Here is a 72,089-nt window from a genome sequence, read left to right as displayed (position 1 = left end):
AAAACCACATGATCATATCAATAGATGGGGGAAAAGCTTTTGATAAGGTACAACACCCATTTATGATAAAGGTACTCAGAAAACCGGGAATAGAGGGAACATTCCTCAATATAATAAAGGCCATATATGAAAGACCTACAGCCAACATCATACTCAATGGGGAAAAACTAAAAGCTTTTCCACTAAGGTCAGGAACAAGACAAGGTTGTCCACTTTCACCACTTCTATTCAATATAGTATTGGAAGTTCTAGTCACAGCAATCAGACAAGAAAAGGGAATAAAAGGCATCCAAATCAGGAAGGAGGAAACAAAACTGGCATTGTTTGCAGATGACATGATAGTGTACATGGAAAATCCTATAGCCTCTACCAAAAAGCTGCTCGAACTAATAAATGAATTTGGCAAAACAGCGGATTACAAAGTCAATATCCAGAAATCAAAGGCATTTTTGTATACTAACAATGAAACAGCAGAAGCAGAAATCAAGAAAAAAATCCCATGCGATATAGGAAAAACAAAAATAAAATACCTAAGAACAAACCTAACCAAGGAGGTAAAAGACCTGTATGCAGAAAACTACACAACACTGAAGAAAGAAATCAAGGAAGACACAAACAAATGGAAACATATTCTGTGTTCATGGATTGGAAGAATTAACATCATCAAAATGTTCATACTACCCAAAGCAATTTACAGATTTAATGCAATACCTATTAAAGTGCCAATGGCATATTTCACAGACATAGAACAAACACTTCAAAAATGTATTTGGAACCATAAAAGACCCCGAATAGCAGCTGCAATTTTGAGAAAGAAGAACAAAGTAGGAGGGATCACAATACCTGATATCAAACTGTATTACAGGGCCACTGTAATCAAAACAGCCTGGTATTGGCATAAAAACAGGCACATAGGGCAATGGAACACAACAGAGAGCCCAGAAATAAACCCAACTCTCTACAGTCAATTAATATTCGACAAAGGGGGCAGTAACATAAAATGGAGTAAAGATAGCCTCTTCAACAAATGGTGTTGGGAGAACTGGACAGCTACATGCCAAAAAAATGAAACTCAAACACCAACTTACACCATACATCAAAATTAATTCAAGGTGGATAAAAGACTTAAATATAAGCCGTGAAACCATTAAAGCCCTAGAGGAGAACATTGGCAGGAAAATCTCAGATATTCCACACAGCAGTATTTTTACTGACACATCCCCCAGAACAAGGGACATAAAGAAAAGAATAAAGAAATGGGATCTCATCAAAATTAAAAGCCTCTGCATGGCTAAGGAAAACAGTATCAAGATAAAAAAGAGAAGCAACAGCTTGGGAAAACATATTTGCCAATGATACCTCAGACAAAGGTTTAATGTCCAAAATATACAAAGAACTCACTCGACTTCACTCAAAGAAGACGGGCAACTCAATTAAAAAATGGGCAAAGGACTTGAACAGACACTTCACCAAGGAGGACATACAGAGGATCCAGAGACACATGAAAAGATGCTCAGTATCGCTAGCTATCAGAGAGATGCAAATTAAAACCGCAATGAGATACCACTTAACACCAGTCAGAATGGCTATGATAAACAAAGAAACAAACAACAAGTGTTGGAGAGGTTGTGGGGAAAAGGGGACCCTAGTACACTGTTGGTGGGATGGCAGACTGGTACCACCACTGTGGAAAACAGTATGGAATTTTCTAAGAAAACTAAAAACGAACATGCCTTTTGACCCAGCAATTCCACTATTGGGAGCATATTCTAAGAACCCTGAAACACCAATCGAAAAGAACCTATGCACCCCCATGTTCATAGCAGCACAGTTTATGATAGCGAAGAGTTGTAAGCAACCTAGATTCCCATTGGTAAATGAATGGATCAAGAAGCTATGGTACATTTACACAGCGGAATTCTATGCAGCAGAAAGAAGGAAGGACCTCCTACCCTTTGCATCATCATGGATGGAACTGGAAAGCCTTATGCTGAGCAAAGTAAGCCAGGTAGTGAAAGACAAATACCATATGATATCACCATTAACAGGAATCTAAACAACAAAAGAAACAAACAAGCAAAATATGACCAATGACACTCAAATATGGAACAGGGTGACAGGGTTCAGAGAGTAGAGGGGAGAGAATCATAGGGGAAAAGTGGATGGACTCACATGAACAAGTGAGGACACATGGACAATAACTAAGGTGGGGCGTGGAAACGGCAGGGAGGTGGGGAGCACTGAGGGGCACGCAGGGCTGAGAATATAAGACCGAAAACTGTACTTGAACAAGAATTAAATTTAAAAAAGGCTTAAAGAGAAAATTTTATGTATGTATACTTAGTATATACCCTTAAGTGTATATACAAAATCACAGTAACTCTTATACCAATATCATGAAGAAAATTTTATTCCAAGATAAGATAAAAATAGCACTAAGACCAATCTTACTTACAATTATGATGGACTAAATCTTCAATAAAATCTTATTAAAATAGGTTAGCAAAATATCAAATGGATGGTATACCGGTATGGGTTTTTGCTAGTTTTTTTTGATGACTATAAAGATTCTCTTATGGGTTGAATTTGTCCCCTCAAAAGATGTTTAAATGCCATTGCCTGTGATTGCGACATTTGAAAATAAGGGCTTTGCAGATCTAGGTTAAGTTAAAAGTCATTAGAGGGGGTCTTAATATAACATGATTGGTGACCATATCAAAGCGGGAAATATGGTCACAGACACATAACACATAGGGAGAATGCCACGTGGAGATAAAGGCAGAGATGAGGGCATTGCATCTGCAAACAAGAAATGCCAAAGATTACTAGCAAATCGCAGAAGCTAGAATAGAGACACGGGCAGATTATCCTTCATTGTTCTTATATGGTTAAAAAGAAAAACTACAGAATAATTCCAGTGGATGCCAAAAGTCATTTGAAAAACTTGACATTAATTGTTGACAAAATACTAAAAATGAATCCTTAAGAAAATTATGTAATAAAATATATAGCATAAATCAAAAGCTGCACCTTGCTTGCTAGGAAGATATTCTAATAATGTTCATTCAAGTCAGGAACAAAATAGTATATTTAACACTTTTTTGTAATTACTAACCAATGCAACTAGACAAGAGAATAAAATCATAGGATGCAAATTATCACTATTTCCAGATATGATTGTGTATCTTGTATGAGCAAAAGTGTCAACTAATAAAATTATATAACAAACTTCAGCTGGTTCTGGCCAAGACGGAGGTGTAGGTAGAAACACTTCACTTTCTTGCACAACCAAAAGGATAAAAAACAATTTTAAAATAATAAACAACCAGAAATGCCCGAAAAATTAAACTGCATGGAACTTCAACAACCAAGGAGTTAAAAAAACATTCACCCAGACTGGTCAGTAGGAGGGGCAGAGACCAGAGAGGGGCAGCCAAGTGGAGAGGATACACTGCAAGGCAGGGGACTGCCCAGGTGAGGTAGGTCTGACTGAATGGGAAACTAAAGACTTAAAGCTAGCTTTAAAATATTGAGGGGGTTGACATGGTGGGAGAAACTCCCAGTCACACAGGCGAGTTTGTTGAAAAGTGTGGCTAGATGGAGCAAGCTAATGGCATTGTTCCCTCTCTGACCCCTCCCACACAAACAGCACCACACACAACACAGAGGGTTGCCCCACCCAATGTATAACTAAGGCCTCGCCCCTTTACAACATATCAGGTGTGCCTAGACAAAGAAATATGGCTCAAATGAAAGAACAGATCAAAAGTCCAGGAAAAGAGCTAAGCGACAAGGAGATAGACAACCTATCTGATGCAGAGTTCAAAACACTGGTAATCAGGATGCTCACAAAACTGATTGACCTTGTTTGCAAAATGAAGGAAGAAATGAAGGCTGCCCAGAGTGAAATAAAGCAAAATATACAGGGAACCAAGAGTGAAGGGAAGGAAACCGGGACTCAAATCAATGATTTGGAATATAAGAAAGAAAGAAATATCCAACTGGAACAGAATGAAGAAACAATAATTTAAAAAATAAGGAGAGGCTTAGGAACTTATGGGACAACTTTAAGTGCTCTAACATCTGAATCAGGTGTTCCAGAAGAAAAAGAACAAGAGCAAGAAGTTGAAAACTTATTTGAACAAATAATGAAAGAAAACTTCCCCAATCTGGCAAAGGAAATAGACTCCCAGAAAGCCTAGGAAGCTCAGAGAGTCCCAAAAACTTTGGACCCAAGGAAGAACACATCGAGGCACATCATCATTAAGTTATGCATGATTATAGAGATAGAAACTTAAAAGCAGCAAGGGAAAAGGAAAGAGTTGCCTACAAAGGAGTGCACATAAGACTATCAGCTGATTTCTCAAAAGAAACTTTGTAGTCAAGAAAGGGCTGGAAAGAAATATTTGAAGTCATGAAAAACAAGGACCTACATCCAAGATTACTCTATCCAGAAAAGCTATAATTTAGAATGGAAGGGCAGGTAAAATGTTTTCCAGATAAGGTCAAGTTAAAGGAGTACTTCATCATCAAGTTATTATTATATGAAACATTAAACTTATCTAAGAAAAAGGAGATAAAGAAGATATGTACAGTCTATAATGCTTGGTAATGATAAAATATGAACAGTAAAATGACAATAAACAACTGAGCCTAAAGAACAAAAACTAAAACTAAGCAAAACAACTAGAAAAGGAACAGAAGAAATAGAGATCACATGGAGGGCTTTCAGTGGGGAGGGGAAGGGGAAGAATGTGGGGGAAAGGTACAGGGAATAAGAAGCATAATTGGCAGGCATAGAAATAGATGAGGAGAGGTTAAGAATGGTATAGGAAATATAGAAGCTAAAGAACTTATATGTACAATCCATAGACATAAACTAAGAGTGGGGGAAAGGCTGGAGGGTGGGGGGTACAGGGCAGAAGGAGGATAAAGGGGAAAAATTGGAAAAATGTGTTATAGCATAATCAATAAAATATACTTAAAAAGAAATTTCAATATGCTATTTGGTTAATTTCCAAGGGGTACAGGACTCTTTAAATAAATGGGATAAACTGTTTGAGAGGACTGAGGGCAGGTAAAATGAATGACAGTGTGCCAGAGTTGATACTTGGCAAATGTTGGCAGTAGGTCCCTGCCACAGTCTTCTTCTCAACTTCCCAATGTGTAGCAACCTGCCCACCTACAAGACTTGCTCACTGCATAGTCCTAGACTGCCTTCAAATTCAATGGCACAGACCCAGAGGAAAACCAACCAATAAACACCAGAAATAAACAGCTCGTTAGAAAAATGAACCCAGTCCTTCATTTACTAAACTTAGGATAAAAGCAGCAGCACTAAAAAGAAGGACTGAGATGAACAAATAGAACAACTGATGACAGACATTAAAGAACTTAGAAAAAGGTTTAAGAAGAAAAAAAAGGTTCAAGTAGTAACTTTACAGTGATTGAGGAAGATATTATAAACACAGAACAAGAAAACTTGTCATGGAAATATAGTATTTTTAAAAAATGAAAGCTTTTAGAAAGTAAACATATCAAGGCTAAAATTAAAAATTTAATCAAGGGCTGGAAGGGACCTTTAAAAATATCTCCTAGATCACAGAGCAGGAAATCAAAGACATAAAAAAATCTGAGTAAATGGGTAAATAGAGGATAAAGAGGATCTGAGAGGTGCACCTTTCAAGCTGAGGCCCAGAAAGGGAGTACAGTGTGGAGAAAGTGGAACGAGCACTAACACAACAATAAATGGAAGTCAAAACATTTCTAAGGCTGAAAAGAGGTGTGTCTGAGGATTCTAAAAGTCCTTAGTGCAGATCAACATAAAGAAAAATTCACCCTGACACACATCGTGTGAAATTCCAGAAAACCAAGGGTAAAGAGATAATCCTCAAGACTTCCAAGGAAATAAAAAGGCCAAAATTATCCAGTCAACAGACTACTTATTAGCAACACAATGTTAGATGGCTAAGTTCTGGGGGAAACAGAACTTTGAATTCTATGAATTCAACAGAATTCTATGACCAATTATACTATCAAACAAATGGAGATGGAGAGAAAAAAGACTCTGATTTGCAAGAACTTAACATTTACCTCCCGTAATCCCTTTCTAAGGAGGCTGAATGTTTATTACAGAAAAACATGACTAGAAGCCAAGAAAGAAGACGACGTGAGTAAGAGAAACGAAGAAAACTGAAGAGAGGAAATTTCAGGATGACAGCTGTGCAGCAGGCCAAAATCAAACAGAAACACTAACAAACTTCCAGAAGAATGTCTGCATAAAAGGAAATGGAAATTAATCAAGCAATGGAATGATTAAGTGGCTGCATGATTATAGCAACATGGTAAATACAGTGTGTTTCCTCAGTAAAAGACCTCAGAATAAAACAAACATATAAAAATCATAATCCAGATATGAAGTAAAATAAAATGAGGCACAATTTTAAGCTACTCATGAAGTACAAGAAAAGATATCCACTTGATCTGGGTACTTGAAATAAGTTTATACTGATTTCATTATAAATCTTACACTGCAAGATTTATAGCATTGAACCTATGCATTGGTCAGGGGTCAACCAGAGAAACAAATCCAGTGAAAGGGTCGTATTGAGAGATTTATTGCAAGAGTTGTGCAAATGTGGGGGGCTCTTCAGGCAAATCCAAAATTCAAAAGACTGGCCATCAGGAAGGGCAGCTGGAACTCTTGGGTGTGAATCAAAGTGTCTGTCCAGATGTGGAAGTTCATTGTCAGGGAAACTTAGCTCTGCTCTTAAAGTCCTTTGAACTATCAATTCAGGCTCACCCAGGTTATCTATGATAATCTCTATCTAAAGTCACCTGATCATGGACTTTAATCATATCTACAAACACCCTCACAGCAACACCTGGATTTGTGTTTGGGTGAGTAATTGGGGGCTGTAGCCTAACCAGGTCAGCACATCGAACTCTTACAGTATGTAAAGAAGTAATTAGAACCCTAGGCCACTGTCTGACTCTGCAATAAACATGCCTGGTGCAGTCACTAGACTACAAGTACATTTGGTTGTTTTTCAACTTTCATAATAAGCTTTTAAACAAATAATTATCAATATTTTTGTGGAACTTAAGAGAAAATGTCATCAACATTGTCGTGTCAAGATATGAATAAAGAGACAAAAGAACATCAAGATGCTTGGAGGAGGATAGTTGTAGAAATAGCTGGCAGGAGAAAACTGCAAAACACTGATCATTTAATGTGAGTCAGTTAAAATATGATGCATTCTCTTTTCTGATATGAGAATTCTGAATTATACTATTAAGTGAAAAATCAAAGTACAGGTCACTGTATTTAGTGTGCAGAAATATATGTGTATATATGCATACATAATTCTTTCTAGATCATACATATGCAGAATACACACACATATTCACACAGAAATGTACACAGTCATGTGCTGCATAATGACATTTCAATCTTCAGGAATCTCATGTAAGGTGATGGCCCCATGGATTACAATGAAATGCCCAGTGATGTTGTAACTGTTGTAACACCTTACCTCAATGCATTACTCATGGGTCTGCAGTATAAAAAACCTACTGTGCTGCCAGTTGTATAAAGCCATAAACAGTATGTGCAATTATGTACAGTGTATAATTCTTGGTAGTGATAATCAATGACTGTGTTACTCATTTATGTATTTACTGTATTTACTATACCATACTTTTAATCATTACTTTAGAGGGTACACTGCCTACTTAGAAGAGCTGTGAAACAGTATGCTGGGTTATGCCAGCAGTAGCCTCATACATCTCATGTTTACCACATCTCTTGATTGCATAATTTTTTCTTGTGCTTGATTCAATGTCATGTTGTTTTATACAGTGACATGCTTGCTGTACAAGCTTGCAGCCTATGAGCACTGGGCTACAGAACATAGCCCAGGTGTGCAGCAGGGTATACCATGTAGGTTTGTATAAGTGCACTCAGTGATGTTTGCACAGTGGCAAAATCACCTAACAGTATATTTCTCAGAACATGCCCCCATCATTAGGCGGGATGTAATTATACATATACATTTGTGTGACTACATTTAGACCTGTGTGAACATAGTTCAAATGTTCAATTTTATATAAATGTATGTAAATGTTCAATTTATATAAAATTGATACATCAATTTTTTACAAAGATACCCATGAAAGAATTTTTTTTTTTGTCTCACATTTTTATTGAAAGGGGCTATGGGAAGGTGGAGGAAGAGAAACTTTTATTTTTCATTTTTGGTACCATATAAATTTTTTTACAATGTACCTGGAATACATTTATCATTACTTTAAGGTTGCCAGTGTTATCTGGGTAGTGAAATTAAACACTATTGAAATTTTCCTTTTATTTTCCAGGTTAAGAAAAACCCCACATAGCCTAACAAGTATTACAAAAAGTGTTTACTGAACACTTACTTTGTTAGATGATAAGCCAAACTGGGTCATGCAAAGGTATGTAAGTTTCTGTCCTGAATGAGTGCCTATGGAGGTGGGTGGTATTCAGACAGAACATTATGAAATATTGTGTAATGATAGAAATAAGTTTGGGGTATAATGGGAGCATCAAGGCTCTATCTAGCCAAGTGATTTTCAACCGTGCACTGCAAGAACTTTTAAAACATGCAAAAACTGACTATTTGGTCACAGGCACTGACCTCCTGTCCCTTAGATTGTCAAATTAAAAAAATGACAACAGATAATAACAATCCAGTGCAAATGAATCAAAACTATACCTACTTTTTGTCAGATCAACAAAAAATGCAATGTATTTTTTGGTGTGCCATAGAATTTTAGTAATTAGTTTCTGTGTGCCATGAGATGAGAGAGGTTAAAAATCACTGCAGTGGCCTGTGAAAAGTCCCAATTATGCACCTGGAGAGCATCAGGCATTCCTGTTTTGGCCAGAGGAGAGACTGAGGATGTGCAATCTGGAGAGGGAGGGACATGTCATCATGTGACTGGACTCTGAAGTTTGCTTTCTTATATACAAAGTAGTGACTAAACACTTGCCTTGAAGGCTGCATACAGACAAAATGAAATAACACCTATAAAAAGCCTGGGGCATAGTGGCATTCAAATCTGAGGGCTTTCTCTTTCCTCATAGTCAAACAGAAGCTGAGAAATTGTACCAGGTAAAAGTTTTCTTTTTTATAGGTTAGAACCAAGGAAAAACCCAGAGGTAAATGACATGCCCAGCATGACTGACTGGTGAGAGGCATAGGTGGGGCAGCCACACCGATCTAACACCATGATGGGTGGATGCTCCTTGTCGGGTACATACATTCACAGTACCATTTCACCCTCTCAGTCTCCCATGTGTTGTGATGGGTCAGCAGAGGTGGTAGGGAGAGCAAATGGGTCACAGAGACCCAAAGCACAGGCTATAGTATGCTTCTTGAAAAAAGGCCAGGCCCCAGGTCTCCAATGAGCAGTCTACCTCTGGGACTCCAGAACCTTGGGCTTTACCTGTCTCTTCTGCCCCACCCCCTCTTCTGGGCATCCAGGGGGAGCAGAGGCTTCTGATCTTAAGTTCTAGAGAAGCTACTGATGTATATTATCATTATCACATGTGCATAAATCCAAGTATGTTTAAACTGCATATGTGTTTTAATGAGTTAAATTTTTACTGAGAGTCCTTAGATGCCCAGTGTGTAATAGAGATGAAGGTAAAAAGCCCATTTCTCCATTTCATAGCACTTATTCACACAGAAGAAAAGAGACAGGTATTCAACAGCCAGGTCTTAAATTCTTTCAAAAAAATTTAAGGGTAGGAGCTAACAAAATAATTAGTGATGTACTTCTGAAGGGCAGCCCCAGACAAAATGCACCTAGGAGCCACCTGGGCATCTGCACAAGCTAAGTTGACAAAAAGGCCTCTTCAAACACTTCTCAATGAGCTAAATTACAGATTACCCTGCAGAGAGGAGTTCAAAATGGTGCTAGTTAAATTTTATACTTTAGGATTACTCTGTGCAAAAAGCTAAGGTTAAATTTTAGATGTGCCCATTATTAAACCAGAAGACTGTTCTTTTCATTAAAAAGTAAGTGAAGATTATGTAGTATTTCTGCTCTCTACAGTTTTTTAAACCTAAAGAAAATTCAACTCCTAGACGAGCTGCCATAGGCCTTTATCAGACAGAATACTCAGGGAGTGAGTCAATTCCCACAGGGCTTCTACAGGTACTGACTATAGATGTACATTCACAAGTGAAAAAACAGTTGAGCATTGTGCTTATGTTACATCTTCCCAGAGTTCCTCGGGTCAGGATTTCTTCAATCCTTGGAGTCCAGATTATTCCTGAATCAGCAAATGGCATGTCTTTTGTGATGAATGTTCTTTCTGTTGTAGACAGAAATTGCCTTAAATAGAAGGTAAGCTTCTCAATGTACTTCAGGAGGCCAGTGCTCTGGCGAATAAATTCGGGGAGTCTCTGGCTGCTGGCTGGGCCCCTGGAAGAGAGCCAGTCACCAGCTTCACCCCTACTCAGTCGGCGCAGACAGGGAAACACAGGGAGTCGGGCTGTTGCTGTTGGGTTTGGGAGAATTGTGAGTTGCCCTGTGTATTCAGCCACAACACAGGGAAAGGTCCACACCCAAGCCTACGAGAACAAGAAAGCCAGGCTGGGAGCGTGCACCCTCATGTCAGACCAGGGCTGGGAAGCCTGGGAGAAAATCTGCTCTCAGTAGGGTGCGGGTGAGAGGCGCCAGTCTGGATCTTGGGGGGTACTGGCAAGACCAGTTGAGTGTACCAAGGCGCGAGAAGAGCCACAATAACAGCCCCTCAGGCTGCTGCAGTTAGTGAGACCAAACGGGTTGACTCGCTGGACACCAACCGGAGGAGTAGAGAGAGCAGAGAAGACCAAGATACCTACAGGAGACTGCACCACTGAATTCCACAGGTATCCTACCACAGGAGTTCACGCCATAAACTCAGGGTACCAGAACAGATCAATCTAAGAAGCTGAGGCCAACGAGAAGAGCAGCACAAACAATGGGGAGACAAAGAAACAATCGCCAAATGAAAGAAAAGGAAGAAGCCACAGAAAGAATGTTAGATGAAATAGAGGCCAGTCAACTATCAGATGTGGAATTCAAAGCACTGGTTATCAGGAAATTCAAAGAGCTTACGACGAACTACCAGAAACTACAGGGGAGCTACAATGAACTCTCCACAAACTATACCAGCATGAAAAAGGAAATAGAAGCCATCAGCAAAGGCCAAGAGGAAATGAAAAATACAATTTCTGAATTGAAGAACACAGTAGAAGGTATGAAGAGTAGGATTGATGAGGCGGAGGACCGCATAAGCGAGCTCGAAGACAAGGTGGAAAGAATCTCCCAGACAGACGAGGTAATGGAAAAGAGAATCAGAAAAAATGAGGAGAGTCTAAGAGAAATACAAGACAATATGAAACGTAATAATATCCGAATAATAGGAATACCAGAAGGGGAAGAAGAAGAACAAGGGATAGAATACCTACTTGAAAGAGTAATAACAGAAAATTTTCCTAAGATGAGGGGAGAGAAAGTCACACGAATCCAGGAATCAAAGAGAGTCCCAGGCAGGTGGAACCCAAAAAGGCCTACTGCAAGACACATCATCATTAAAATGGCAAAACTCCAGGACAAAGAGAGAATCCGAAAGGCAGCAAGGGAGAAAAAGGAAGTAACATACAAGGGGGTCCCAATAAGGTTGGCTAATGACTTCTCAATGGAAACATTCCAAGCAAGAAAAGAATGGCAGGAAATATTCCAAGTAATGAGAAACAGAGGCCTACAACCGAGACTGCTTTATCCAGCAAGGCTCTCAATCAAGATAGAAGGCCAAATAAAGAGCTTCCAAGACAAAAGAAGTCTAAAAGAATACGCCTCCACAAAACCTGCTCTACAAGAATTACTAAAAGGGCTGCTTTAAGGAAAGGAAGGAAAAGAGAGAGACAGAGAGGAACACAGGTACATAAATGGCAATGAATAAGTACCTTTCGATAATAACTTTAAACGTAAATGGATTAAATGCACCAATTAAGAGACATAGAATAGCTGAATGGATAAGAAAGCATGACCCACACATATGCTGCCTACAAGAGACTCACCTGAGGACAAAAGACCACCACAGACTGAAAGTGAAAGGATGGAAACAAATTTTCCAAGCAAATGGACATGAAAAAAAAGCCGGGGTAGCAATCCTCATATCAGACAAAATAGACTTCAAAAAAAAGGCTATAAAGAGAGACCCAGAAGGTCACTTCATAATACTCAAGGGAAGAATCCACCAAGAAGACATTAACATCATAAATATATATGCACCCAACACAGGAGCACCCAAATATATAAAGAAAATCCTAGAGGACCTCAAGAAAGATATTGACAGCAACACAATTATAGTAGGGGATTTTAACACCCCACTGTCAAAAATGGACAGATCTTCCAAACAAAATATCAACAAAGATATAGCAGCATTAAACGACACTCTAGAAGAAATGGACCTAATTGATATATATAGAGCCATCCATCCCAAAGAAACTAAATACACTTTCTTTTCAAACGCACATGGAACATTTTCAAAGATAGATCACATGATAGGACACAAAACCAGTCTCAACAACTTCAGGAAAATAGAAATCATACCAAGCATCTTCTCTGATCACAAGGGACTGAAATTGGAAACCAACCCCACAGGAAAAAACCCAAAACACCCAAAATCATGGAGACTGAATGGTAGGCTATTGAACAATGAATGGGTCAAGATTGAAATTAGGGAGGAAATCAAAAAACTCCTTGAAACAAATGAAAATGAACTCACCACAACCCAAAATTTATGGGACACAGTGAAGGCAGTCCTGAGAGGGAAGTTCATAGCGATACAGGCTCACCTAAAGAGGATAGAAACATTTCAAACAAACAACCTAACCCAACGCCTGCAAGAACTCGAGGAACAACAACAAAGACAGCCCAGAGCAAGTAGAAGGAAGGAAATAACCAAGATCAAAGCAGAATTAAATGACATAGAGACTAAAAGCACAATTCTAAAGATCAATGAATCCAGGAGTTGGTTTTTTGAAAAGATAAACAAAATAGACAAACCTTTAAGTAGGCTCATTAAGAAAAGAAGAGAGAGGACACAAATAAACACAATCAGAAATGAAAGAGGAGAGATTACAACTGATACCACAGAAATAGAAAGGATTGTAAGAAATTACTATGCGGAACTGTATGCCAAGAAATTTGAAAACCTGGGTGAAATGGACAAATTTCTAGAAAAATATAATCTTCCAAAACTCAATGAAAAAGAAGCAGAAAACCTGAACAGGCCAATAACAGCAAATGAAATTGAAGAAGTAATCAAAAAACTCCCATCACACAAAAGCCCTGGGCCAGATGGTTTCACAGGAGAATTCTACAAAGCTTTTAAGGAAGAGCTAACCCCTATTCTTCACAGACTATTCCAAAAAATCCAAAAGGAGGGAAAACTCCCCAACTCTTTCTATGAAGCCAGCATCACCCTAATCCCAAAGCCAGATAGAGACACAACAAAGAAAGAAAATTACAGACCAATATCACTGATGAACATAGATGCTAAAATCCTCAACAAAATATTGGCAAATCGCATCCAACAATACATCAAAAAGATCATACACCATGACCAAGTGGGATTCATCCCGGGGATGCAAGGATGGTTCAATATACGCAAATCAATAAATGTAATACACGAAATAAACAAAAGCAAAGACAAAAACCACATGGTCATATCAATAGATGCGGAAAAAGCTTTTGATAAGGTACAACACCCATTTATGATAAAGGTACTCAGCAAGGTGGGAATAGAGGGAACATTCCTCAATATAATAAAGGCCATATATGAAAGACCTACAGCCAACATCATACTCAATGGGCAAAAACTAAAAGCTTTTCCACTAAGATCAGGTACAAGACAAGGTTGCCCACTTTCACCACTTCTATTCAATATAGTATTAGAAGTTCTAGCTGCAGCGATCAGACAAGAAAAGGAAATAAAAGGCATCCAAATCGGAAAGGAGGAAACAAAACTGGCATTGTTTGCAGATGACATGATAGTGTACATGGAAAACCCTATAGCCTCTACCAAAAAACTGCTGGAACTAATAAATGAATTTGGCATAACAGCGGGATACAAAGTTAATATCCAGAAATCAAAGGCATTTTTGTATACCAACAATGAAGCAGCAGAAGCAGAAATCAGGAAAAAAATCCCATTCGATATAGCAAAAAGAAAAATAAAATATCTGGGAATAAACCTAACCAAGGAGGTAAAAGACCTGTATGCAGAAAACTACACAACACTGAAGAAAGAAATCAAGGAAGACACAAATAAATGGAAACATATACCGTGTTCATGGATTGGAAGAATTAACATCATCAAAATGTCCATACTACCCAAAGCAATTTACAGATTCAATGCAATACCTATTAAAGTACCAATGGCGTATTTCACAGACATAGAACAAACACTTCAAAAATTTATATGGAACCAGAAAAGACCCCGAATAGCTGCTGCAATTTTGAGAAAGAAGAACAAAGTAGGAGGGATCACAATACCTGATATCAAACTGTATTACAAGGCCACTGTAATCAAAACAGCCTGGTACTGGCACAAAAACAGGCACATAGACCAATGGAATAGAACAGAGAGCCCAGAAATAAACCCAACTCTCTACAGTCAATTAATATTCGACAAAGGGGGCAATAACATAAAATGGAGTAAAGACAGCCTTTTCAACAAATGGTGTTGGGAGAACTGGACAGCTACATGCAAAAAAATGAAACTTGAGCACCAACTTACACCATACACCAAAATAAATTCAAGGTGGATAAAAGACTTAAATATAAGCCGTGAAACCATTAAAACCCTAGAGGAGAGCCTTGGCAAGAAAATCTCAGATATTCCACGCAGCAATATTTTTACTGATACGTCCCCTAGAGCAAGGAACATAAAGGAAAGAATAAACAAATGGGATCTCATCAAAATTAAAAGCTTCTGCATGGCTAAGGAAAACAGTATCAAGATACAAAGAGAAGCAACAGCTTGGGAAAACATATTTGCCAATGATACCTCAGATAAGGGTTTAATCTCCAAAATATACAAAGAACTCATTCGGCTCCACTCAAAGAAGACAAGCAACCCAATCAAAAAATGGGCAGAGGACTTGAACAGACATTTCTCCAAGGAGGACATACAGAGAATCCAGAGACACATGAAAAGATGCTCGATATCACTAGCTATCAGAGAGATGCAAATTAAAACCGCAATGAGATACCACTTAACACCAGTCAGATTGGCTATCATAAACAAAGAAACAAACAACAAGTGCTGGAGAGGTTGTGGGGAAAAGGGGACTCTAGTTCACTGTTGGTGGGATTGCAGACTGGTACAACCACTATGGAAAACAGTATGGAATTTTCTAAGAAAACTAAAAATGAACGTACCTTTTGACCCAGCAATTCCACTCTTGGGAGTATATCCTAAGAACCCTGAAACACCAATCCAAAAGAACCTATGCACCCCGATGTTCATAGCAGCACAATTTACGATAGCCAAGAGTTGGAAGCAGCCTAGATGCCCATCGGTAAATGACTGGATCAAAAAACTATGGTACATTTACACAATGGAATTCTATGCTGCAGAAAGGAAGAAGGAACTACTACCCTTTGCAACATCATGGATGGAACTGGAAAGCATTATGCTGAGCGAAATAAGCCAGGCGGTGAAAGACAAATATCATATGATCTCACCATTAACAGGAATCTAAACAAACCAAACAAGCAAGCAAAATACAACCAATGACACTCAAATATGGAACAGGCTGTCAGGGCCCAGAGGGGAGAGGGGAGAGAATCATAGGGGAAAAGGGAATGGACTCACATGAACAAGTATAAAAGACACATGGACAATAACTAAGGGTGGGGGGTGGAAAGGGGAGGGAGGCAGGGAGCATGGCGTGGGGGGCGGGCAGGGTTGGGATTATAAGACAGAAACCTGTACTTGAACAAGAATTAAATAAAAATTATATTAAAAAAAAAAAGAAGAGGCCAGTGCTATATGCACAATAGATCAGCAAATATTATCATAGATAACATCACTTCTACTTTCTGAGCACTCCTATGTGCAAGGTACTTTTGTGATTGCTATGCATGTATCAGCTCATTGCATCCTCTTAACACTTTGGAGTTAAGTGCTATTATTATTCTCATAATAATTCTCATTTGCAAATAAGAAAATAAAGACTTATAAACAACTCCCCATACTACTAACATAAGTATTAGTATATTAGCTATCTCTTGTTCCATAACATCTCACAGTTTAGAGGCTTAAAATAATAATAGACATTTATCATCTCACACTATTCCTAGGTCAGGAATTCAAAAGTAGTTTAATAGTACTTCTGGCCCAGGATGTCTCACAAGGTCACAGTCAAGATGTCAGTTGAGGCTGCAGCCACTGAAAGGCTTTACTGGGGCTAAAGGGTCTGCTTCCAAGATGACTTGTTCAAATGGCTGGCAAGCTGATGCTGGCTTTGGAAGGAGGCCTCAATTTGTCACCAATAGGGGCCTCTGCAGGGGATACTCTAATGCTTTGGCAACACTGCAGCTGTCTTTCTCCAGAGTGACTAATCCAAGAGGCAGACAAAGGTAGAAAACCCAATGTCATTATATTCCAGTTCCAGAAGTCACACACTGGTACTTCTACCATGTTGGATGCACATGCTTACTGTGATTCAGTAGAGGAAACTCCTAAATATGGAAAATCTCTACAAGGGAAATCTCTGGAGGACATCTCAGAGACTGATAGAATTTGAATATAAGCCTGGGTCTATTCTCTACAAAATTGTACTCCTGACCACCCTGTGATGTTGCCTCCTTGTAAAAATTCTTCCTGAAGTGTTCAAGATATTTGTATAGCCCTGAAAGGATAAACAATGATAAATAAGAAATACTACAACATACTGAGTATCTACTATGACTCAAGCATTATGTTATTTGCATCATTTCCCCATCAGACTCAGAAGTTCTACGATTTGCCCAAAGTCTCAAAAGAGAAGTCAAAATTGTCTTTATGAATGTGAGTTCTGTATGAGATGAATGAACAAGTATGAATGGAGGCTACTTATATGAAGGAGAGGAAGATGAAGAGATGTGTAAGTAAAACCTCCAGTGTCTCAGAGAGTAAGTGACACAATGAAAACTAACTAAAGAGAGAGAGAGTGACCCTGTGGGACAGAGCTGTGGGTGGCAATATAATTTGTTCTAATGAAATGATGCCTAATGTACAGCCCAAGTGACAGGTAGGGCCACTGCTTTAAACAGGAGGAAGGCATAATGGGGATTGTCTCGAAGATGTAGTGCAGGGGGTGGTTATGAGATCAGAAGTACCACGAGTGAGCTGGAGGGGTAGGGTCTTGCAGGATACCCAGAGATTTGAGGAGCCATCTCTTCATCCAGCTCATCCCAGGGTACAGGGTCCTATAAGAATGTCTATCCCTTTAATAATAAGGAAAAAATAGACATTTATACAGAACACGGATATGCAAGTAGGAAAAGTGAAGAGAAACTAAGAGTACTAAATCTTCTACCTTAAATGTTTACCTTTCACTTTTGCCCATTCACATAAAAGAAGGGGAGAAAGAAGCTAATGGGATTGGGAGAAGACTGGCAGCAGAAACCAGAGATGGAGTTGAAAATTAGCTTCATTTGGACAACAGAATATCACCACTCAGCTGGAATTTCATTGAGTGAAACTTGAGAGTAAAACCTAAGAAACAGGTAAGATGAAAGCATTCTCAGGGCACCAGCTATACACTGCAGTTAGTCAAATATCTATTGACCTAACAATCCAGTTCTGTTCAGCTGAGTAGACTTATCTTATTCAGAGACTTACATTTTAAAGACCAGAAGATAAAAGAGAGAGAAAGAGATAGAGAAAATTTGGCTTCTGAATATCTCTTTAGACTACACATATTCATTTAAGTAAAAAATTCCTTAAAGCTAAGTATAATTTTCACTTTAAATGAGATTATTTTTTTCATCATTATCCATAGTTTAACTAGTGGATAATGGAAGTTCTTTACACTAGTTTATAGATCCTATCCATGAACCAATCAGAGTGTCAATGGGCATTTGCTCAGCACTGTTATAGAGATTTTTAGAAGTGTAGTCTATGCTTAGAGAAGCTTAGATTTATTTGGAGAGGAAGACTCAGGCAGGGAACCCTCTGCATGCAACTCTACATAGTGACTATTTGAAAGGTCAGTTGTTTATAGAGGGAGAGCAGAGGGATGTTAACTGTGAAGGCAAAGGTAGTAGGGGGAAGAAAGGGTGGAAGAGGAGAGATCTGAGACCTGTTTTGATGATGGTCCAGTTTGTATTGTTCTCTTCATGTATCTGTTGGGTTTCTGCAAAGGTAAAGCCAGAGACAAACACTTGGGTAGTTTATTTGGGAGATAATCACCCCCCAAAACAAGAGTAATGAAGAATACATATAGCAATAGTGAGACAGGGAATGAGGAGTCAATAAAGAGTGAACTACCACTGTGGGGTTGCTCAGCCCTTGGAGGATCTTGGAGAAGTATACAGAATGGCTCCTAGAATCTTCTCTCTGAAGAACAGGAGGCTGGGGCATCAATTCATGGCTGCCATTTCTCATGGTTTGAGGGTTAATCCCAGGAGTATTAACCTCTCTGCCTTTCCTGACTGTGACAGGATGTGAGCTGAGTTGAATTTTGTGACTTTGCAGGAATCCTAAGCCAAAACAAAACAAGAATAAGAAAACACTGTCCCATGCCCTTGAGATAGCAGTGAGACTGGATTCACCCACCATGGCTGTGATGAAATCTGAAGTGGGTAGAGGAAGTGTGATAGAGGCACAAAAATTGTTGGCTATCATCAGAAAAATGAAACTACCTCCCTTATACCCTCCACTTAATTGTAATCAGCCAATAATGTGTCACATGGCACCTCTAGCTGGAAGGAGACCTGGGGAATGAGCAGTTTTAGTGAGATAGTCTCTGAGTGAGAGAGCAGCCTGTAAGGAAGAAGTGGATGGATATTGGGCAGGCCACTCACATGGTCTGCTTAGTGTCCTGACAAAGTAGCCACTGTCTCCTCCTCCCTTGGGTAGAGCTGAGCCAGTTCCCCCCAAATATTGAGAGAGGCAGTATGGAGACAGCTACATTAGGAGCCATCAGCCATGCTTCCCACCAGCAGAGTGTCACCATTTCACCTTAGTGATTTTTATGTCCATGTGCCCCATAGAGTATATGGAAGAGGTGGCAGCCATACATATAATTCACCATTCAAACAATGCATCCACCCTCTTCCATAAATTTAGCTCCAAACTGCAATCCTGTAGAGGAGCATAAGGTAAAGGATGGGCCATGATGGTGGCAAGCAAAGGAGAGAGTTGTGGCCAGCAGCCATGCTCACCTTTGCTGCTTGACTGTCTGATGGGGGACAATGCCCCTGGGGGAAACAGCCCCAGAGGGTAAGACTGTGAGACTCTTGGGACAGTGAAAACCAGAAGGTGGGCATGGCCTCTGCCCTCTTTCTCTCATTCTGTGGTGGCTTTCCTCCAAGAAGGAAATATCAAGACTCTTGCAATTTGATTTACTCCTTTCAGAAACCTCAAACACAGGAAGTGTGTGCAAAATAAGAAATTTGGACTTTTACCCATTTCCTCCCATTCCCCTCTGCAGGGAAATAATTGTGCGGAGGCTGTTGCTGCTGGTGGCTATGGTAACAGAATAATTGACATACAGTCTGAAAGTCATAAACTTAATGAAACTATAGTTTTTATTGCACTTCCCCTTCATCTCTGATTAAATTGGATCTGCATAGTAAAAACATACTAAATTTCCATGTTTGTCAGTTTCTCTCCCCTGCCAATGGGAAGAAAGCTCTGTTGAGAGGGAACCCTGCCAGTGGGCTGGGAACATAGGGCTCTGGATTTTATTGGAGAAATGGTTTTTAACAATTGGTGCTGGCTGGCCCACAAAGCAAAGCAAACTTTTGAGAAATGGTTAGATTCTGGCTTCTTGAATATACAGCTGTTTCCCTCTGGCAGGTAGAGACTTTGTGGAGGTTTGGAAGGGTAATAGAGGAGGAAAGAAATGTCAACAAGGGACAGTGCAGCAAGGAGACATTGAGATTCAAGAGCTAGTTCCAGAGCTCTAGTCTGGTCCATACGTGTGTGAGATCTAGAGACAAGGAGAAGAATGGGTTAGAACGTCTGGTCCCTTCTTTCAACAAAAACAGACAAGAATGGAGACTGGGGATGAATCTGGACTTGCCAGACAGTAACCTGCTGTGTGACTGTGTTTCAAGCACTGTGCTAGATTTTTCAGGAATTTAAAGATCAATGCTACCAATACATAAGTGATAAGAGCTTTCACACCATTGGGGGTTCTGTGCAAACAACTACCAAATGAGAGGTAACATAATGAGATGACAAAGTGCGAAGAACATGTTGAGGAAGGAGCAGTTACTTCAAGCAAGAGTGCTCAAGAAGGTTTCATGGAGGTGTTGCCCTTGACCTCATACCTGCCAGAGGTCCAGCAAATGCTTTATTTCAAGGAGACTTCATTCTCTTGAATTTCATTTAGCTTTATTTCAGAGGAAAATAGAGCAAAACAGAGAGGAGGGCATAATAATGCAGTGTTTCCCGACTGGGGATGATTTTGCTTCCTACCCTCTTCCCAGAGACCTTGGGATATTTTTAAATAATCACAACTGGGGGAGGTACTACCAACCTCTAGTGAGTAGGGGCCAGGGATGCTGTTCAACATCCTACAGTGCACAGAACAGCCCCCTGCAACAAAGAACTGTCCAACCCAGAATTTCAATAGCAATGAAGTTGGGAAACCCTGGTATAATGAAAGAAGCATTGCTATTAACAAGCTACTGATGCCCTTGAAGAGCAGAAGGCAGGGAGTTCAGGATATTCTTCAGCTAAGTCCCTATCACTGCAGGACAGATGAGGGATGGTCAGGGTCAGGGTCATGCCAGATGAGAGAGACCAAACTTCTGCAGCCAAGGGTGAAACAAGGAGAAACCTGGATGCTCCCAGCTGAGGTGGGGAGCTGGAAAGGACTCACAGTTAGTACTGCTGACTTTACAGGCCTGTGCTCATGTGCCAGAGACACTGGAATTCCCTTTCCTCCCACCCCTTGCATTCACCTTTTCCTTAATCTTGTCTTCCTTTCTTGGATTACTTTCCCCCCCTATTCTCTGTTTTTCCAAAGATTAAGCAGAAGGTAGATAAGGATGATGTGTTTTAAGCCAGGAGTAGAGAGGTGAGATGGGGAAAGGGTTCAGTTCCAGGGCCTCTTGGCCCCATTTTAAGACCTTGCAGCAAAGGAGAGCTGCCATTCAGTTTCTCAAGTGAAAAAGAAAATGGGGAAGAAATGAAAAGACTAAACATGAAAGTGCTTATAATCCTTGAGCTGAGATCCCTGATTTTAATTTTTAACAAGTATTCAAGGTAGTTACCATCCATTGATGGATGAAGAAGTGAGGCCTCAAAGATATTAAAGAAATCGCCCTGGCTGGTGTAGCTCAGTGGATTGAGCACGGGCCTGCAAATCAGAGGATTGTGGTTTGATTCCCAGTCAGGGCACATGCCTGGGTTGCAGGCCAGTTCCTGGTTCCTGGCAGGGGACACCACAAGAGGCAACCATACATTGATATTTCTCTCCCTCTCTCCTTCCCTTCCCCTCTAAAGATAAATAAATAAAATCTTTTAAAAAAAGATATTAAAGAAATCTCCAAGAGCAACACAGCCAGCAAATGATTGTCTTGGCACCCTGTGATATAAATGAGCCAAAGGTGGCCCTATACCTTGGCTTCTAAGTTGTTTATTTCCTCACTGTAGTGAGACCTATTATCTCAAAAGCCCCGCTGGTGACAAACTCAAATGTTTACACATCTAATTGCTTTAAAAATAGCCCAAACAAGCAGATTTATAGCCATTTAAAGCTTACTCCTTTGCGTACCCCAGGAAATCCCACCCCACATCTCCTGTAAAAGTAAGCTCCCCACCCCAAGCCATGAAGACCTCAAGGAACCGTAGCCCTGAACCCAGGCCTTTCAGAGCTCTCTGACGCATGGATCCCCACTTTGCTGCTGAGTGACAACCCTAGACATAAGCACCTTTTGTGATCTTAACAGGGAGTTCCCAACCTCCTCCTCTTCTGATTCCTAAGCATCTGACCATCCATGCTGCAAAGAGGTTCCCTTCTTAAGTGACCCTGTCCAATATAGCTTGTCATGTGTTACTGTTCCTTGTGGCTGTACTTTTCCCTTGATGTGCCCCAAGCCCCCTACATGCTCCAAGTCAGATTATCAGATTCTGAACCTAGTAATGTTTCTCTCTATCCCACAGCTTTTACCCTAGTTTCCACCTTCTCAACAAATGTAGGTATACAGAAGACAGAGCATCCAAGCAATATTCCTAGAGAAGGACCAGGGCTTTGTCTGAACTCCAATACATTTGGCTCAGTTCCCCCAAACCTGGGAGAAGCCAGTGTCACTTAGAAAAATTAGAAAGTCCTTTTATAAAAACTTGTTACCATTAATATTATTGATGTTGTTATGGTCATTGCTGTGATATCCACATTCATCTGCTGAAAGGGAGAGAACAAGAGTAGTACCCAAGAGAGTTGATGATAATCATCATACTGTTAATAACTCCCATTCATTGAGCATTTCCTCTGTGCCAGGCACTTACTGTGCTGTCTCACCACAGCTCTATGAGGTCAGGGTCTGCAGAACCATACGGTGGCAATGTCACACCTCTAATTAGGCCATAGTGTCATCATGTACCTGGTTAAGATTCCCTCTCCTCCCTAGTTTCCCCATGTGTCCTATCAATTGACCACCTTACCTAAATCTCCTGATATAGTATAAGGGATTAACCCAAAAAATAGTTGATCCTGGCTTGGTTTCAGTCCTGGTTCACTAGCTGCCTGGTCACTGAGCTACTTCTGTCCTTCCCAGGACCAACCCAGCCACTCCTCTGACTGAAAGGGACTCTACTCGGGAAAGGAACCAAGGCCTGTTAGGGGACTGAAACCAAGGCTCAAAAACCCCTGAAGATTTGGAAGTTAGTGGGTATTCAAGGGAGTGCTGGACAGCTGTTATTTTCTAAATTTCAGCTCTAAAACATCTGCTATGTCTTCCCAACAAATTTCTTGCTTCAGGAAACTCAACACACAAAACAGTGGTTATGAATATTGTAGGCTGCATGGACTACTGAGGACCACAAGTCTTGGCATGGTCCCATCACTTTGAAATGACAGAAAGTACCTCCCAAGGGCAGCACTTGTTTGAAAGAAACTTCTCGCTCAAAGATGAGCTATGTTGAAGCCAATTCTAGGCAGGGCCAGGCAGTTAGTTCTGGGAGCTAAGGAGAAATTGGTGTCTAGGGTGTGGCTGAGGGTTGGTGGAAAGGGACTTACTGTGGGTCTCTTACTGTGGGTCTCAGCATCACCTCGATGCTGCCCAGGAAGTTGGAGGATAATAAAGCTCAGCCACAATGTCCTGTATCAAATTTCTAGACAAATGCCAGAAACAAAAATTGAGTCCTGTGATGATTATTGTGGCCCATTGCGGCTTGGGGTTTAGACAACTAGCCCTTCAGCCTTGGGTTTCGACTTTTGCCAAGGTACCATGAACACAGTTCCTGCCAAAAGATAAATAGTCTACATTATAATAATCCTGTTTTTACACTTTGTTGAATGTCAGGCTTTTTTCTGAGTGCCTTGCATGTATTTTTCACCTTTTAGGTCCTCACAACAACTCTATAAAGTAAAGCTTATTATCTTCATTTGACACTTCAGATGTGAGGAAATCAAAGCCCAAAGATGAAACAATCTGCTTACATGTCTTACTGGAGATGCATGGGAACCAGAGCTCATGTTCTTTACCTCACATATCATGCAACTTCAGGTCAGAGCCACATGAAATACTGCCTGACTTTTCATAGATATGGACAACTGACAAATAATAGAGAGGAAATATGGAGGATGTGAGCTGATCTATTTTCTATTTTCTCAAAACAAAATTCTGACATATAATAAAAGTAATATGTAAAGTATTAACCAACCATAACTTCTTTTAACATACCAGGGAAAATAGAACCCAGGAAAAACTTAAACAGAAAAATGTAGCCATGATGTAAGACCTTTTTAATAATTTTTTTAAAGATTTTATGTATTTTTTAGAGAGAGGAGAAGAGAGGGAAACATTGATGTGAGAGAAACATCAATTGGTTGCCCCTCACACCAGGCATGTGCTCCAACTAGGAATCAAACCAGTAGCCTTTCATTTTGCAGAAGCACATCAATCAAGATATTCCTTGCTAAATGTTGGTGAAATGTTTTTTGTTCCTCATCTAATCTTTTCTCTTACTGTGGTTCTGTAGCTAGCTGGCTTCAATCCTGTCTAGAAGACAGGACACTTTGGGACATTTGAAGCTTTCCAGTTTAAGTGAATAATTTCATGGATTTGGAAAAGTTTTGGGGTCAGATGTTATAGCTAATATTTACTCAACTTACCTTGTCTTACTAGTAAGAATTATTTAGGGTGCTAGTTCAACTACTAATTTCAGGCTTTGCTCTAGGCCTATTGAATCAGGATCTTCAAGAAGAGAAAAGCCTCACTCCATGGTCCTTAGTCATAATGAGATCCTTATACAGTTGTCCTGAAATGGGACTAAAGCTCCAGTGTGTCTTTAAGCCATTAGGTGATAACTATAAGCAGCTAGGGTTGGCCATGGGCTTAACCTCTCCACACTGATCTGTGGCTATTGAGATCCTCCTCAGTAATTATCCCCTGAGTAGTGGCTTTGCTCCCAGCATATGTCTGCCATGCTTTTTATTTCCAGAAAGGAGAATCTACAGGCCAGGAAATAAAACAGATGCATTTAGTCCTTGCATCGGTAATTGGAAATTCATGAGATCAGTACAAGTGTTCCCTCCCTGGGGAAGCAGTTGAAGGATGAGTGACAAAACAAGGAAGGGAGTGCAAAGGAAACTGCAGTGATGTGAAGGAAGATGCTGGTGAACCCTGGGAGATCAATTCCAAAGTGGGAAGAGTGGGAACTGTGGACAGGTCACAGGTACCATGAAGCAGAAGTCTGAGCTCAGCCACAGATCCCTAGATCTCTGTGTGCAGGGACATAGGGTGTGTGGCAGGGGAGGTCCAGGATGCTGCGGGGCAGTCTGGCCAGGGCAAAGAGCCAGTGATGGGTGATGGGGGCTCATATGCAGGAAATTTAGACCATTACATGGGATAAGAATCAGCAACTTCATTACAGGAAAAGAGGCTCGGTCTGGAGAATGAAACAGAAGTCAAGTGGATGGAATTTAAAGAAATGAAATATTGATCAAAGAATTCTTTAATGTTCTTTCTCTAAGGACAAGGTGCATTCTAAAATCTATGGAGTGGAAGAAAGTACTTTCATAGAAGGTCATGAGATAGAGAAGATTCTGGTTGGAGGTTTAGAGATCCCCAAACCACAGACCAAAAAGAATTTTCTATTGTCTACCTGTTACTCTCAAGATACGACTCAAAGCCTCCCTGCCAAAGGCTGCTCACTGAACCTTCCTTCCTGTTTAACCTGGAAGGTGTAAAACACAAACAAACAACAAGACCTGCTCACGCAGCACTTCTGGTCACCAAGTGTCTATGGCTTTTTCTCACAACAGGCAATTCTCCAATTTTCTGACAGCAATTTAACTCAGTTCAGAAGCTGTCTTTCTACAGTGAGCATAGACCCCACAGGTTAGGGGCTCAGTCTCAAGAGACTGACCCTACTTTGGACACCAATCACAAGTCAGGGTAGTCACCTGTACTTCCCACTAGCTATAAACCAGAGGTTTTTACCACCCCCTCCTAAGGTACAATAATTTGCTAGAGTGGCTCACAGAACTCAAGAAAACAGTTTACTTACTAGATTACTGGTTAATTTCACAGACTGTAAGTTGGGAACGGCCAAGTGGAGGAGATGCTTAGATCAGGCTCTGGGAGAAATGCAAAGCTTCCTGCCTTCTCTGTGTGTGCCCTTTTTTCAATGTCCATGCTCTCACCAACTTGGAAGCTCTCTGAAGCCCTTCACTGAGGATTTTTATAGAAGCTTTATTATATCAGCATGATTGTTTAAATTATTAGCTATTTGTGATTAAACTCAATCTCTAGCCCCTCTCCTTACTCAGAAGGTCGAGGTGAGGGAGGAACAAGGAGCTGAAAGTCCAACCTACTAATCATGTGTTTGGTTCCCCTGGCAACCAGACCCCAAGCTAAGGGGCTTTCCAAAAGTTACCTCATTAACCTAAACTTAGTGTGCCTGAAAGGAGCTTGTTATATATAACTAAAGATACCTTTATGACCCTTATCACTTACACATTTCCAAGGGTTTTAGGAGCTGTGTGTCAGGAATTCTGGGTAAAGACCAACATGTATTAATATATTTCTTAATATAAACCACAAAATCACAGGAGGCCACAGTGGGCAGGGTGTTCCCAGCATGCATGCATCCAGTGTGCACTCATCCATGTGTTCAAACACCTCACATCCCTCACCTTCTATTCTGTCCTCCTGCACCCTGCTTGGTCTGGACTATAGGTCTGCCTGGGCCAGGTCTATTTGCAGCTGTCCGTGAGCAGGCACCATCTTAGGACAGCATCCTCAAAGCCAGTATCTTCATTTCTCCAGGTGCCATTCATGTGGCTCCATTCTGCAACATGAGCACTAGCATCAGGGAATTTACATCCCATGTAAAAGATACCACATAACCTAGGCTTATTACTCATCACAGTGACATAGGAGACACTTCTCTTATAAAATAAAGCAAAGCCATTTGGGGAGAAATGATCTTCCCGAAGAATATTCATGAAAACCAGTGAGACAGACAATTCTCTGAGCCCCAGACACATCCAGTGCCCATCTCTTTGCCTTTTCTTCTGTTTGTTGCATGTGATAATCTGAGTACCTCTGGCCTCCTCCAAGGGCTGGAAGGGCCTGTCTCCAGGAAGCCCCAGCACATTCTTTCAGAACCATAAGAGGATTCCAGCATGTGTTCAGGCACTAATGAAGTCTCCTTGTGCAGAACTGAGCACATGTACAGATTGCCTGTGGGAGTAGATGTTCTCTCAGTGTCTGCTCTAAAGGTTGTTTCTGAGTTAATCATTCCAAGAGAGGAAAATGAATGGGGATTGCCTGAACCACATTGGAACTGAAACAGATTAGTTAACCAGGAATCACAGGACTCTGCAGGAAGGTGTTTTCTTTTGCTCTTTTTATCCCTAAGATCTGTGGGTAGCTTAGTGGACCAGTCAACTACTCTGCTGACAAACCTTTTCCCACCCTTGCACCTCCTCTGATTCTCCTGGATGGTCTCACTATGGCCACAGCTCCTAAGCTCTGGAAACATTACATGTGGCCCCCGTCCCCAAGGTATCAGTGACTTCCCATTGTTACTAGTCTTGGTTTCTCAGCTTTCCTATCCCCTGTGTAACCAATTCCTTGAATTATCTCTGCCTGTTATAAAGACCTCTAGTTCTTCCTTTTTCTTAGTTGATAAAGTTCTTAAATAATAGCTAACACTTTGGGAGCATTATTAAATGCTTTTGATTATTAATTCAGTTAATTCACATAACTTTTTTCATTGAGTACTACCATTATCCCCATCTCATAGATGTGGAGACTAAGTAATAGAGAGGTCACAGTATATTAGTGATGGAGCTGGCATTTAAGATGGGTTCCGAAGTGCATGCTTTGAACCAAAATTAAAAATGCAACAAACAAAACACACACACGTACAAATAAACAAATATATTTTGATGTACTGAATTTGTGAAGCAGGAGCTTATCAGGGTAAACAGTTCTCAAAAAGCAGTTCCAAGACCAACAACATTAGTATCACTAAAAACCTTGTTAAAAATGTAAACCCGAGGCTCTACCCTGACCTACAGGATCAGAAGTGGGAGAGAGAAGTGGGAGACATTGTCTTTTAACACAGCCTCCAGGGGATTCAGATGTGTTGTGAAGTTTAGGGGTCAATGCTTTATGGCATGATTCTATTCTTAGACATTGAGGTCCTAGAATAGTTTCTTGAGCCACTGTGATTCTCTCTCCAGAAACCAAGTAGTAGCTTATTTGCCTCCTTCTTACCTGTCCATGACCTCCTCTTCCATTTGGTAGGGCTTCTTCAAGTGTCTGAGCATATCCTTTCATCTTGGAGAAAATGCTGTGGTGGGCAGAAGAACAATCCCTCCAAGATGTCCCATCCTGATCTTGGAGATCTGTGAATGCGTTATGTTACCTTCACAGGGGCAATTAAGGTTGCTAATTGGATGATCTTAAAATGCCATCTGTGACAACATGGATAGACCTTGACAATATCATGCTAAGCAAAATAAGTCAGTAAGAAAAAACTAAGAACCATATGATTTCACTTATATGTGGGATATAAAACTAAAACTCATAGACACAGACAACAGCATGGTGGTTAGCAGAGGGAAGGGGGTGAAGGGTAGTAAGGGGCCAAAGGGGGTCAAATATATGATGATGAAAGATAATTTGACTTTGAGGGGTGGACACACAGTACAATATACAGGTCATGTATCATAGAAATATCCACTTGAAAACCTTATAACCTTATTAACCAGTCTCACGCCAATAAATTTAATAAAGAATAAAGGTGCTAAAAAGAAAGGAGTATCCTGGCTTTCCCTGATGTGTCCAAATGTAATTATGAGAGAGATTCGTATAAGGGGAAGAGCAAGGAAGATAAATCGGAAGTAGAGATATGGCTGGATTTGAAGATGAAGGAGAGGGCCACAAGCCAAGAAATTCAAGCATCCTCTAGAAGTTGGAGAAGGCAAGAAAATAGGTTCTCCCCTAGAGACTCTAGAAGGAACACAGTCCTGGCAAACCCTTGATTTTAGCCCAGGAAGTCCATTTTAAACGACTGACCTCCAGAACTATAAAATAACAAGTTTCTATTGTTTGAAGTCACTGAGCTCATGGTAACTTGTTATAGTGGCCACTGTAAACTAATGCATACTCCATAAAAGACATTCCAGGGAATATTTGACACTCACAGCTGTAGTCCTAACCTGCCTTTTCAACTCATTTTTCACATCTCTTCCTCTCTCAGTCTTATCCTAGTTTATAATACTTCCAAATCAGAGTCAACTTTCCACCTCTCCTCTTAGCCTAAATGCTGTCATCGTGTCATCTAGAACTTCTACACTATGACTAGTTATCTCCACTCGAACTTCAGTCTCCTCTTGAAACATTCCTTACCTGATGCTGGGCACTATCTGAAAGCCCTGGTGTCTCTGAAAGCCAATCAAGCAGAGCTTGTGTTTTCTTTCACAACCTAAAGCTTCAAGGTAAGGAAGCAGTGTCCATATTCTCCTAATTCACCATTGCCACCTCCAGACTATCTACTCCCCTCCCTCCTGCAGAATCTTTTTCTTATTTAAAGTTCATGTTACTTAGCTCTATCCCTCTCTCATCCTTCTCCTTCCTACCATCTATTAGCCTGCCCATCATTTATTGAAGATGTTAAGTCTTACACTTTTTATATCTACCATCTTCCCTGTCAACATTCTTATTGATAGAAGCATTTATGCCAATGACTCAGACAGTACCTTGCCCTCTCAGCTCCTTGATTCATCACCTCCAAACTCCATATCACCAACTTCGTTCCATGCTAACACCTATTCCTTGTCACCCTCAATAACCAAACCCCTCTTAAAATTAACTTTAAGAGTTTGACTCTATGGCCACTACTTCTAGGTCTTTTACTCTAGTATTCTCCCAATGCTACAACCCTTTGACTTCACTGTGACTTCCAAACTTCATTTTCACTTTTCTAATTGCTCAGCTACATTCCATGGCTCATTAATTTAATCACTTCTTTGCAAATATTCTCAGTCTCTTGATGCCCTGCCCCCTGCCCCCAACTCAATGCCTTGCCTACCTGGTAAACTCCAGTCCTGGCTGAACCCATCTATCTGCCTTTTACACACTGTCCCATGAGCACCTGAACTTTGGGTAAAAAAGTCACAGACTTAAAGATCATGGCTGTTATCTGCCTGATGCCTCTGTTTCCCTTCATTACTAAATCCCCTCCTTCCTACCCTGAGGTGGCTATCTCATGGTTTCCTTTTGTACTAACTTCCCCCACTCATCTTTCCCACACACTCAGCTGGTGATGTCCCCTCATGGTTACTGAATTATAAATTTAGGCCAGCAGATGGAAATGCTCTCAACTTTCCATCAGGAAACCTATGAGCCTTTATTTTCTCCATCTTCTCCTTTTCTCTCCTTGTGTAATGAAAGAGCAGTTCGCCACTAGCCCAAACAAATCCTTCCACTGATGTCCCCAGTGCCATTCCCTTCTGCTTACTCAAAGAACTTGTTGCTTTGGTTTTCCTTCCTCTGTCCTACATCACAGAACTTTCTGGAGGGACATCCATAGCTTTAAATGCTTCTATTAGGAATGAAGAAAGGTCTAAAATCAATTATCTAAGTGTTCACTTTCAGAAATTAGATAAAAACTAGAAAAATTGACTGAAAATAAATCAAAATCAATAGTTGAGATAAGAGCAAGATTCAGTAAAATTGGGAACAATCAACAAAGCCAAAAGTTAGTTCTTTTGACCAAAAGATTAGCAAAACTGATAAATCCCAAGCAAAACTGATAAAGAAATAAAGGGAAAGAACACAAATGATCAATATCAGAAATGAAAAAGTTATCATTACAGATTGTGTTTATCAAACGATTAGAAAGGAAAACCAAGAAAAATTTTATGTCAACAAAATTTACAATGTAAATGAAATGGGCCAGTTCCCTGAAAAACATACAAAAATAACCTTATATCAATTAAAAAAACTTTAAACTGATTATCAAAAACCTCACCACAAAGAAAACTTCAGGCCCAAGTGGTTTCAGTGGAGAATTTTATCAAATGTTCAAGGAAGATTTGGTGTTATTCAGCATCAGGTTTACACAACCTATTTCAGAAAGTAAAGGAGGGATGAACTACAATAGAGGATACAAAGGAGCAAATAGAGTCAGACACTAGAAAAATATGGGTTTATGATTCTGTTTAAGTTCTAAAATAAATAAAACTAATTTATTGAGAGATTAACTGGAACATGATGTTAGAAACTAGTGTACATTCTAGAATATAGGAATAGGTTACATGAAGGTCAAAATTATACAATATGCATTTCAAAAAGAATAAATTTAATAAATAAATAAGAGGGGATAGAGAGTAGATGGAGGTAGAGATGGACCAGACAGGCAGAAATGGGTTGTTGGAGTTGGGTGATGGGTGAATTGGGGTTTATTGCTGTATTCTGTATGCATTGTATGTGCATTAAATTCTCTATAATAAAAAGTTTAAAATGGAGTAGTCACAAAGTTTGACTTATAAAGTGAAATATTATATTTGTATATCACACTATTTCAAACCTGCATGCTTCAGGTTTTCACAAAATGATGTACATTTACATTTCCTTCCAATCTTATTTTTTAAATTGTTTTAACCTGTACTGAAAATGCAATTTTGCACCCAGCTTTCCTAGTCACATGATGCCATAAGCATCTATGCACAGTTTTACAGTCTTGTAATGGCTACTCCTCTAGCTTCTTAATACTGAAACTCAGATTTTATTTCATTATTTTACCTACATTGAATGTTAGTATTACTCAGAATAATATAGCTCGAGTGCATCCCTCAGGAACACACATTTAACTAGTTATGTTCTTTATGCCCATCTTATACTAAGGATTTAAGTTAGCCTAAAAAGACACACAAAATACAACAAGATAAAATAAATTCAAAACAGAATACAAAAAAAGGTCGATGATAAAGTTAAATTAAGGATATTTAAGGAAGAAGAATCAAACACTAATATTTACTAAAGTGAATTTCAACAAACCAAACTCAGAACATCTAACTTTGAGCAATGATGCTTCCTGTGTTTATTGGTTGGGGCTGAGGTGGAGAAAGCTCAAAGATTAACTAGCTGGTGTACAAAAGGGGGACCAGAAAAAAGACCTTCCTATAAGAAATTGCTATCTTTGAGTCAGTAAAAAGTTAGGGAACATCCACACATCTGATAACTTTAGAAGAGTTAATGATTTCAGGAATATTTTAGAATAGTTTTTAATCTTAGAATAGCTGAGAGGCAGGGGAAAAGAATGGGTGTAAGTCTCCACTCTGCTGCTTTGCAGCCAGTTATCTTGAGAAAATGACTATATCTCTCTCATTCTTCTTGTTGCCTTAATAAAACTGAGGGCAATAAACATCTACCTTATAGTACTGTTGTGAAGATTTAATGCAGATTCAACAAATACTGATGAGACACACTGGTGGCAGGCACCATTCCAGCCCTATAGGAAGGGATGGCAGTTAAGTTTCCATTCTTATAAAGTTGACCTTTAGTGAGGGTGAAAACATAGGGCAGAGAAATGAATAAGTAATGCAATTTCAGGTACTAATTCTTTTATTTAAGCAAATAATGCTCATAATAGGACTAGTATAAAATGCATAAAATATGCATTTTATCAGATATCAATCAAGAAATTCATCTGGGAGAAGATTCTTTGACATTTATTTATTTATAAATATTTTATTTATTTATTTTTTGAGAGAAGGAAAGGGAGAGAGAGAAGAGAAACATCAATGTGTGGTCACCTCTTGAGCACCCCCTACTGGGAACCTGGCCAGCAACACAGGCCTGTGCCCTGACTGGGAATCAAACCAGACCCTTTGATTCACAGGCTGGCACTCAATCCACTGAGCCACACCAACCAAAGCAAGATTTTTTTTTAAAGGACCTGAAAGACAAAAAGAAAGGTAATAGGGAAGAATCATTTATGCAAATGGAACATCAACACTGAGTTTTGTGTTTTAAGAGAAAGCAAAAATCCAGCATGGCTGGAAATGAGGGAGTGTGGGTGCCAGTGGAAACAGAAAAGATTGGAAAAGTGAAAGAGGCCAAAGCTCATAGCAACACAAGAAGCAGCCTGGATTTTATCCCATAGTAAAGGCACGGCATTGGAGGATTTGACCAGTGGAATCTGGTGATCTGATTGATGTTTCCAAGCCACTGTGTGGAAGATGGATTGTAGAGGGGCAAAAGTAGAGGCAGGGAGACCTGCTGGGAGGCTATTACTTATGGGTGCTCAGTATTGTTCCTGACATAAAACAAGGCAATGCATCATGAGTCAAGTCAGCTTGGAAGGTTTTGTAAACTATTCCTTTGTGGACAAAAGAAGAGGGCCCTTGGAGGAAAGGGTCTGTTTTTGTTTGTTTCTTCCACCCTTCCTCTGATTTCTCCCAGCCCCTACCTTCTGCTTTTGAAAGCAGTTTTTACGGTCATTGATCATGGTTGCATAAACCACCTTACTATAAGCCACTATGTTGGTGTTGGCTGAGCAGAAACAGAAAGACCCTAGGCCTTATCAAGTTGGCCAAGCAGCCTAACTCATCCTAGGTTCTCACCTGCAAACCCTGTACTCTGTGGGATAACCAAATATCTCTATGTATCATCCTCTATGGACTAGGTGTTCTGTTACTTGCAGCCAAAGGCACTCCTAACTGACAGAGCCCCTTTATCCTTTCTTACTAGATCCATGCAGAATTTGGCCTCATCAGCTTTAAGGGCTGGACTAAGTTCTTCCTCCAGGCTGTTTTTTTTTTGTTCATTTTCCTTTTTCAATAATAAAGTTAAGATTTTCCTATATAAATTGCACTATATTTGTCATACAGAGAAGCAATCACTCCACTCTTTAGAAACATCAAGAAAGGTATCATTGAACTTGCTACTTAAGGTAACAATCAGTTCTGAACAAATAATGAGTTCTTCCATGGATGCCATAAGGTTTAAGTAATCATGAAACAAAACCAATGTCCTGACATCCCAAATTTGCAGTGGCAGGAAAACATGAATATACAAATAAGTTACATCCAGTTTTTAAGGAATTAAATTAAAACAGACCGAAAAGAAAACATATATTACATATGAACCAAGAAACCCCCCCAAATTACAAAGATAAGGCTTGCCAATTTGTAGTAACTCTTTGCAAAAGTTCCAAGGTTTGTTTACTGACAGCTGGCACAATGAAGATTTAAAACTCTGAATAGAAGGGAGGAGGTGGTTTCCATCTGTGTCATCACCTGATCCTGCCGATTTCAACTGCCAAGACTTACTCCAAGGAGCAGGTATGTTTGACTTTTCATTTAAAAAAATAGCTTATTATAGGGTCTTTCAAACCCTGAGAGCAGAAAGTAATATAACATACATCCATACTCTCTGCTGATATTTGACAAATGCTCACATTTTGTTATTTGCTTTGGATTTAAAAAATTAAAATTTACAGAAACTATAGAATATTTGTACCCCACACAATCCTGCCTCCTTATTTACTTAATTTGTATTTCATGGTGCATGTCCTTGAAAACTTAGACCACCTACACCCCTCAAACTTCATCTATATTAAGAAAGCTGCTACATAGATGTCTGTCTTCAAAACATACTTTGGTTAGTAGACTCAGCAGTGCCTTGGCTGCCTAGACAATACCCTGGGTTCCTCCTAATGCTTGATAATCCACATTTTGCATTATGGCCCAAACCATTAACACTACACCTTTCTTCCTTTGTCTCAGCGACCTTTCAATTAACTGTAGATCTTACAAGTTTCAAGTGACATATAAGATTCCTGGAAACAGTGCCTGAGGCAACTCTCAAGGCTATTTAAGATTCTGATCAACAGTTCCATTGTTCTAATCCCTGGAGGAGAGGGGGCTCCAGGGGAGGAGGGAGGGAGGCGGGGCATTCCACTACAGCAACCAACTCTCCTCAGAAACGTTTTACTTCTTTTAAAGTATGAAGTAAAGCACGCTCATTATACCCCATTTAAGCATACCGCTCATTTATTATAAAAGGATATGACTCAAACAACCAGATGGAAGAGATCATAGACAAAGGTGTGAGGAAACTGCTCAGGGCTTCCATGCCCTCTCTGAGCTTGTCACTCTTTCAAATGTCCATGTGCTCACCAACTTGGAAACTCTCCAAACCCCTTACATTTTTATGGAGGCTTCATCACCTAGGCATGATTGATTAAATAACTGACTTGGTAATTAAACTTAATCCCTCTCCTCTCACTACAGGTCAGTGGTGAAAAGCCTGGTGTTCCAACCTTCTGATCAACTGGTGAGCCTCATCCTTAAATTACCTAGTAGCTTTTCAGAAGTCACCACAATGATATAACAAAAAGCACCTTTATCGTTGTCATCACTTAAAATCTTCCCAGGGTTTTAGGAGCTTAGCTCTCTCTTCTGTTCCCAATCCTAGCTCTCAAAGTGCCTGTCCTGGCCACAGCCATATATAAAACTTTCCCAGAAGCAGAATTTGGACGTTTACAAGCTTAGCAAGTTATAAAGATTTTAGCTTTCCCGTGATATAAACGTCCAATGAGTGTTCTTCCACTGTCTATAAGAGATATGATTCTTCCAAGTCCTGATTTGGGAGAACTGACTTCCTCTTAAAAACCTGAAATCAATACTTTCCAATTTCTGAATCTACTAGTCCAACAGGTTTTTATTAGTTTGGCATTTCCTTGGATCAGCCTGACTCCCTCACCCTTTTTTGGGGGTAGTGTAGTCGTTCTTTTTGGTATTGCTTATAGGTGTCTTTCACTCTTAGCTCAACTGAATACTTAACAAAGAAAAGGGTCTCTTACTTCAGGACACCTTGTACTTAAAGCAAATTCATCCTATAGGACCTGAGGTATCAAAAAGTAGCCTCTACCAGCAAGTGATGCTTCTACCACCCAGCACTCTAGGAGCTGAGCCTTGCTCAATTCAAAGAGGAGATGAGAAGCAAAATTCTGAGGACAGAATTTTGAAGAGTGAGTGAAGAGTGAGGAGCAAAGATTCCTCAGGTTACAATGACAGGCTCATCTGAATTCACACAGGACTTCCCTAGTTTTAGTACTGACAGTCCAGCACCCTGGTAAACCTACTTGTCCTGAGTAAACCAGAAAGGTTGATCATCCTACCATATGTAAAAAAGATTCTTTTTATTATTATTTTATAGATTTTTATTTATTTATTTTTAGAGAGGGAAAGGGAGGGAGAAAGAGAGAGAGAGAAACATCAATGTGTGGTTGCCTCTCATGTGGCCCCCACTGGGAAACTGGCCCACAACCCAGGCATGTGCCCTGACTGGGAATCGAACCAGTGACCCTTTGGTTCACAGCCTGCGCTCAATCCACTGAGCCACACCAGCCAGGGCAAGATTCTTAATCTTATTGCAGGTATCTGATAAAAAGGGAATCTTCAAATTTGAGGTTTTGCAAAAGCTAAGGTTACCAGCTATTGCATAATGGGTCACAGAGAATTGGGGTTCAATCTGAGAACTAAAGGATGATTTGAAGTCATAAAGGCAAACAACAGGAGTGGCAGTGTGAGAACACCTTACATTGTCACCCCAAATTCATCTTTTGGTAAGTGTTCAACAGAGGGGGTAAAAAGGAGAGCCCTGGAACTTGTCACTACATATTATGACATAGCTCCATTAACTAACAGTGTGTTTGGTTAAGTTTATCTGCATCAAAATAACACAATCAAAGCTATGTTGCATCTTTTGCCGGGATAATGCATTTTATCTTTTAGTTCCTTCATTTTCTAGACCGGAACTCATTCAATAAAAGCATGAGGTTTGTTTTGCAAGGTGATCCAATTCTGATTCTCAGTAATCTTTAATTTCTTGATCAAAAGCTCACAACTAATTTTAACATCATGAATAAATTACATTTAAATATTCCATTACATTTAATATTTCAAGGAGAAAATCTATTTTGAAGAATTTAGTATCTCCCATTTAAAAAAAAATCAGGTCAGCATTTGCCCATTCTCAGCATTCTGTCACCCTACCTATGCTTCATATTTTTTCACAGAAAGCATTGATTCTTCAGTAATGTCTGCACATCCCTTTGGTTTCATGGCTACAGTGTGTAAGCTCCAGGCCCTCAGATTCCTTGAGACTGGCAGGGAGTCCTCTAACTAGCTTCCTTCCTAGCTGGGACTTTGATAGTTTCATACTCACGGTTAGTCTAGCCTTCTTGATTTGAAGATAATATCTCTAATGGAGAAGAAAGGAACAAAACACAACAAAATAGAAGTTAAATAGCCTTTTCCCTGTCATCTCTTAAGATAATAGCATTTGTCCTCAAGCAGTCTGACTAAATGTAATTAAGACAAACTTTGAATTCATTTGAATGACTTATATTTTTGGTGATATATTTTCATTTTTCAGCTCTTTTGAAACACAGGCTTAGATTTGCCCCAGAAATTGGACTGAGAAAAATAAAAATGTGTTAGTAAGGGAATGGCAGAAATTACTCATAAATTTGAAGAAAATTAATTCTTTGTGGGCTGATTATACATTTTTGGGGGGGGTGAAAAAGTAGGTTTACAGTTACGAGTACACAAAACAGTTTATTCGTTTATTATATTAATTATTGCATTAGTTTCCATATGAACAACTATAAACCTACTTTTGCTCCACCTCTGTATATGTATATCAAGCCAAAATAAATAATTTCAAGATGAGGAATTCAATTAATCAAAAAAATGTGTCCACCCCACTACAATCTGCACCTTGGCAGGTTGAGTGACTTTGATTTGCACATAGGGCAAATTGTGGATTTACCAGTGGACAGTAAATTTAGTTCAATTAGCCAATTCTCCTGAGGAACCCCAGAGATGCAGTTAATTCATCTCTTGGCTTTTTATCTTCCTGAGTAGATATTTAAGAATGAGCACCTGGGCCATGCATTCCCTAAGCCTGTGCATATTTACTCTTTTCCCTTGGGAATGGTGGTTTTCCTGAAAAGGGTGTTGCTGAGCGACATTGAAGTTTTCTAAACATTTCTTCATTATTTTCTGGCATTTAGCATTGAAGAAAAACCTGAGGTTGGCCCCATTTTTCTTTGCAAGTGATCTATTCATTCTATCTGGATGATGGTAAAATTTTTTATTCTTGAAATAATATCCTCATTGAAATATGACTGGTTTCTTTTTGTTAATTTTGCCTAAGAGTTAGGGAATTCTTTTAATGAAGACATTCAGATCTTGCCTAAATTCTAGAAATTTTTATATGTCTTTGTAATGTTTGTGTTCCTTTTGTTTTGTTCTCTTCTTCAGAAATGCTGAATGTATATATTGTTGAATCTCCAGTGTCTACCCTTCATCCATCATATCATTTCCGATCACGCCCATCTCTCTGTTCTCTTTCTCTGAATTGTGGGTGATTTTATAAAAAATATCTACATTATATAAGTCAATTTTTGCAGCTTTGATAATTTTATTGTCTTATAACTTCTATTATAAACTATAAAGTGAAATTATTTTAACTCTACCTTTTTGTTTAAGTTCCTCATATCACTTTTCTTCTTAACATATTATCTTGTCATCTCATTTTCACTGATTCCACTTTAAAAAATTCTGGGTAGCTTTAGTCTAAACTTTTTTCAGATTCTCCCGGTAAGTACATCAATGATTCCTCAGGTATTGTTTTCATGAATTTTATTTCCTTCTTTAGTGTTTTAAATATTAAAATAAGTTACGTGTTATTCTTTAGTGTTTCTTCAATTTATTCAGATCTACCCAGACAGATGGTTTCACTATTGGATGGGTGGAGGGCCTATGAACCACTTTTTATTTCCCTGGGTCCTGCTAGTCTGTGTCAGCAGTTCAGTTTTACAGTGCTCTGAGAGGAGCAGGAAAGGGAGCTGAGGCCACAGCAGTCTCATCAGGAGAGTTGACTTGCATGTCTTATTTTCTTTGTGCTCATCAAAACTATAGCACTGTGGACAAGCTTTCTCCATAATATTTTAAAAATGTTTTATTTATTTATCTTTAGAGGGGAAGGAAAGGAGAGAGGAAGAGAAACATCAATGTATGGTTGCCTCTCGTGAGTCCCCTGCTGGGAACTGGCCTGCAACCCAGGCATGTGCCCTGACTGGGAATTGAACCTCGATCCTTTGGTTTGCAGGCCCCACTCAATCCACTGAGCTATGCCATCCAGGGCCATAATATTTTTGTTTTCATGAGCTTCATTATGTGTACACCTCATGCTTTATCTCCTTTTTGCCCCTTGAAGGGTGGGGTATGTGGCATTGTCCCTATGATTCTGCAAACACCATCTCAGTTTTAAGTGATCCAATTGGTTTAGCTAAAAGCTGTTTCTATAATTTTCTCACCAGCTCAAGTTGAAGAAATGGCTGTCAAGAGAGTAATCCCCAAAGATCTCCTCGTTTGCTTTTCTTCAGACTTCACCTATCACAATAGTGGATGTTTCCCTGTTCCCTTCCCTCCCACCCATTGCCACATCCATCAGAGAAAGCCTAAGACATGTCAGAGAATACACTATACAACGAGCTTTTTTTCCAACACACTAGCATGGTCTGGGGATGTGCTTAACACAATGGGGCAGCCCCCAGCTCTCCCACGATTTCTCCAGGTGTTCTAATTCATGGAATTCAGTTGGATTTGTCTGAGTTTCTGTGTCTATTTTTCACAAGACTTCACAGCCTTCTCAGGCAGAAAAGTTACCTGCTCATTCCCAGTGACCTTTTTGAGTTCAGTAGAAAGTGCTCTGTATCCATAAGTAACTATATATAATTGGTTGTCACCAAAAGTGGTTGATACCATGCCCTTGTTTCTGCCCAGAGAAAGATTTTAAAGTTTTTCTTTTGTTAGTACTTCCTTTTGGTCAGTTTCTAGGACAGAAGTTTAGTTACTCATTTTCGATTCACTCATTCATTTTATAAATATTTCCTAAGGGCTTAATATGAAGAATTACAGTCAACCAGAGACTATGTTGTCTCGAACAATCATCTTTCAGTTCCAAACCCTACCCTTTGTGATTCTAGGTCTTGAACTCTACAAACCAATCCCCTTTCTGCAGTGGGTACCCTAGCAGACTCTGCAGCAGGGGTGCTAGAGAAAGCCTGGAAGGATGGAGAGGGTACCAGCTTCCTCCTGCTTGCTGCTCTCTCTCTCTCTCTCTGTCAGCCTTGCCACACAGGGCCTTTACCTTGACAATGACAGCTAGTTCCAGTTTCCAGTTCTTGCTCCACACTCCCAAAAGCAGCCTTATTACCTCTTTACCATCACACCACCCACCAACCTGTGCACCCATGCCTCTGGGTCCTGGCTCTGCAGGGCCCCTCCTCCCAGTTGCTGCACATTGGCATTGGCTAGCCAATGTCCTTTTCTTAGAGACCTGGCTCCCACTTCTGCAGGCCCCTCCTCAAGGCCTTCAGGTTTTAGGCCCTCAACCTTTTTCTTTCATTCCCCATGCCCTATGGATGGTAGCTGCTTCCAGTGTTCCTGTTCCTGTGTCACCTTAGTGTGCCCCCTTAGTATGCCCCCTTTCCATTTTCAGGTCTTTAATACCTATTTTTCTGACTCCCTGTATTAAAATTATTAAAATTACTGGTGTTGAGTCTGTTTGTCTCACTAGATCATGGCTGAACTAAAAATACAGCAAGGCTTCACAGAACTTGTCTGTATCAGTCTAGTAAAAGATACAGATATGTAAACCAATAAATACAGGACAAGATGTGCTTTGGTAAAATAAATTTGGAGTGCACCAGAGGCACCAAAAAGGGGACACTAACACATACTTTAGGAGTGCCATGAACTATTTCACAGATGAAGTAGCATCTAACTGAAATCTGAGGGTAGATAGGAGTTATTTAGGGAATGAATAGAGGCAGAAAGAGTGTTCTGAGAAAAGTCCCAAGTCACAGAAAACATGGAATGTTTGAGTCCCATGGGCAAGGAAAACATGGCATAGTTGAGACTGAGAGGTAAGAGAGCACTTGGGGTGATTTGAAAGTTTTCCTGTGTTGCCAAAACACACTGCATGAGGTTGAGAGCATGGCAGGAGATAAATCTGGTATGTTAAATAAATTTCAGACCAGGAATAACCCTATTGCAAGCCACTGTAAAAAATTTAGAGGCAATTTGGAGCCATTGAAGGGTTTCAGGCAAAGAAATGACTTGATTAAATTTGTATTTTAGGAGGATGGATGAGAAGGAGACATGAGTGGAGTCAGGGAGACTAGAGAGGAGATTGCTCCATTTATCCAAAGAAAAAATGTCAGTGGAGTAAGATAGGATAGAAGAGGTGGGGATACAGGAAAGAAAATAGGTTGAAGTGACACAATGAACTTAGGACTCAGGTCTTGTTTGGACAAGGTAGGTCAGGCAGAGAGAAGAGTCAAGGATTCATTTTTTCAATGAATCTCCCTTCAGAAAAAACTGTAGGGATGCATCAATGAACAGATGACATGCAGACCTTTTGGCTTGGAGAACTTAGTGGAGGATAGGGTTCTGTTCACTGAGTGAAAAGTATCTCTGATGTCAGATGAGATCCTCCTGTGAAATTTGTTCCTCCTTCTAATAGCTCCATAGCCCATAAGACTCTGGAGAATCTCCCAAAGTGTGTTATAATTCTTAGGGACATGCCCTCTGCTATTCCCAAGTTTTTCCACCTTGAATGTTGTCTCAGCTCTTCCCTATGTTGAATAAGATAAGAATTTTTATACTTCTTTGAATAGCTACAAAGTAATATATTCTCCCAAAATCTTTATTGAGCAAGGAAGATATTACCGAAGGTTGTGTAGATGAGGGTTTGTGTTACTCATCCTACAATAGATAGTTTTTAAAGCCCTGTTAAGTATTTTAGTTTAACTTAGCATCATCATTAAACAAGTCTTTATCACTCATCCTTGTTTTTCCCACTACACTTCCCACAATGTTCATCTTCCTGGATTCCATACCCAAACCCCCCAGGCAAGAACAACTTTACTCTTCCTTCTATCAAAATAAATTGAGTTTTATTTCAAGCTTTTATCTCAACACTTGCATAACAGACTCAACTCCATGATGGTGATTACTCCTTCAACCCTTCCTAGAAAGCACCTGTAGTGATAAATAACCATTTCCCTCATCATTATTGAAGAAATCCAAGAGGAGCAGTAGTTATGCAAGGACAGTGGGTCAGCCTGAAGGGCATGTGGGAAGCCCAAGCAAAGACATCAGTGTATAATTGGGTTTGAGATCCGAAGCTCAGGAGAGTGATCTGGGCTGGCAAGATAGACTTAGAATTCATGGCAACTGAAGCCTTCATACACCATTTTTTCATAATACCTTCCACCCTTATCCTTCTTCCTTTTAAATAGTATTTGGTAGAGATGAGGTTTTTTTCCATTTGTTTGTTTGTTTTACCATTTGTCCTCTCTTCCTTCAATCCACTGCAATATACCTGCTCTGCAGTCAGCTGTGACCACAGGACTGAGCCTGCTATTGTGTGCAAGCTAGACATTGCTTCCAAGCCTGGTCCCTAAAAATCTATTATGCCAGTTCTCAATGTTCTTTGCACTTCTGTCAGCTTGAGGCAGACAAACATATAACCTTGAAACCCACATGCTGAAATTAGTAGAATCACAACTTGGAAGGAATTTGGGTGCCATTGCATCCATATGATGCACCTGCCAATTAGGGGCACCCACATCAAACTTTATCTGAGTGCAAAATAAACTTGTATTAAGCCACAGATAGCCAACTGCTTGTCTGATAGAAAACCTAAAGTTACCTCAACTTACTGACCATATGAGATGGGTTACATGTAATTATAGCTGTTTCTAAAAGAGAGAAAAAGACCTAGGTCAGACCAATTCAAGGGGCATGCAAGGGGTTAGATGGAGGGAGAGAAACACTACATTAACAAAACTTAATAGGAGAATAGCAGGGACACAGAAGAATACTGGGTCTTAATAATTTATCCATTTGACATTTCATGAATATTATGAGCAAACAAATATGCTATACTTTATGGTAAACAAAAATATCACAGACTAAAAATCTAGTTAGAAAGACATAAATCTCAATATAAAAATAAATTATTAATTTATATATATATGTATGTTATTACATACATTTATCAAAGTATCATTTCAATGTAATAGTCAACTAAGCCCTGAATGTTAATAGAACTTCATTATCTGAGCTAACATTACTTTCTCTATAGTCTGCCTCTTCAAATAATTGAAAGTCCCATATTTGATTTTTTCTAAAAATGTATTTCACCCTCCAGAATTGTTACCCATTAAAAATAAATCAAGTGGATATTAAATATACATTCATGTTATGTATTATCTTATAATTAAGATATAAGTATCTTTTAGAGGTATAGGCAATATAATATCACAGATCCATAATTTATACACAAAGTTTGAGCAGCTAAATTTATTTCCAGGCAAAAAGACATAGGCATATGATTAAAGTCTGAGGCTTCATCCAAGTCAAGAAGTGTGAAGGTGGCATTACAAAAGGGCCTCAAGGCAAAGGTAATTAATATCACTGCAAAGTAGACCTAGACAGTGGAGACTCCTTGCCCAATTGAGTCTTGAATAAATCCTTTAAGGTATTTTGGGGAAGATCTTCCAGATGGGGGGCTGGACACTCCCTGAAGAAAGAATCAGGAGGAAGGTGTGGTGGGTGTTACTGATTTAATTGGAAACTCACCGGATATGCAAATTATCTCCCTGTACAAATGGTATCTCCTGTTCTCATTCCAGGCTCAATTGCCCTTGTCTGTGAGCTTCTCAGGCAAGATGTTGCTGGCCTCCAAATGATAGAGTACGTCATCCTCTCCTGGAATGAGTGCTCTATGATAGGTAGGATATTTGTGTCTGGTTCTATCTTTACAGCTTCCCTGTCAAATGACTGGGGATATGAGATGTGAGGATCTGGATGCTTAGTATGTAAAGTGTGTTTGCTAACCTCTTAAAACCTAAGAGCCTGCATCTGATGATTCATTATGAAACCTGCCGGCTTTAAGACCTCTATTTCAGTGATCCAGAATTTGGAGAGTGTGCCGCCAGCTACCTGAGACAGTATTCTGCTATTAAATATCCATGAAGGGATCCACTCTGTTAAAGATGGTCAAAGGCCAAGGTCTGAAGCTTGGCTGCCCTTGCACTCAGATAATGAATACTTTTATTGACAGCATGGATATTCCAAAAAATAAAATGAAGAGAAACTGTGATTATCTTACCAATTGCTATAAAAATTTGATCTAGTGAAATTCGGCTCCTTCCTGGGAAAATGATTGGTAACATCCTTGTTGGGAGTAGACACTGAGCCTGATGAGCCTACTGGGGCAGGTGTCCATCAGCCTGCAGTAGATACTATGGCAACCGACCCAGGTCCCCTCTCCAAAGTCAACATTTCCATCCCCAAGCTGCTAGGAATATCATCTACTAATCTAACTGAAAATGGCCTTTGGTTGCAGGGACATACTTTGCACATGGTTACACCCCTTCCAAGGGGAAAACCCACAGTCAATGACTGGCTGGTAAGAGAATGCAAATCCCCAGTCCCTTGTACAATTTGGGAAAAGCAGGAAGGAGCACCCAACTCCATGATTCCCCATGAGATCTGTTGAGACTCCAGTTGCAAACACAGTGTAGGCCTACTTCTCCTTTTGTTCAATTCTATTTTCTCACTTTTTTTGTATCTTCTAAGAGGACTGCCTTAAAAACTTGTGTGTAGTTCTGTCTCAGAGTTTGTATCTGGGAAACCCAATCTAAGAAAAAGGCTGAAGCTTCAGCATAAGAGGTAAGTCACTCTGCTCTATGAAAGGGAACTATGAGCCCAGGGAGGTGGGGGCAATGGAGAGAAGGAGTTATGGAGAAGAAAGATGTGAGTAAGGGGGCAGAATGTGGGTGCAATGGAACATTACTGCTTTTTATGACTCCCTAAGCTTTCAGTTAAGTCTGTGAAAATCATAAAATGTTAAGGCTGATTAGATTTCTTGTGGGAATGATAAGGAGACTGATTTCTGTATCCTGCTAACACAGGAGTAAAACAGATGGCTTGCTCAGTTGCTCAGGCAGGGGGGACCCCAGTCAGGATTTGTATTTCACTTTGAGACACCCATCTGAATAGCTCAGATTAAGGTGCAACCTCCTACTTTATCTCAAATTAATTTCCTATCCTAGAACACACCAGCGCTGTATGTTCACTGTGTACGTTAAACTTTTGGACACATGGTAGGGGAATATAAAGATATGATGCCAAGGCCAGCCCTTTAGAACATGGAAAAGGTGCAAACCAGCTGCGGAACAGCAAAGTGCTCATGTGTGTATTGTTAAGGGATTAAGACAAACCTTCTAGGTGGGTGCCCAGAATTTCTATGTCACTGGGAAGCCCCATGAACAAGCACAACTTACTGGAATTGTGTTTATGTCAGAGTCTCAGCCAGAAACAGAACTCATTGCAGATGGTTCAAATGAAAAGAAATACATGAAACAACCACTTACAGAGGGGCAGGCTAGATAGATTTTGGGGACAGAGGAGAGATGATCAGTTACCCAGGGACCAGCAACAGGATGAAGCTGTGGCCACCGCCCTTTTGCCCCTCTGGGCCAAGGCACCCTCAGGAGGAGAGATGGACCCCATAGGAGCTAAAGCAGTGGAGGGGACTGATGCTGAGGGGAAAAGGAAGAGACATACCTCAACCCTTCTCCCCTCCAATTTTCAGTCTCCTGCCAATACTTCCTATTGGTTGGACACAATCAGAAGCCATCTGGAAAAAGAGCCTGGGGAAGAGCAGAGCAGAGAAAGGTGAAGAATGAATTTGTCGGAGGTTGAGGGAGAGGAATTGGCAGATGGAAAATAATCACATGTGCTGCTGTTTGGTATAAAGTCCTGCTTAAAAAAAAAAAAAAAAAAAACAACCCTCAGTTGTCTTAAGTACGTGGGTTTGGAACAAATTGTTCCAGCAGGCACATGTTAGGAAAGATTGGTTGGCAGGAAATTAAACTCAGAAGGAGGTCCACACAAGGTCCCTGGTCCAACCCAGGAGAGTGGGCTTGAACAGAACACCCGGAGCAGGCAGCATAGTGGGTTTGCATCCAGGCTGCGATATCCCATGTGACATGTCTGCATCTCACTCTCTGTCATTTCCAGGTTAGTCAACAGCTCTGTTAGAATGGGCCATAAAGGGTTCTCCTGGCATGCCCCTACCACTGGCTCACTGCCCCCATTACTGTGGTTGAGGGAAGTTGGTAAGAGTAGACTTTACTCTGAGTAGGTTTGTAAATTTGACTTGCTTGAAATTTCATGCTGGAAAGCTCTCTTGTTAGGTTGTGTCCCTCATGGGGCCACAATGTCAGAGCCTAAAAATAAATTTTATTTTATCTGCAAAGAGTGAGCCTTAGTCCCCTGGGAAAATTCTCAGAGTTTGAAGAATAACTATGGCTATAATTGTCCAACTTCTGTCCATGTCTCCAAAGGAACACAATGTGTTGCTCTTGGAAGAATAAAATACTTTAAAGATGTCTTTCTGCTCCTTTAAATCCCAGGATATAATGTCATTTCCACTGCTTTAATGTACCTCTTTCTTTCTACAATACCACATTTATGTCCTCCCTGAATTAAGACAGTGGCTTCATAATTGGTCTTGATGTCTCTGGTGTGTCCCTCTACCTCCTTCTCCTTATGGCAACTGAAGGGACCTTCAAAAAACTGTTAAAACCCCTCTAAGTGTTCCCTAATGAAAATTCTTGTAGATGCTTTGCCATCTGGCCATTGCATACCTTCAGTCTCATCACTCTACAATATCAGCTCTCCACCCACCACACACACACATGCACACACTACCAACCACCACACACTATTTATTCCTATGTTTCAGCCCTACTGAACAACCCACATCCTTTTTAAAAGTTAAATGGCCTCTTGTAGTTTCTGACTTCGGTATCAAGATGTAGAGACCCATTTCATCAATCTGGGTTTCCTTTGTAAACATCTTGAAAGAAAACAACCTGAAATGTTTGCTACAAATGAAGTATGTGATCTTTTCATTACTTTTTTTCTTTTAATCATTCTAAAAGAAGTCTCATAAGTCATGCTTAGGATTCACTGGGGATGCATAATAATGAAGCCAGTCTCCCAATTTAGCAACACTCCTGGTATTTCTCCCTCTCCCACTATGAGGCACAGATGCTGTACTGAGAACAGATCAAGGGAGAGGCTTGGAAACCAGAGCTGTCTTGTTGATGGATTCAAGTGGGAAGGCCACATCAAAGTAATGTGTTCAGGAAAATTTCTTAAGTATTAACAGAGAATACCAAGACACTGGGTATAGTTGGCATTCTATTTGATTGCTATTAAGTATGTAATCAGAAAGTAAAAGCTCTTCATTACACAAAGAGAGCAAAATCTTTGATTAACACATAGTAAGGGCTATTGTTTCATAGGATAAATTATTTGACATCCTCAAAAAAATTATTTTTAAAAAGATAATGTAGGACTTCCAGGCAAGATGGAGGCATTGGTAGACATGTTTCACCTCCTTGTACAACAATAAAAAGAATCACAACTAAATATCACAACAAATAACATCCAGAACCATCAAAAAATTGAAGTGTGTTAAAGTCCGACAACCAGGGATTTTAAAAAGCCACATTCATCCAGATGGGTGCCTTTTACAGGGAGTCAAAGCAGCTCTATCTAATACACAGAAACAAACACAGGAAAGCTGCCAAACTGAGAAGACAAAGAACTATGGCCCAAATGAAAGAACAGAACAACCCCCCCCCCCAAAAAAAAANCCCCCCCCCCCAAAAAAAAAAAAAAACTAAACAAAATGGAGATAGCCAACCTATCAGATGAAGAATTCAAAACACTGGTGATCAGGATGCTCAGAGAACTGACTGAGTACAGCAACAACATGAAGGAAGAAATGATGGTTACTCCAAATGAAATAAAGAAAAATCTTTACAGGGACCCAACAGTGAAGGGAAGGAAGCCAGAATTCAAATAAATGATTTGGAACATAAAGAAGAAATAAACATTCAACCAGAAAGAAGAATTCAAAAAATGAGGATAGTATAAAAAGACTCTGGGACATCTCCAAACATGTCAATATCCTAATTGTAAGGATGCCAGAAGGAGAAGAAGAAGAGCAAGAAATGGAAAACATTAAAAAATATAATGAAGGAAAACTCCCCCAATCTGGCAAAAGAAATAGACATATAAATTCAGGAAGCACAGAGGGTCCTAAACAAGTTGGACTCAAAGAGGACCACACCAAGACACATCATAGTTAAAATGACAAAGGTTAAAGATAAAGAGAGAACTTTAAAAGTACCAAGACAAAAGCAAAGAGTTACCTACAAAAGAGCATCCTTAAAACTATCAGCTGATTTCTCAAAAGAAACTTTGCAGGCTAGAAGGGACTGGTAAGAAGTATCCAACATGATGTAAAACATGAACCTACAACCTACATTACTCTATCCAGCAAAGCTATTATTTAGAATTGAAGTGCAGATAAAGTGCTTCCCAGACAAGGTAAAACTAAAGGAGTTCATCATTACCAAGTCATAATATCATAAAACGTTAAATGGATTTATCTGCGAAAAATTAAAAGATCACAACTATGAACACTAAAAAGGCAACAAAATCACAACTATCAATGACTAAATAAAAAACACCTCCCAAAACAAAAAAACCTAAGCAGACAACCAGAACAGGAAGAGAATCATAGATATGGAAATCATCTGGGAAGGGGAGGGGGAAGAATGGGGGGAAAGGTACAGGGAATAAAATGCATAAATGGTAGGTACAAAATAGACAAGGGGATATTAAGAATATTGTAGGAAGTGGAGAAGCCAAAAAACTTATATGCAGGATCTATGGGCATGAATTTAAGGGGGAGATTGCTGGAGCAAAGGAGAGGGGGTACCAGGCAGAGGGGGGTAAAAGGAAAAATTGGGACATGACATAATCAATAAAATAAACTAAAAAAAAAATAAAATCTCCAGGGTCAGGCACTGTTCTAGGTGCTGAGGAAAAGAAAAATAACAAAAAAGATAAAGTCTGTGCTGTCATGGGACTGGATTAGGAGAAAATAAATAGACAAACAAATAATTATGCAATGCTCAGTCAGTTGTTGATAAGAGCTGGGATGAAAAACAAAGCAGAATGAAAATGCCAGTGTGTGATGAGACAGGGTGCCTCTCTCTAAGGCATAATCAGGAGAAGCCTCTCGGAGTAACTGATATTTGTTCAGAGACCTGATTGAGTATTTAGGGAAATAGCATGCCAGGAAAGGGACTGGCAAGTTCTAAGGCCTTGAAATATTCCAGGAATGATGCAGAAGCTGCTGTGGCCAGGCTCTATGAGCAGGAGTAGTAGCAAACAAGATCAGGAGTGGCCAGGGCTGAGATCCTGTGGGCCTTGCAGGCTGTGGTGAGGACTTTGGATGTGGTCAGAAGTTACAGGCAGACTGAGGACAAAGAGCAACATGGTTGGCTGAAGTTTTTAAAAGATTGCTCTGGTTTCCATGTGTGGAGAATGGACTACAGAGAGAAGAGAGAACAGAGCAGATACCCAATGAGGATGTTACAGGCCTGTATGAGCTGTTGACTTAGCTTGGACTAGGATGTCAGTGGAGTATGAGCAGTGGTTGCAGTCAGAACATATTTTGAGGGCAGATTGGTAGTATCTTCCACCCAATGGAATGAAGGCATGAGAAAAAGAAATGAGTGAAAGATAACCCAAGATATGTGTCCTAAGAAGTGAGTAAATTATGTTGCTATTTATTGAGAGGTGATACAATAAGATCTGCAAAATTGGGGTGAAAATTAAGAATATGCTTTGGATATTTAAGTCTCAGAAGCATATTAGGTACAAAAGTAGAAAAGTTCATTAGGCAACTGTATATTCACATCTGGAATTTGAGGTGGAAGATGGGGGCTGGAGATTCTGAGTCAAATAATTTCAGGGTACATATCATAATTAAAATTATGGGTTTTAATTTTTAAAAATATTTAGGGTATAAGGGTAGTGAGTAGAGGAAGTCTGAGCTATCAGATAAGGAAGAAGAAAATAATGCCCAGGAAGGGACTGAGAATGAATGGTCAACGTGGTAGAAGGAAATACACAGTGGAATTCTGAAAGCCACATGGAACCAATGTTTTAAGAAGGCAGGGGTCAAAAATAATGTTTAAAAAATCACATCCATCAGGATGGTTATTAATTTTAAAAGTAGATAATAACAAGTGTTGGTGAGGATGCAGAAAAATTAAAACATGTGCACTACTAAAGGGAATGGAAAATGGTGTAGCTGCTATGGAAAATGGTATGGTGGTTCCTTCAAAAATAAAAGAATTACCACATGTTCCAGCAATTCCATTTCTCAATATATACTCAAAAGAATTGAAAGCAGGAACTCAGACATCTGTACACCTATGCTCGTAGCAACATTATCCACAATAGCCCAAAGGAGAAAGACGCCCAAATGTCCATAGACAGATGAATGGATAAACAAAGTATAGTATATCTACACAATGAAATATCATTCAGCCACAAAATAGAAGGAAAGTCTGACACATGCTACAATATGAATGACTTTTGAAGACATTAGGCTAAGTAAAATAAGCCAATCACAAAAGGAAAAATACTATATAGTCTCACTTACATGAAGTTCCTTGAATAGTCAAATTTAGAGACTTAGAAAGTAGAATGGTGGTTGCCAGGGATTGAAGAGAAGGGAAAATGGGGAATTACTGTTTAATGGGTCCAGAGTTTTAGTTAGGGAATATGAGGGTAGCTCAGGGATGGATGGCAGTGATGTCTGTGCCCAATGCATGTGCACACTGCACCCGGACTACCCTGAAAAAGTGAACTACTCTAAAACTGCACTGAAAAACGCACACTAAAAATTTTAGCCAAAACTGTACCTGTTCTGATATGTATATTTTCTTGGCACAATGTTTTCTTTAAAGGATTATTTTTTTCACAAATGTGCTAGCCCAAGAATCAATATATTTTAAAAGGTAAACTTAGATCTTTGTCTCACACAATAAACAAAATCAACTGACAGTAATTTTAGTCCCAAATTTAAGAGCTAAAATTATAAAGTACCTTATGAGAAAACATAGGAAGAAATTGTATGACTTTGGTTAGTTAAGCAAAGATTTCTTAAATATGACAGCAAAAACATAATTCATAAGATAAAAATTAATAAACTGGATTTCACCAAACGTTAAAAACTTCTCTGAAAAGACACTGTTTAGAATTTTTTAAATAAATTATACAATTAGAGAAAATGTTGGCAAATTCTATATTTGGGAAAAGATTTATATCCAGAATATTAAAAAAGTGTAATTCAACAGTAAGACAAACAACACAATTAAAAGTGGTCAAGAAAATTCAATAGATAATTCATCAACAAAGATACATGAATGGTTAATAAACACATGAAAAGAAGTTCAACACAATCTAGTCATTAGAGAAATACAGATTAAAACGACAATGAAAAATAGCTAACATTCACAAGAATAGCTAAAATCAAAAAGACTGACCATACCAAATGTTGAGGGGCTGTGGGAACTAGAATATGAGTGCACAGCCGTGGGAGTGCATACCGGTGGAACCACAAACAGTATGACAAATGAAAAGTTTCTTGAAAAGTTAAATTTAAAATTACCAAAGCATCTATCAATCCCATTCCTAACTACCCACTCAAAAGAATAAGAAGTAACATGTATACAAAACTTGTAGAAATATGTTCATTGGAACATAGTAAAAAATGGAGAACAATCCAAATGCCCATCACCTAGTAAAAGGAGAAACACAATGTGATATATTCGCACACTGGGATACTATTTAGCAACAAAAGGAACAAACTACTAATTCAGGTTGTGACATGGTTGAACTTCAAGAGCTTTATGATAAGTGAAAAATGTCAGATGCAGAAAAACTCATATTTAATTATTCCATTTACATGAAATATTGAGAAAAGGCAAAGCTATCTAAGCAGAACATCAATGACTATCTGTGCAGAGGTTGGAGTGCAGAATGACTGCAAATGAACATGAGAAAACTTTTCCACTGACAGAAATGTTCTACATTTGACTTATGGTGGTGGTTGCACAATTCTGTGCATTTACTAAAAACTGCTGACTTGTGCACTTACCGTGGTCACTGTTAACATTTTGGTCATTTTATGGTATGTAAATTACACTTCATTGAAGCTGTTAAAACATTTTTCAAAGATTTTTTTTATCCTTACCTGGGGATATATTTTCATTGGTTTTAGAGAGAAAGGAAAGGGGGAGAGGAAGAGAGAGAAACATCAATGTGAGAAAGACCATATGTGTCTGGACCAGAAGTCGAACCCTCATCCCTTCAGTTCCAGGAAAATGTTCCCACCAAACAAGCCACACCAGCCAGGGCTTTGAAAGACTTTGAAAAGGAGAGAGCACTTGTGTACTAAATGCTGCTGGGAGATGCTAAGAAGGAGACTGACAAGAGAACAGGTAGGACATTAATGCCTTGACAAAAAAGGTTTTACCTTCCATTCATTAAGTGTAACAAATTAACTTATCTTTTTTTTTAAGTATACAAATAGCACATATTTACATCAGACAACTGACAGTACAGGTAATGTAAACATAAAGAAGAAGAAAATCACACATAATCTGAAGACAATCACTGTTAACATTTTGGCCAATAGAAGATAGAATGGAGGCTAATTTATATATGTGTGGGACATATGTACAAATATGTGCATATACATATAATGGTTTGTACTTCTTGATTTTTATCTGCATGTTGTAAACATAATAACAACATATTTCTTTTTATCTTTTAATGTTTGTTTCATGTTATTCTCTATATTGCAGGACAACCATATTTCTATGACATTGTTATCAATGGTTCATTGTCATCAACTGCACATATGATTAATATGTCATGGGTGTGTTCTGTTTATATGTGATATTTTTCAGTTATATCTCAGTAAAACTGGAAATTTTTTTAAAGAAACTGAAGAAAACTTATGTTTACCCAAACCTATAAGAAAGTATACTCTAACCAAATCACATTTCTTGAATACCATTATTTCACCAATGAAAATTTAGTTCCAGCATTTGTTATACTAATTATATGGATGAAAAATCTTCATCAGAGATAACCGAAGCATTCTGGCAGGTGGACTTTCTGATTAGAATACTAGATCACCACTCATGGTGTGAGAACCCCGGGTGTTAAAGCAAACAAGGGCAACTCAGGCAACATCGAGCACATGCACACTGATGGCGAGGCACCACATTTCATAAATCTAAGACACCCCAGGTCTCAAGGTACACTATCATTTTCTACACCTATGACATAAAGTATGTTGACAACTAGAACTTTGAGATACCACTGTCTGTAAGATATATCCCAGTATCAGAAATCTTAAAATGTGAAAAACAACAACTCTGTCTTAGAGTTGAGGACATAGTTAAAACTGACTTAGAAGCATCATAAGAGGAGACCTCGGTGCTTCCTGTGCTAAGCTGCACCCAGACATGCTTCCGTGGCATTCCCCTCAAGGATGGAGGCAAGATCTCCCCATTGAACTGCTTACTCCTTTAGGAAAAATCCAGCCTTTTGGTCTCACTTGTCCTATCCTGAACAGAATTTCTCCCTTAGGGACTCAATTTCATGTGGCTTGTTGTAATAACTTCGAATTTCTAAAGGAGTGTTTCTCACAGTACGGGTCGGAGAAACCCTTGTGCCAGAATCAGCTGGGCTGCTTGTTCAAAATGCAGATGCCCCAACTGCACTGGGGCCACTTCATCAGAATTCCTGGAGTGGTACCAAGAACCTGCATTGGCAACAGGCCTCTCCCAGGAGTTCTGATGCCTATCGGGTTAAGGACAGCTATACTAAAAGAAACACATGAAAATTCATGTGTTTTCACATGAATGAAAATTCTCCAATGAAAATTCTCTTTTCCATAAAAAAAGAAAGAAGAACTATTACAGCTTAATCACCATAGGAATGTACACGTTCATGGTGGAGACACTATTATTAAAGTGAGGCGGAGACTGGGGAGATGCACCCCAAAGCCATACCAGTTAAATTGCACTTCACAGCCTGCAGGCAGTGGTGAGAGGACATGCTCCTGAGGTCTGACCAGGGAACTGTGGCTAGAAAGGACATGGGCCGTGTCCAGGCATGCCCCTAAATCTCCTGTGAGGTCTCCCACTTCTGAAGATGTAGCTGTGCTCCTACAGTAAAGGGAACATGGTAAAATCAAGGGGGAGGGGGCGGATTTTGAGTAGTGGGAAAGAGAGAAAGCCCTGTTCACCAAGAGCTCTACCTTGTGAAAAACAACGTGCAGATGTTCCCAAAATGGGGAAGCCATCAAGGATGTGCTTACTCCTATCCCTGTCAGGTCTGCCAGTGGGTTCCTCTACCCCACCTAGGCTCTGCTCCGGAGTGTACTTGCTCAAGGGACACTTGTAGTTAATCAGACCGGGACATTGTCGTCAGGCAGACAAGTCAGAGAAAGAAAGGGCAACCAGAGACTAGTTCAAAGAGATAAATTAAGAGGGAATATAATACCTCGCACAAAATAAAGTTTGGGGAGAGGCTCTTAGGAAAATCATGGGAGAACTGTGTCTGGGAGAGGGAAAGCTGATGCTCTCCTGCTGGCACACTTTTGCCTGGTTAATTCCACCTAGTTCACAGATGGACTGATATCATATCTTCCCGACTGGCTGGTGGCAATGACTCAAGGACACAACAGTTGGTGAATATTTTCAACATCCTTCCTGGATGGGGGAGAAGATACACAGAAAGAAATCAGAGTGTTTGGAAGGCCTGCTCAGAGCTGGTAGCATTCAGAAGGCAATGGAATGGCTGGAAGAGCCCCAGGGGAACCCTCAGACAGCACTAGAGGGCTTTATGAGGGTTTCATCATGGACAGCTCTCTGTAATGTGGGGCTCCTCACCTTCTCCACCCATGTGCAAGCCCCCTCCAAACCTCCAGGGTGGGGTACTCTAGTATGCCATCGAGGCTGCCAAATACTTACAGGGTAACCAGCTAAGAGGGTTGAAATATGGAGGACTTTTTGGCTTTCAAAATAGCACAGCCACAAAAATCACCAGATAAAGCCAAGTGGCTTAATTCAGATTATTCTTTGAGATTCCTCCCAAGTAGTCTATGGTACAGCATGGAAGACCAGGAACAAGGACTATTGGGAAAAGTCCCCCATGGTCAAACTTTCTGCCAAGAACTGGCAGCAATAACTAAAAGAGAATTAATTAATGAGTCTCTTTCTAGTTCCAGATCATTTGCCAGTTTTCTCGACACCATTTGTTAAATAATCAAGCCTTGCTTACCAATCTGAAATGCTAACTCCATCATGAAATATATTCTCATATAGTCTTGGACCTATTACTCATGTTTCTATTTTGTTTCTTTATTCCCTGTGAAGTACAGAGTTTGCAACATATTTTTTAATCAAGCTAATTAATTACATTATTCAGCTCTTTGACCTTCCTATTTTTGCCTAGTGATCTGTCAAAGGTTTAAAAAAGTATAATAACTTCCTTACCACTACTCTAATTCTGTCAGCTTCTCTGTGAATATCAAATGTCTTGCTTTTATGTATTTTGATGAAACATTATTCCCCAGAGAAAAGTTTGTGTCAATTATATGTTCACTGTGAATTGTAACTTTTATCAAAACAAAATGAGATTTCTGGTTTAAAAGTCATAGAGAAAAAGTGGTTTGGTTTGTGTTTTTTTCCCCCAAACCATATTAAAACAACAAGGAGAAACTGAAATTGCATCTTTGATGAAACCAGAAAACTTCTACGACCCCAGACAATATTACTTATGTGAAAAGGGAGCATGAATGGATGGCAGCCTAGAGACTTAGCAATGAAACAAAGTAGAGGTGGAAACTGGTGAGAAGTTGTTGGTAGTGCCTGGCCAAGTGCTGGGAAGCCTTAAGAATTGGAGAAAATAAATACCAAAGAAACCAGAGAAGAGATATAACTAACAACCAGAGGATTCTGAAAATCTTTAGAAGAAGGAATTAGATCTAACATCCCCTGTCCTACCACCACTACCCTACCCACCACCATTCTACACAGTCCGGCAATTATTGCCAATGTAAAGCAAGAGACAAATGCTTATCTTAAATTGAACTTGAGAATCTTTAAACTAAGATACGTTAAGCATAGAGCAGGGTCAGGGTGGGATGGAAGGCTGGAGATATGAGAATGAGGTAAAAATCTGCATCATGTATGATGAATGCATCTATTGGCTTCAGAATTTGGGGACCAAGGCTGGAGAAACTATGCCTTTGTGCACAGAGCCAGAGAAAAGACTGACTACATGGACACTTGGGCTCTTAAATAAAAAGCAGGTGGCTATTTGTTACCATACAACAAAGTCACTAACTTTCATCTATGTAGCTTTCAATTAGTTATTTAGTGTAACCTTGAGAGTCAGTAGACCTCTGAAGAAAGCTTCTGGTATGAAAGAGTGAAATTAAACAAACAAAAAGGAAATTAGCAGAAGTAAACTCAATGCAGGGGCTTTACAAATTATAACTAACATCCTCAGAGGTAATGGAATATGACATAGCTGTGACCTAAGTGTAGGGGCTGCTTACAAAGTGGGGAAACAATCCAAGAACCAGAAACAGCCTTTGGAAATTGCAAATGTAGTAAGATATAAAAAGTATAATAAAGAGAATGGAAGACAAAGTTGAAAAGTCTTTAATAAATTAGAATAGCCCTGGCTGGTATAGTTCAGTGGATTGAGTGTGGGTTAAAAACCAAAGGGTCACCAGTTCGATTCCCAGTCAGGACACATGCCTGGGTTGCAGGCCATGTCCCCAATAGTGAATGTGTGAGAGGCAACCACACATTGGTATTTCTTTCCCTCTCTCTCCTTCTCTTCCCCTCTCTCTAAAAGTGAATAAATAAAATCTTAAAAAAAGAAATTAGAATAAAATAACAAACAGATACATTGGAGGAATCCAGCTCCTAAATGTATTATAATCCCTAGAAACAAAAATCAAGAAAATGTAGAAGACATTACCAAAGAACAATAAAATTAACCTTTACACAACTGAAGGATAAGAAGTTCCAGATTACTTCTTAGTAGACGCAAGCACAATGGATAATAAAATACATCCATACACACAGTAGTGAAATTTCAGAATACTGGGTTAAAGAGAGGATCCTACAGACACCCAAGGTGGGGTGAGAAACAGGTCCCCCAAAAGAATCAGTAATTAGAATAGCATTAGACTTCAAAGTGCAGATGTTAGAAAGCAGTGAGGGTTCACTCCAAAAATCATGAGAAACCAATTCCAGCATGAATCCTAGACTGGCACCATTTTAAAATAAGTGATAGGCTAGAAATGCAAAAGTGTAAAAAATAATAGCAAATACTCATTTTCCTCTTTTTTCTTTCCAGAGACCATCTAAAGGATGTGCCCCACAAAATTAGGTGGGAATTCAAGGGGAAAAAAGACTGCTCAGAAAAGTGGGGGAGTGGTTGGTGGGAATTCCCAGGACAGTGACAAAGATAAGTTCAGTCTAGAGCAGCGATTTGTAACCAGTGTGCCCAAGGAAATGTTAAAACGTGCATTGCCTGACTAATTAGCCAAGGGCACTGACCTCTTCTCCCTTAGATTGTCAAACAAAAAATGACAACAGCTAACACAACAATAGCCATCTGATTTTGTCAGATTGGCAAAAAATATATTTTTTGGTGTGTCACAGAATTTTAATAATTACTTTATGTGTGCCATGAAGCGAAAGAGGTTGAAAATCACTGATGTGGAGAACCACTGGCTCAGACCAGAGCAGAAGGATGGGGGGCCCAGGTGGTGATGTCTCCTGAAAAAGGCTGCAGTGAAAGCTTATTTAACACATTTAAACAGCTATAAGTTATATGGAGAGACATCTTAAAGAGCTTTTAGTATTTATGGAAAAGTTAGCCACAAGTTCAAGAATAAAAACGTGAATGGAAACTAATGAGGTAAGCTGTGGCTCTAGGCAAAACAAACAAACAAACAAAATGTACAAGAAAGAAAATATCTTATTGACGAAGCTGTTAGCATGATGTAGTGCTAATAAAAGCACCCATGGTGGACAGTGTTGATCACTTTGCCTGTTTCTACACTTCTGTCTTCCATAGAGCAAAACTCCAACTGTGTTCTAGAGGCCAGGTGCCTACTGATCCTGGCAATGCTAGGTCACCTTGCACTGAGAGGTGGCCCGTGACACAGAGCCTTACTGTGATACATAAGCTAAGAGCCCCAGGGGAGCATTTTTCTTTCTTCTTCTTTCTTCCCTTTTTCCTGCCTGAACAATGGATACAGTGTCAGAGGTGCGACAGCTATCTTGTGACCATGAGGACAAAAAACACAAACCAAAAAACAGAACAGAAAAAAGAGAGAGTCTGAGTTCCTAATGACATCACAAAACTAGTGCATTGGCTCTTGACTGCTTGAAAGCTACTGTTCAGAATGTTTTTTGTTATTTGCAGCCAAGCGTATTCCTAACTAACACAATATTGGGTATAGATACTCCCCCATATTGTGATATAACAACATCAGAAGGATGAAAGCAGTTACAACAAGAACAAAAGCCCCAAACCCTTTGTCAGGATTATGAAAAGACAATATCACCTGAGGTCAATTCATGTCCCATAATTTTAACATGGAATTACATATAAGAAAAAGCTAAAAGCTGAAAAATGCTGCCCTTAGAAAATTGGTTGGCAGTGAGGGGTAAGGAACTAACACATTTGTTATATCTTTTTAGAATTCTTTTATGTTCTGCTCATTGAATTTCAGTGTGGTAGAGGGAGGTCCCCCCTCACTGGATAAGCAGACAATTCTCCAATACCAGCTATAACTCAACTCAATTCTGACATTCTCTGCTTAGAGACAGCATCAGGTTCTACAGGTTAAGGGTTTAGTTCTACAAGACTGCTCTGATCCCACTTCTGACACCAGTTGCAACCTATACTTCTGACTGATTGGTTATAAATCAGAGGTTCCCAATGCCCTCCTTCTTGGATTTGATTAATTTGCTAAAGCAAATCACAGAACTTTTAATCATTAGATCACAAGTGTATTATGAAAAGATACAACTGAGGAATAGCCAGATGGAAGAGATGTATAGGTAGAGGGCACATAGCTTCCATTGGCCCTCTGAGTGAACCACTTTCCCAGCACCTCCACATGTTCACCAGCCCTGAGGCTCCCCAAATCCTGTCTCTCAGGTTTTATGGAGGCTTCATTATATAGGCATGATTGATAAAATCAGTGTCCATTGGTGACTGATCCCACCTCGAACTCTGCCTCCCTTCCTGGAGCTCAGCAGTGTACAGCTGAAAGTTCCAACCCTCTAATCATATGGTTGCCTCTTGTAGCAACCAGCACCCATTTTCAGGTGCAGTTCAAAAGCCACCTCATTAACCTAGCAAAAGCCACCTTGGTTCTCATTACTTAGGAACTTCCAAAGGGTCAGGAGCTCTGCCAGATGTGGGGCCCAGGACCAAACATGTACTTCTTACTATCAATCACAGTTTCAGAAGAATTTTTTTAATTTAGACTATGCACATTTAACTTTTTGATTAAAAAAATTAAATGAATTATAAAGTAAAATGAAAGTTCTTTTGTCTCATATAAATTCTTTGACCTGGAATCTTTACTTTGTCTTCTATTAATATGGTAATCTCCATTTCCATATTTTTCTTTTTTTAATGCTTCTGCCATGTCTTTGTCCATACTCCTGTCTTAGCCTGTTTTGATTCTTTATTCTAGGTGTGTAAATTTTAGATAGTACCTGATCAGGTTTGAGTTTTGACCCCATCTGTCTACCTTTTCATAGAGAATCTTAATCTGTTGTTTTTACTGATACAACTCCTACATTTGATCTTTCTGCTGTCATCTATTTTTATGCTTTCACCTTTTTATGTTTTTTTTTTGCTTTCTGACTTTTGATAAATGGATTTACCATTCTGATAGATGAACTCCATTTTAGCTTTTCTGATTCTTGTCTCTAAGCCTTTCCAAAAATTTCTTTTTAAAAGGCATTTCTTAAACTATGTCCTTCATTGCATAAAAGCTGAGCATGAATCACCCAATTTTTACATTTAAAACAGTACATAGAATTTCCCTATCTTTTCAGTTTTTCTTTTCTATCTTTTCTCCTCCCTTAGGAACACACTTACTTTCTTTTCACAGCTCACTTTTGCGATTTTACATTTCATCGACTCATTCACAGTATTATTCATATAACAAACCTTGTCCCTGTATTGTTCTAGATAATAGGCTTTGAGAAAGGAACATCATTCTGGCCCTCTGGACACTTGAAGGCTAACAGGGAACCAGGGCGAGGGGTAGAGCAGAGGTATGCTTGTGTTACGGGACAGGCACAGCACCTGGACTGGTTTCTGAGAGAAGATTTCCTGGCAGAGGGGACACTTGAACAGTAACTTAAAGTGAGCTGCTGATTATTTAGTCCAAAGAGTGGGTGAGCTCTTCCTAGGGCAAAGGGAATAGCAGAGGTAAAACAAAAAGTAAGAAGACACCTTGGGATTCAGAAACTAAACGTGGCTCAGTGTGACACCAACCTGGTGGCTGCTGTGAAAGGGACATGTCAGAGAGGTGCAACATGAGGTCATCTCAGTGGGTCACAGACGGCCTTGAATGTAAATCTCAAGAAGGGCATGTTACAGAACAGAAAGAGTTCATCCACTCAGAGCCAGCAGAGGCACACACTAGCCCCCGAGAACTGCAGTGAAGAAAGATGGTGATTTTATTATCAATTGCACCACCCAGGAGAACAGGGAGCTAATGCCCCAAAGCTGAAACTCTCTGATCCAGAACTTGGGCAAGTTTGTAGGGGCCTATGGAGCACAGGTATGTGGAAGCACAGAGGGGGCAAATTTTAGCTGGGGGACCTTGGAGCCTGGACATTCATGGTAAGGGATGTCAGCACCAGTCTTCCTGGACAATGATGGCCCTTTGCTTCTGAAAAGGGGTTTGGTATTCAAGTTTTGGTTCTGTCCTGGTCCTTTGGTTTCATAAGGGGGGGATGCAGGGCAGACTTTGGTTCCAGGTGCAGCTGGAGGTCCAAGTTCTCTCCTGTGCACATGCTTCAGCAGCCTGACTTGTTTTGTGGTTTTGATCCATTTTCTCTGAAGAGCAGCTCAGTGTCTCATTAAACAGAACAGGGGCATTTTGAGCTGGTTCTGTGGTTACAGAGCTACCAAAGAACCTTAAGCAGGATGCAAATGGGATGGGGGTGGGGGAAAGTAGGAATAAGGATGGAATGTGGTAGGCTTTTTCTGAGGACATTTATAAAGAAAGACAAATACCATATGATATCACCGTTAACAGGAATCTAAACAGAACAATCAAGCAAGCAAAATATGACCAATGATACTCAAATACGGAACAGGCTGACAGGGTCCAGAGGGGAGAGGGGAGAGAATCATAGGGGAAAAGGGGATGGACTTCCATGAACAAGTATAAAAGACACATGGACATTAACTAACGGTGGGAGGCAGAAATGGGAGGGAGGCGGGGAGCATGGGGCAGGGGGCGGGCAGGGTTGGGACTATAAGACAGAAAGCTGTACTTGAACAAGAATTAAATTAAAAAATTATTAAGAAAGAAAGAAAGAAAGAAAGAAAGAAAGAAAGAAAGAAAGAAAGAAAGAAAGAAAGAAAGAAAGAAAGAAAGAAAGAAAGTGATTCAAATGAAAAGAAAGTGATGGAACAAGAGAAATAAGTATAGTCAGGATACCTCAAGACTCCATCCTTGGAGGGAAAGCAAGGAGGGAAACCCTCCCTCTGCATGTGCGACTCCACAATCCCTGGTCCAGTGTTCTCCAGCTCCACGCAGAGTTCCATTGGAAATGGAATGAGACTTCGCTGTTTGTGCCATGAAGAAGTATCAGCTCCAAGGCCTCCTGGTCACAGTCCAGCAGTTTGAACCAGCCGTCTTTTGTGGAGTAGGGCATTCAGGCAGCAGATAAGAGAGGTAGAAGTCACCTCAGGCCCCTTTGAATAATGTTGATGAGTTTGCTAGGTAAGAACCATTTCCCCTGCCTCAAATTCTCGCCTATCCCCTGTGAAGTCTTTCTTCTCTTAAAGAGAAATAATTTAGTAAGTTATGGCGATGTTATCAGTTGCAATAGAAAACATGGTTCTTCAATTATTTCTTGGTTTTGCAGGGTAGAATGATACGGATATGTGGGTGGTGGATGAGTAGCACACAAGTAGGTACAAATCCTTAATCTAGTTTTCCAAGTTAGGTATATTACACTTTTTGTTATTGTCCCACAGTCCTTGGGTAATCTGTTCTGTCTTTTTAATTTTCTCTCTTTGAATTCCAGTTTTGGACATTTCTGTTGACATCTTTAAGCTCACTGCTTCTTTTCTCAGCTGAATCCAGTCTATGGATGGTTCTGTAAAAGGCATTCTTCACTTCTGTTTCAGTGGTTTTGACTGCTAGCATTTCCTTTTGATTTTAAGTGTTTCCATCTCTCTGCTTACATTACCCATCTGTTCTTGCCTGTTATCCACTTTTTCTTTAGGGCCCTTAGCATATTAATCTCATTTGCTTTAAATTCCCATTCTGATAATCTCACATCTCTGCTGAACTTGAGTCTGGTTCTGATGCCTCTCTGTAGCTTCAGTCTGTGGGATTGGTTTGGTTTTGTGTTGTTTTAGTATGACATGCCATTTTCTAAGTTGGACATGATATGCTAGATAAAAAGAATGTGATCTTGATTACCTGCAAAGTTAGCTCCTCCTGAGCTTCGCCTCCAATAAGCTGTGATTCTCTCTGTGCCTGTCTGTCTCTTCCATTTGGAGGAAGCAGTTTTATCTCTGTTTAAAGATGCCCTATGACATCAGTTTTCTGATGGATCAAGAGTTGTTGATTTTCAATTTGTGCATTTTTTGGCATGTTGTGTGAATGGGAGAGATGACTTTTAAGCTTCTTACATATTGGCCTGGAAACCCAAATAAGTCTTTAATTTAGATTTGTATTTATCAAGAGATTATAAACAATATTAAGAAAGCTGGTTTTAGAATTTTAGAGTTGGGCTCTTAACCATTCATTTTGATTGTTTACTTGGTGAATTTCAGGAAATAACTAGGCTTCTGCCTTCAAATGAGGATGTTAAGCTAGATCCAGGTCTTTTCTCACAGACACATAGAACTTCAGAGGACTCTCCCTCCCATTACACATAAGCCCACTGAGAGTCAAAGAGGCAAGGTGAGCCCTGGCTGGTGTGGCTCAGTGGATTGAGCACCAACCTGTGAACCAAAGGGTCAGCAGTTGGATTTCCAACTGCCGGGACATGAGCCTAGGTGGCAGCCAGGTCCCCAGTAGGGAGTGTGCAAGAGGCAACCACACACTGATGTTTCTCTCCCACTCTTTCTTCTTCTCTTCCCCTCTCTCTAAAAATAAGTTTTTAAAAAAGAGGTAAGGTGATTTTTTTGAGATTGCACAGCCAATGACCGATTTGGGCCTGAGTCCATATCCCATCCCCTGATGGCCAGTTCAGCCAGTTCAGTGGTCTTTCCATGGCCTGTGTGTCTCCGTGGCCTACTCTCCTGAAGACAATGGGGTCCTTTAACCTTCATTCGAAGAAGAGACGATAGCCATGACAACAAAAAGTAGAGAGAAGGGGTGTGTGTGGCCTTATAAAAGGGTAGGCGATGAAGAGGAAATACTAGGATGATTCAGAACAAGGAAGAAACATGCCAAATGGAGGGAGATATATTTTGAAAAGAAAAAAGGATTTGCTGGTTGTAGGAATGTGAGTGAGCATCATCTTTCTCCTTCCTCCCTGGAGGCCACCACCCTGCCCAAGTCCAAAGATTGTCTGCACACTGATGCCCTCTAGTGGTCTGAAGAAAGAGCTCCTTTTCCTAAAACTGACTATAGTGGAAACGTGAAGTAAGGCTTCACATTCACCCAACAGATCTAAGTGTAAGGATGGGAGAATGGAAGCCATAGAAACACACACGAAGCACATACCTATGGTGGATGCAGACTTCGCAGGCATTACAGGTTATAAAATTTTGGAAGCTCCCTTTGATAAAAAATATGTAAGTACAGATTCAAAATTAAGTTTGGAGCCTTGGGAGAGTCCCGAGTATCAGCTTCATGGTGAATAATCCCCACACATGCCCATCTGCCCAGGCACACACAGTAGGCAAGTGAAAGTAGCATGCAGTACCCTTTTTACCCTTTACTATTGCTCCTGAAATCCTATATATACTGAAAATGGCCCACCCTGTGAAGCCACCTTGGAGAGCTGGACACAGTCTTAATGATGTTACCATTGTTTAAAATGTATCTGCAATTGTTCCTTGAAATTGCCCTCAGATCCTGTGACACATTCCTTGGAATATCATTAATAATGACAATTTTGATCATTTTAATACACGTTGTTGTTGTTGCTGTTCTTCTTCTTCTTTTGCAACAGCCAAATTCACAGAGCCAATCCCATAAGTACCAAGACAGATAGTCAAGCTGGACAATGTTGTCCAACATTGTCAACAGTAGTCTTTTTTTAAAAGCCATCCATCTCTTGCCCTTTCATTGCTTCTATATTATCCTGTGAAAAAGTTTTTCTGAAAAGGAACTCCAAAATGCTTTCAACAATCAAAGAATCACTGAACTAGGTATAAACATACGGTGGCCACAAGACTGTGCCTTGTAGTTCTCCAGCCACAGGAGGGACAATGGACCAGGGGCCCAGCTGTGGGCCGCACAATCAATTCACTGGTTCACGGGAAGGCCAGGCCTTCCAGCCTAGAAATGCTTGTAGCGTGGACAGGAGGGCAGGGTCATTCCTGGATGGAGCTCCTCTGGTGGCTGACTATGGTTCAAAGACATCCCAAGACTTTGCTGACCTTTTATGCCACTACCTGGCAGCCTAGGAGGTTTCCATCAAACCTTCTCTTTCTTTGTCTTCCACTTGAGGTCACACTTGCATTGCAGTCTGGTGACTCCTCCGGAATGCCTGACCCCTCCCTATATTTCTCTGATAGGCATCTTGCCTAAAAAACCTGGCACAGTTAATCCCATCTTTGTGTCTACTCCTTGCAGGGCCAGACCCATCTTTCTAGAGACCACTTTGAAGGACAGCATCATCTTTATTTTCTCTAAAATCTAGGCAATAAAGAATCTGGTCTTATTTTTTAAGTCCAGACTTAGACTTTAAGACTACTGACAGTTTTTAAGCTTCAACCCTCCCCACATTAGGGAAAACTGATAAGAAAATCCGGATACTCCTTCCTTGGCACCAGCAGGAGACTCAAGTCTCATTAGCTCCTGCCCCTTCTCAGGAACTGCCACACTGGCCCCATTCCCTAACCACCATAAGTAGAACACAGCCCAGGCTCCTTCCCTCCATCCCTCAGGTTATTTTGGACTTGCTCGAGGGGCCTGCCCTGCTCTCCCTGGAGATCTCAATCCTAAGTAATACACATTTTCATACTCTCCTGGTGAATAGGTGGCATTATCAAGTATTGACGCCCAGACCCAATTTTGGGAGGGGGATGGTTCATCTACCTTTGAAGAGTGGTCACAACAGTGACACAATGGTGGTCAGTTGCCCAGTATTGGCACTGGTGACATAGGTCCATGACCAAGAACAGGCATTGCAAATTGCCCACACTTTCCCAAAAGGATCACCCACTGCATGGGCAGCTCCCTTCCTGAGGGTGTGCAGAACAGGGCCACCCAGTCCCATCAGCCCTGCCCACCCACTATTCACAGAACACTGTGAACTACAGTAGGAGAGCTGGAGGAGAGAAGGTGGCATTTTGAAGAAGTGTCATGCTCATGAAAAGTAACTCTTGCCTTTTCTTTCCAAGCTAAGAGAGGGGGTTTACCATGAGAATCACACCCCTCACAGCGATCAAGAGAATCAGTCATGAAGTGGGATGTGCCTGACCCTCCCTCCTTCACCAAGCTGGGAACAGAGGGTCATTCTGTCTGAAAGTCGACAAGCCAAGGGATGGGTAAAAAGGTCCACTGCTAGGGCATGTCAGAGGTGACAGAAGAGAGGAGGTATGACCAAGATAGAATACAGCTGTCACACTGTGTGTGACAGAGATGCGTGTTTTTTGAGCAGGCATAGATAGCTCCATTAGCATGGTGTGGGGCCTTTAAACAAGCTGTGATGGGCAGACTGCCTGGAGTGAGTATGGGGAAAAGAAGGGAGGCACTTGCACTAAGAGAGCAGTTCAGGGAAATGTCCAGGGGACAAGGCCACCTAGGGCTCTCTACACACCAACACATACCCTCTGTGTGTTAGCCAGTTCTTTCAGAAATGTGACACACACAGAGCCAATGGCTACTCAGTGTTAGAGAAGAAACAGCAGCCAAGAAAAGAAGCACTTTCTACTGGGCAGCCAGTAAGGAGACACGTCACCCCCACCAACCTCCAGGGGGACCCACATCAATGTGGTAGGTGCCACCCCCTATATTTCAAGCCATTGGCTGAAATTTTAGGTCCTGTGTGTTAGGTTGGAGTTACTCAAGAAACCATACAGATGCAGCAACCTAAGGAGCAGGGTTTATTAGCGGGGAATAAGAGGGAAAGTGGAGCCAACGTAGGGAGATTGGGACTCGAGGGGGAAAGTGGAGAAAGTGCAGTCAACCTAAGGAAGTTAAGACTCATGGGGGAAAGTGGAGCCAACCAAGGGAGGTTAAGACTCACTGGGTTGTTCTGAGGATAGGGTTTTTAAGTGCAAAAACCCATGAAGGGTAACTGGTCGGGGTGTCCGAGTCTGACTGGCCAGTCTGACCTCGTTGCTGGGTGCCATTTCTGTGATCATTGTTCTTGATGCATCTTGTCAGGCTCAAATTAAAGCCACATTCTGTTATGCCAGATAGGCTGATCCCAGAACCCCAATCTTAGCCAGGCATGTGTTTGTCCTAGGTAGGGTCGGCAGGCAGTTTACCAGGTAGGCATTTTCCCAGGCTACATTTCCCACAGCACAGTTTTCCTGCCTGGTGATCTTCCGTTCTTCCAAGGCCTGCCTAGGTCTGTCAGCATGGCTGGGGGAAGCCACTGTGGAAAAAGTGAGGCTGACTTTGAAATAACTATGAAATTAGCAATTTAACCAAAAGTGTCCAAAGAGTCATACAATTCAGCTGCAACATCCTGAGAACTCACTATCATGTGGGGTGAGGGTTGGAGGTGACTATAAACCAAATAGTAGCAGAAACGGGAAAACAGAACAACTTCACGTTTTTATGCCAGTGAGTTGATATCCTTCTCTAAATAAGCTACATTTAACTTTTTGATACAAAAGCCATCTTTAAAAGACACAATTAAATGCCATGTATAATTGAACTCCTGCTATATTAAACATAATTCATTGCTTTCACATATTTAGACAACGGCCATTTAAACTGTAGGTTATACCTGTTATTTCTAACTTCTGTGATGTGCTTACACTGTCCTCTTCTCTTGATAGTCTTTCTCCCACTCCAGCTCCTGTGTCTCAATCCTGTCTCTTCACTTCAAATCTTCTGTTAGAACAACAAAGCTCTCCTTTTTCTCTTCCTTCAGAGAGTCTGGGAAAGAGAATGAATGGCTCATGGCTAAGAATTTGATCTAGTTCATTGAAGAAATAATTACAAAGCTCTGGTAGGTCTTTGTGTTGTTCTTACAGGCATAAAGCTGGAAAATGGGCCCGTTTCTTATTTCCAACAGGCCCTAGGGTCACAATTTGAAAGGTGGGGGCATCTACACTGTTCAAAGGTAAATTATATAAGGTGTTAATTATTCATAGAGAGGGGGCTTTGAATACTACTGGGACATTAGAAAAATATTTCTCAGCTGCCTTATGGGTTTAGACTGCAGTATCTCTGACAATCAGTATTGGTACTTGGGAGATACGTGTGTCTGTTGCTGGAGGAGGAATTGGGAGAAATCCCACAGCTCTCCAATGAGCAATCAATAGGATGAGAACTGTCTACAACCCACTGTGGTATGGAAACCCCTGGGAGCTGCAATGGGAGTTTCTGCAGCAGCCCTGGAAAGCTCGGCCTGAGGCAGGTACGTGAGAACCTAGGGAAACTCTCAGGCAAGTGCCAAAGAGGAAACTGAAACAAATGGCTGAACAAATGGCCTGAAGCCTGAGCAATTAGTAGCCAGCTGATAAATCACAAGACTCTATCTTCCCTAACCAAAGATACCTAAAGCAAGTGGTTTAAATCAACTTAGGGAGATAGAGAACAAAAAAAACTGTTGGAGCCAGACCAATTCAAGATAAAGGTAAAGGTAGCCAGAGAATGACCCAACCCTCATTTTGATATATCAGCATACTAAATGACACACCTGGGAATCTAATGAATACTCTCTTGAGATCCTCCCCTGGGACACCCCCTAAAATTCCTTCCTGTAGGAAATAGATAAAACCCTCAGGACAAAGGATGCCAGGGCTAACTCTTCTTTGAGTACACTTTCACATCTCCCTTTCCTTGGGCATGTACTTTGCTTCTTCTATCCAGATCTCTAAGCCCCCCCCCCNCCCCCCCCCCCCCCCCCCCCCGCAGACACCAGCACCCAGGGGAGCAGTGGGCAGTGGCAGTGTGTCCTGGGCTCACTGCCCCCACCCTCCACTGGGATCCTGTGTGCAGAGGCCCATGCTTGACCTCACTAGCTTTAGTAAACTTACTCTCACTGTCACCTGGACTGGTGCTATAAACCTTTTCCTGCGCAAGTCAAGACCCTGGAGGTCACCAGATCTGTGGTGAAAAGTTCCAGCCCATGCAAGTGAAGGACCAGCCCTCAGTGCAGAAGCAGCCCAATAACAAGAGGAATGTGGGCTGCCAGGGGCCACCAGTGACTCTTGCTGGGATGTTGTCTTAAATGGAGCCACTAAGGGCTGGGGGAGTGTTCTCTTGGCAGAAGAAAGGTTGTTACTGGGTTGAGGTCATTCCCTGTGGGAAGCTAGGCCCTGGAGCATGAGTAGAGAATCACAGGAAGGCAAGTAGAAGAAGGAGACAGTTCATGGGGGTCAGGGGGCAGACCATGAAACAGGAGAGCACAGCTGTGGGGAGGTGTGGGGGGATACAAGGTATGTGGAGAAATGGCTCTACCCCATTAGGGCTACAAGGACTACAGAGATAGCAAGACCAACTCCCAACACATTTATGGCTTAGACCCAGCAGAAGACCAATTTGATCCAACATGTTGACTAATTTCACCCTAGCCTAATTATATGTACATTGTAATACATTAGCATAGTAAAGGACAGTTCACCAAGATCAGAAATGGAAAGCCCATATAAGTACACAACGTGGCCAACTAAGCTCTTCTTAGAAGTCTCCACCCCTTTCACCCCCCCCCCAAATCTTGAATATTCCACTCCTTCACTGAATGCCCTACCCCTCGATTAAATGAACTTCAATGAAAGAAATAAATTCCACCAGAGAGGAGCTGCTCTGTCTGTGGAGTAGCCACTCTCTGTCTCACTGCTTCACTAAAAAACTTAATCTCAATGGCAACTTCTGGCCCAGATGGAGGTATAGGTAAATACACTTTACCTCCTCACACAACCAAAAGAAGGACAACAAATTTAAAGACAAAAACAATCAGAACTGACAGAAAATCAAACTGAATTGAGGTCCAACAACCAAAGAGTTAAAGAAGAAAGATTCATCCAGACCAGTAGGAGGGTGGAGGCAGGGAGCCAGGGAAGAGAGGACTCTTGGCAAGGTGGCATCTGGAGGGCTGGGGCAGGCATGGCAGCAGTTGTTGAAGCAGGTGAGGTGGCGGCTGGCAGAGCAAGTGGTCCCACATTTGTATGCAGATAAACTGGAGGAACAACTGGAGAGTGAGACAGACCGTGCAACTCAGGGTTCCAGCCCAGGAAAATAAAGCCTCAAAATCTCTGATTCAAAAAATATGATTCAAACCTCTGACTGAAAAAATCTGTGTGGCTTGCAGTCATGGGAGAAACTCCCAGTCTCACAGGAGAGTTTATCAGAGAGGCCCACAGGGTTTTAGAATGTAAACAAATCCACCCACCTGGGAATTGGCACCAGAGGGGCCCAATTGGCTTGTGGGTGGCGGAGGAAGTGACTGAAAGCCAGCAGAGAGTAGAACCAATGGTATTGTTCCCTCTTGGACCCTCCCCCACATACAGAGTCTTGGACCCTCCCCCAATGCAGTGATGACATGGGTTGCCCCTCCCTGGTGAATACCTAAGGCTCCACCCCTTACTACATAACAGGTGTGCTCAGACAAAAAAAATGGCACAAATGAAAGAACAGATCAAAGCTCCAGAAAAAATACAACTAAGCAATGAAGAGACAGCCAACCTATCAGATGCAGAGTTCAAAATACTGGTAATCAGGATGCTCACAGAAATGGTTGAGTATGGTCACAAAATAGAGGAAAAAGTGAAGGCTACGCATAGCAAAATAAAGGAAAATGTACAGGGGACCAATGGTGACAGGAAGGAAACCAGGACTCAAATCAATGGTTTGAAGCAGAAGGAGGAAATAAGCATTTGACCAGAACAGAATGAAGAAACAAGAATTCAAAAAAATAAAAATGAGGAGAGGCTTAGGAACCTCTAGAACAACTTTAAATGTTCCAACATTTGAATCCTACAGGGGCCAGAAGAGAAGAGGAAGAGGAAGACATTGAAAAATTATTTGAAAAAATAATGAAGGAGAACTTTCCCAATCTGGCAAAGGAAATAGACTTTCAGGAAGTCCAGGAAGCTAAGAAAGTTCCAAAGAAGTTGGACCCAAGAAAGCACACACCAAGGCACATCGTAATTACATTACCCAAGATTAAAGATAAGGAGAGAATCTTAAAAACAGCAAGAGAAAAGGAGAGAGTTACCTATGAAGGAGTCCCCATAAAACTATCAGCTGATTTCTCAGAAGAAATGATGTGGGCAAGAAGGGGCTGGAAATAAGTATTCAAAGTCATGAAAGTCAAGGACCTACAAGCTAGATTACTCTGTCCAGCAATTTATCATTTACAATGGAAGGGCAGATAAACAGCTTCCCAGATAAGGTCAAGTTATAGCAGTTCATCATCACCAAGCCTTTATTATATGAAATGTTAAAAGGACTTACCTAAGAAAAATAAGAAGATCAAAAATATGAATAGTAAGTAAAATGACAACAAACTCACAACTACAACAACCAAACCTAAAAAGCAAAAACAAAAATGAACTAAGCAAACAACTAGAACAAGAATAGATTCACAGAAATGGAGATCACATGGAAGGTTATCAGGGGAGAAAGGGAGAGAGGAGAATGCAGGAAAAGGTACAGGGAACAAGAAGCATAAATGGTGGGTACAAAATAGATAGGGGGAGCTTAAGAATAGTATGAGAAATGGAGAAGCCAAAGACCTTATGTGCATGATCCACAGACATAAACTAAGAGGGGAGGAATGCTGGTGGGAGGAGGAGTCTAGGGCAGGAGGGAATAAAGGGGAGAAAATATAGGACAACTGTATTGGCATAATCAATAAAATATATAAAATAAATAAATAAATAAAATTTAAACTCTGTTGGTTTCAATTTGAATTTTTTTCTTCTTGAGGCCACGGACCCACAGTAAGTCACAGACTTTTGGGTCCTAGACCCCTAGAACACCTACCTCTAGGGCATTGCCTGTGTGGGCCTAACATTGTGTTTTACCTTGTATGGGCATGAAAATCATATCAGAGTTTTAAGTGTTTGTGCTCATATGTTATGATGCCTTGTGGTTACTACAATCCTATGTAACAGTTGAGACATGTATTGATATATCATAGAGTTGATATTTATGTATACTTTCATACAGTAGATATACATATTTAAATAATACTTTCACATATATAATAGTGGTTTATGAAGGACAAATGAACAGACAAAAGAAGGGAAGCAGAGCCTGGCTATTTCACTCTTAGAAGCCTCCTAAGCAGAACCTGCTTCCCAGCAAAGTTTTCTGAGGAGCTAGGTGCCGTGGGAAGGAGAGCAGGCTGGCTTGGGAACTAACCCTCCTTATTTCCAGGATGCATAAGAAGAAGGTGACCTTTCAAAGTGGGAAAAGACTGG

This window comes from Sturnira hondurensis, unplaced genomic scaffold, assembly GCF_014824575.4.
Source record: "Sturnira hondurensis isolate 20B ecotype Veracruz unplaced genomic scaffold, ASM1482457v3 Scaffold0019835, whole genome shotgun sequence".
NCBI classification, from domain to species: Eukaryota; Metazoa; Chordata; class Mammalia; order Chiroptera; family Phyllostomidae; genus Sturnira; species Sturnira hondurensis.
This window is presented reverse-complemented; position numbering follows the sequence as displayed.